At 42.3% G+C, this 72,089-nt stretch overlaps 1 pseudogene; it reads left to right on the top strand.

The window, feature by feature from the left end:
• The first annotated feature begins 18,199 nt into the window (after nucleotides 1-18,199).
• Nucleotides 18,200-70,480, top strand: LOC138416847 (patched domain-containing protein 3-like; annotated as a pseudogene).
• Nucleotides 70,481-72,089: the final 1,609 nt, after the last annotated feature.

Here is a 72,089-nt window from a genome sequence, read left to right as displayed (position 1 = left end):
GAAATCAAGCCAGTCAGTCCTAAAGGAAATCAATCCTGAGTATTCACTGGAAGGACTAATGCTGAAGTTGAAGCTTCAATACTTTGGCCACCTGATGTGAAGAGCTGACTCATTGGGAAAGTCCCTGATGCTGGAAAGGGTTGAAGGCAAAAGGAGAAGGAGGCAGCTGAGAATGAGATGGTTAAATAACATCACCAACTCAATGGAAATGAATTTCCACAAACTCCGGGAAATAGTGGAGGATAGAGGATCCTGATGTGTTACAGGCCATGGGGTTGCAAAGAGTTGGACATGACTGAGTGACTGAACCTACTGCTGTGTGTTTAACATTTTTCTCTAAAGCAACTTTTCCACTTAATTTTTAGTCTTCATAGCACTGTGCAAATAGAAAATAATTTCACTTGACACAAATGGAAACTAACCAAAAACAAATACAACAAAATCACTAAAGAATGTTACTACATTTTGGCTAGGTATGTTGTCGGGGAAGTTTTTTGCCTTTTGGTTTTATTTTAGAAAAGAGAGATGAGTGCTAGAGGAGTGATTAAGACACATCACCTTCAAAGTAAGACTTTCTCCTTGATGAGGGCAGAGAGACCAAAAAAGAAAGATGTAATTCCATGTCATTGAATTCCTGTCCCTTTCTTCTTTATAATCAGAACTCTTAGCCCATACTTGGGGAAGTACTGGTCAGGACAGGATAATCTGATTGGACTTACAGAACAATGAAATCTTTGTAGAAGTGAGTGCTTTCAGTTCAGTTCAGTTCAGTCGCCCAGTTGTGTCCAACTCTTTGTGACCCCATGAATCGCAGCACGTCAGACCTCCCTGTCCATCACTATCTCCCAGAGTTCACTCAAACTCACGTCCATCAAGTCAGTGATGCCATCCAGCCATCTCATCCTCTGTCATCCCCTTTTCCTCCTGCCCCCAATCCCTCCAAGCATCAGGGTCTTTTCCAATGAGTCAACTCTTCGCATCAGGTGGCCAAAGTATTGGAGTTTCAGCCTCAGCATCAGTCCTTCCAATGAACACCCAGGACTGGTCTCCTTTAGGATGGACTGGTTGGATCTCCTTGCAGTCCAAGGGACTCTCAAGAGTCTTCTCCAGCACCACAGTTCAAAAGCATCAATTCTTTGGCGCTCAGCTTTCTTCACAGTCCAACTCTCACATCCATACATGACCAGTGGAAAAACCATAGCTTAGTGAGTGCTTTATCTCCTAATATTAGAATGAAATAGCCACACCACAGACATTCCACCCAGACAATGGCTATGAAGAATCTGAGATGTCATGGGTCATCCAGTTCCTCACATGCATGAGAAAAGCATGGCCTCGTAACACTAGACACTTTGACCAGTGTTGCAGTGAGTCAGGGGCACAGAACCTGGTATATGAGAATGATTTTGAATAATTTCACTCCTGCTCCCAGGGGACAGAGAGCACAGTTCTCATGATATATCGATGTTCAGATCTCATCTGTTAAATTAAGGAGCTAGTAGAAAAGGCATAGTTCTGGCTTCCTGTGAACCTATGAGTTCAAACGTTGTTAACAAGGAAGGACCCCAAAGGATTCATTAAGGAGCAGTAAGGAAAGAGGCAAGGAATTATGTAACACTGACTCACACATTGAGGAAAAACATCTCCTTTTCACTCTTCTTCATTCTTCTGGATTGGTCAAGGCTTTGCATCTAGCCTGGCACATATATCAATAAATAATAATTATAATTAATAATGATTATGCTAATATTAATGGGACTTCTCAGATGGCTTACTGGGTAAAGAATATGCCTGCAATGCAGGAGACATAGAAGACATGGGTTCAATCCCTGGGTGGGGCAGATCCCCTGGAGGAAGGCATGGCAACCCACTTCAGTATTCTTGCCTGGAGAATCCCATGGAGAGAGGAGCTTGGCAGGCTACAGTTCATGAGGTTGCAAAGAGCCTGACATGACTGAAGTGACTGAGCAGGTACTCGTACTAATATTATTAACGTTAATAAATAACTGAGGACTTAACATGGGCTCTGGATTTGAATTCTGTCTCCTCGCACATTCCAGATTTCCTCCCCTGGCAGCTAAACTGGCCTCTCTGAGCTTCAATGTCATCTTTCGCAGAACACACATTCAAAAGTATTTACAGCATACTTTGTTTTGAGTTTTAAAGGAGAGAATACAAGAAAACTATTAAGAATTCTACCTGGTTCATAGTAAGTATATAACACAGTAACATTATCGCATATTAAGTATATTAGTTCAGTTCAGTTCAGTCACTCCACTCGTGTCCGACTCTTTGCAACCCCATGGACTGCAGCATGCCAGGCTTCCTTGTCCATCACCAACTCCCAGAGCTTGCTCGAATTCATGTCCATTGAGTCGGTGATGCCATCCAACCATCTCATCTTCTGGAATCCCTTTCTCCTCCTGCCTTCAATCTTTCCCAGCATCAGGGTCTTTTCCAGTGAGTCAGTTCTTCACATCAGGTGGCCAAAGTATTGGAGTTTCAGCTTCAGCATCAGTCCTTCCAATGAATATTCAGGACTGATTTCCTTTAAGGATGTGCTCTACAAGTTAACTGATGATGGCAAGGATGACACCGATGAGGAGGTAAACCAGTTAGTTTGTCAGCACCAAATCACTGTAAAGAAGAGAAATAGCCTTCCTTCTCTAAAATAAAGTTTCCCCATTCCTCCATGGGACAAAGGTAGAACCCTGACATTATCTTTTGGTTCATAATATTGCTTCCAGGGCACACGCTTAGATAAAATATGACTTCTGCTGTTGGTGTTTATCATATACGTTGAGATGTCATCTGAACCCAGGCTGATGGATGAAATTCACATGCAAATTTACTTCTGCATGGAGTCTCTGCTCACCCTCCCCCACCCCACTCTGTTACTCAGCTTCTCTCTCCTCATTTCCATGAGCTGGAAACCTCTACAAATCCATGCAATACAACTACACTCTGGTTCCAAGAGCGACTCTGGCATTTGAACAAGATTCATCCATGGCATGCTATTTTGGTAAGAAATCATTTTTCCCAAACAGCACTATAAGAAAGTGAGGCTAGAAAGAACTTGCTGTTCTCGCTTACGCTGGCACAGTGAGATGTCTGCTCACCCTGCCCGTGGACTCAGGTATTCAAAACCTATGGTATGATTTTTTTCTCTCTCTCTTTTGCTTTAAATGGCACTGCAACTTTGCCTGCTGCCAAGTTTGATCTAAAATAAACCTCAACACGCAAAAGGATGGCACAATTTCCTTAGGTCCTTGTGTGAGACGAGGTAGGTTAATGAGTTGCTATGGTGATCCCTTTTTAGAGTGAAATTGAATAATGGTAAAGAGGATCAGGCTTGGAGTCAGACTTAAGTTCAAATTCACATTCTGCCTTTTGGTATATGCTTGACTAACTTTGTATAAATTAATTGACCTTTCCTGGTACATGTTCTCATGGATGAAAAAGAGCCTAACAATACTACCTTGGAGAGGTATTATTTTGGCTAATAATACAGCCCCTTGGTGTAGATATTATTAGCACCTTATAATAGGTAAGTTATATAATCTGCCCAAAGTCACACAGCTTGTCAATGGCAGAGCTTGGAGGCCCAGCTCAAGATTTCTGGGGATCAACTGGGCTTAACTAAATGGTTTTCACATAGGGTTCCCTCATATAGTTGCGTCAGACAGTGGCTGCACTGGGGGCATCTCAAAGGCTTCCTTACTCTCCTGTTGGCTACTGCTTACTGATGGCTGGGACCTTGGATTGGCACCATTGGCTGGACTACTGAGTATATGGCCTCATCATGTGTCCTGGCTTCCTCACAGTATGGTGGCAGGGTTCTAAGAGCAAGCATCCCAACAGAGGTCAGATGGAGGCTGTATCACTTTCAATAATGCAAAAAGCAGTTGGGCGGCATCAACTTCTACTCATTACAAGCAAGTCAGCAAAGCTGGTCCGTATTCAGATGGACAGACATCCAAATGCAAACTGACAGTAGATGAATATCATCCAAGTGTTGATGGAAAATAGATTTTAGAATTTTATATACAGCTAACATCAAATTACAGTTTTCTTTTCTAAGCAGATACAATCTAAGATGTCTGAAATTGGTCATGAAATTTATCTAGTAGAACATTCAGATCCCTCAGTTTATTGACTTGTCTCTTAGTAGGTTTTGCAACTTGGTCTGGAAATATTTCTTCATCAATACTAGGAGGTAGAATAAAAGTACAACAATGAAGAGTAGAGGCAGAAAATAATAAAGATAAAGGCAGAAAGTAGTAAGATGCTGTAATGGCTAATTTTATGTGTCAACCTGACTGAGGTAAAGGGCCCAGAAAGCTGGTAAGACATTGTTTCAAGGTGTGTCTGTGAGGGAGTTTCCAGGAGAGGTGAGCTCACCCAGCATGGGTGGGCATCATCCAGTCCTTTGAAGGCCTGAATAGAAAGAACAAAAAGACTGAGGAAGAGCACATTTGCTCTCTGTTGAGCTGGGACCTCCACTTTCTCCTGCCCTCCATCCTTGGTGCTCCCAGTTCTCAGGTCTTTAGACTCAAACTGAATTACACAGGCAAGTGTCCTGCTTCTCTAGTTTGCAGATAGCAGATTCATGGTACTTCTTAGCCTCCATCATCTAAGCCAATTTCTGTAATAGATCTGTTTATATCTCTCTGTTCATGTTTTATATATTTTCTCTGAAGAATCTTGACTAATACACGTGCTAAACAAAACAAAAATGCAATATAGTTAAGATAATTAAAACTCTAAATTTTGAAAACTAATAGAATAGATGAATCTTTGGCTAGTATGATTCAAAAAGATAGAGAAAGAGAATAAAAGGAGAAATACACACCCATGAGAAAAAATTGTAACTAACAAATATAGAAAACATAAACATAAGAAAATACTACATACAAATTTATATCGATGATTGATACAATATAAAGTAAAAAAAAAAATATGAACCATCAAACTTGGCAGGAAAACTAGAAAATCTGAACAGATCAATGATTACAGAAGACAATGTTACTGTAGCGGAAGATTTATTCCCTGGAAAGGGAGTAGATCCAGGAGTATTCCTCTAAGCTTTTAAGATCAGATAATCCTCATTTTAAATACATTATTTCTGAGTCGGGTCTACCCATTTCATTTGGTAAGACAAGTACAATTCTCAATGCATAAACCATAAAATGGTTGCAAAGGATGGGCAAAACCATAGGCCAATCTCACTTATGAATATGGATGGGAGAAATTTTACATAAGCTTACTGAATACATATTAAGACAAAATGATCATAAGTGAGAATTACCCAAGAAAAGTAAGAATCATTCAATATTAAAAAGCATTCATGTAGATTACTATATTTACAGTTTAAAGAAGAAAAATCCTGTAACAAATGCCACAGATACCAGGAAAATATTAGGAAAAAGAATGAATTCTTCACAAACCATAATGAGAAAGATATTTATTTAGGTTGGTATGAACGTAATTGCAGCTTACCATGAAACTTATATCTTTATACCTAGGCTCAAACATATTTTCATTAATCAAAATAGGAAACATAACAATCACACATTTTTGCCAATGAGAAATAAGTTTGTTTATTTCTGTAGCATAGAAACCCGTGTTTAGGGATTTGACAAACTGTTGGAAAACATTTTCTGCCTCCTGCTGTTTGGGAAAGCATTTTTGCTGCAAAAAGTTGTCAAGATGCTCGAAGAAGTGGTGGTCAGTTTGTGAGAGGTCGGGTGAATATGGCGGATGAGGCAAAACTTTGTAGCCTAATTCATTCAACTTTTGAAGGTTGGCTGCGCAATATGCTGTCAGGCATCGTCAAGGACAAGAATTGGGCCCTTTCTGTTGACCAATACTGGCTACAGGAGTTGCAATTTTGGGTGCATCTCATTGATTTGCTAAGTATACTTCTTAGATGTAATGGTTTTGCCAGGATTCAGAGAGCTGTAGTGAATCAGACCAGCTGCAGACCACCCAATGATGACCATGACTTTCTTTGGGTGCAAGTTTGACTTTGGGAAATGCTTTGGAATTTCTCCTCAGTCCAACCAGTAAGCTAGTCATATCTGGCTGTCTTATAAAATTCGCTTTTCATTGCACGTCACAATCCAATTGAGAAATGGTTTGTTATTGTTGCATAGGGTGTGAGATGACACTTCAAAATGATGATTTTTTTTTTACAATTTTTGGTCAGCTCATGAGGCACCCACTTATTGAGCTTTTTTACCTGTCTGATTTGCTTCAAATGCCCAACAACCATAGAATGGTGGATGTTGAGCTCCTGGGCAACTTCTTGTTTAGTTGTAAGAGGATCAGCTTCAATGATGGATCTCATTTTGTCATTATCAACTTCCAATGGCTGGCCACTGTGCTCCTCATCTTCAACGCTCCTGTCTCCTCTGCAAAACTCCTTGAACCACCACTGCACTGTACATTCATTAGCAGTTTCTGGGGCAAATGTGTTGTGGATGTTGCGAGCTGTCTCTGCTGCTTCACAAGCAATTTTGTACTCAAATAAGAAAATCTCTTGAATTTGCATTTTGTCTAACATCATTTCCAGAGTCTAAAATACATATAAAATATATAGCTAGTAATGTCATTAGCAAAAATAACAAATAAATAAAGCAATAAATGAGCATTAAAATGATGTCTAACATAACCACCTTTATTCAAGAATGTGTTCCAATACCAAATGGCAAATTTCAACAATGCAAAAAACCTCAATTACTTTTACTAGACCATTTCAACAGACACCACACTAAATGTGGAAACATCATAAGCAATTCCACTGAAGCAGGAACAAAGAAAAGATGCCAGCTGTCACTACTACTATGCAAAACTGTTCTGGGGTTTCAAGCTAATCAATTTTTAAAAGGGGGAGGAGAGACAAGTAATTAATACTTCCAATTATATATTCATCCACCTAGAAAACTCAATAGAGTCCACTTCAAACCATATAAATTTTATGAAAATTGGGTAAGATGTTTAGAAATATGAATGGCACACTAAAATTGAATGACTTCCTATACAGCAATACAGAGTGAGCTCATTACATAATCTACATGAAATGCCCATCCCCAGCTTCCCTGGTGGCTCAGTGATAAATAATCTGCCTGCAGTGCAGGAGACCCAGGTTCAACCCTTGGGTTGGGAAGGTGCCCTCGAGAAGGGAATGCAACCCACTCCAGCATTCTTGCCTGGAGAATTCCATGGCCAGAGGAGCCTGGTGGGCTACAGTCCACGGAGTCACAAAGAGTTGGACACAACTGCTCGACTAACACTGGGTTGGCTGCTTTGTATTGAGGCTGCAACCTATGTTCACCCGACTATAAAGCCCCTACTCTTCCTGGACACTTTGATGTAGTCACCTCCCTTTACTTCCTTCACTTTCTCTACCACACCTTAAATCATCATCTTTCATTTCTTACTGGCATTTTTATCACTCTCTGCTGCTGCTGCTGCTAAGTCGCTTCAGTCATGCAGACTCTGTGCGACCGCATAGACGGCAGCCCACCAGGCTCCACCGTCCCTGGGATTCTCCAGGCAAGAACACTGGAGTCGGCTGCCATTTCCTTCTCCAATGCATGAAAGTGAAAAGTGAAAGTGAAGTTGCTCAGTTGTGTCCGATTCTTCGTGACCCCATGGACTGCAGCCTACCAGGCTTCTCCATCCGTGGGATCTTCCAGGCAAGACTACTGGAGTGGGGTGCCATTGCCTTCTGCGGTTACCACCCTCTACTAGAAAGTAAATACTACAAGCCCAATGCATAGGACATGTTCCACAAATATTCGTTGAATGAAAGAATGGATGAGTCTGGGTATGCTTGTGTGCAAGCAAACTCAGTTGTGCTCAATTCTTTGCGACCCCCTGGACCATAGTAGCCCATCAAGCTCCTCTGGAATTCTCCAGGCAAGAACACTGGAGGGGATCTTCCTGACTGAGGGATCGAACCAGCATCTCCTGCATTGGGACGTGGATTCTTTACCACTGTGCCACCTGGGAAGCAAGCCAGAGTATGTCTGACCTCAAATCCACTCTTCTCACCAGACTGAATTGCCTCCTAATGGAGTCCACACATTTTTCCTTTGTCATCCAATGTGGCTAAAGGCATCAGTGACAAAAATGCTTTTTGAAATGGTGATGGCTGAGTCAAAATGGCACCACATAGCTTGGCGATTTTTGTAAACATTCACATCCATGGAGGACAAGAGTCACAAAATGGAGATTTGAATCATTAGCAGAACTGGCGACATGATGAGATTTGATTTTCCCGGCTATGTAGAACACATCATCCCCTTACTGAAGACTCATTTATGGCTATCTGCTGTTCTTGCTACCTTAGTTCCTTGGTGGATAGATTGACTACAGATTCGTACAAGAAGAACAGCTTCATGCTGTCCAGCTTGAAGTCACAAGCTGGTTTAGAAGGCTCAGAGCACTCCTGGATCCGGTCCCACTGGAGGTCACATTCTCCTCTCCCTACTCCGTGGTCCAGACATATCATCCCTGACCTTGGGTGGCAGCACTCAGCCTTCACCTGTTCTGCTTGAGCCTTGGCCCTTCTGCAGCTCCTCCCTCCGTCCCCTGCAACCCTCCCTCCCTCGAAACCCTCCTTCTGTTGGCTTTGCTCTGCCTCTCACCCTTTCCCAGAGCCACCTGTGGCCACTGCCTTGGGTTTGTCTTCCCTCCCGCTCCCGTTCCACCCCCCTTCACTGGATCCTTGAAGCACTCACACATCACAAGGTAGGGGAAGACAGGCGGAGTTTCATAAACACCCAGAAAAATCTTACTTGGATGTTTCTTTTATGGTGTCTCAAATGCACCCATTGATTTGGGGTGGGTGGTGGTGGAGGGGAGATTCTGCTGGTTGTTCTGACCCCTGCAGAAAACATCTTTCAGCCTGGCAAAAGATGGATATTTTTTCCCATCTCCAAAGTCTGTCACATGGAAGCTTTAAAAATAAATTGGATGTCAGAATGCTGAGTATTTGATATGCTTACCAAGTGCCATGTTCTGTGTTTATTTACTTCTCACAGCAAGCTCGTAAAACACGATTTATTATTCCTATTTTATGGTGAAGGGAATGTTCTGAGAGAGATTAAGCAAGCGGTCTGTGGTGTTTCGCTGTAAATCTTTCTTTCCCCAGATCATGGAAGGCAGTACGTTGTAAATTCATAAAACCAGTCTCCTGGCCTTCCGCCCATCCTGCCCCCACATTCCAGCCATAGAATCCTGGTCTGGAAGGATCCCAGGACCAAAAGCCTCATTAATAATTTACATATCAGATGGGCATCACACTGCAGCTTCTCTTGCATATCAAAAGGAAAGTTTGAATGGCCCAGGAGAATACAAATGAGCAAGACAGCCTTCTCATTATCAGATGGAAGTTTTTTTTAATGCATCCTGCAAAGTTTTTAATTATGAAACATTCCAAGCATGCAGACCACCTCTGTTCTGCCTACGTGCATGTACACACACACACGCGCACACACACACGCCCCTACACACCACCATGGTCACCACCAGAGGTAACCGCTATCTGGAAGATGCCATGTACATTACCCGAACTTGAACATGAACATGAACATGCTGTTGTGCTTTCCAACACGCACACGCACGTTTTGGGGATTTATCCTCACTGAACATATAAATCCACATATTTATTCATTTTATCCTTGAATAGTAATAGCGATGATTATGATTTTTAGTGCTTTCTGCCAATCAAGCTGCGCTTCAGTATTTTGTATATATTGTCTCATTTAATCCTGACAATGGTGCCACGAGGGAAACACCAATACTACATTCTCCAGGGGAAGAAGCTGGAGGTAGATGGTTAAGTGGGTCCTTGGAGGTCACAGCCTTGACCATTGATTCATCAAGATCTGACCAGAGCCCAAGACGCTAGCCTGCAGGCCATTCTGCCTGCTCTACCGACAGCCTCAAGCTCCCCGGTATAGACACAAGTGGATTTAGGGAGACTTTTAAAGGAAGGAGAGAACCCAGATTGGCAGCCTGGGTTCCCCTTCTCAGCTGTTCCATCCAGCACACACCTAGCAGACAGCTTTACTCCTTTTTTTAAATTGAAGTATTGTTGCTGTACAATCTTATGTAAGTTACAGGTATACAACGTTGTGATTCGCAACTTTTAAAGGTTGTGCTCCATTTATAGTTGTTCCTGCGCTGTACACTGTACCCTTATAGCTCATATTACACCTGAGCATTTGCACCTCTTCCTTCCCACCTCTGTGTTGCCCCACTTCCCTCTCCCCACTGTGATCACTAAGTTTGCCCTCTATGTCTAGTGTTCCATTCACTAGCTAGCTGCATGTTCTAGATTCCGCACGCAAATGAGATCATACCGTATTTGTCTTTCTCTGCCTGACATTTCACTTAGCCTCGTGTCCTCCAAGTCCACCCAGGTTGCTGCAAATGGCAAAATGTTGTTCTTTTTTATGACCGAGTACTATCTCATTGAGGCAGCATTACTCTTAAATGAAAAAACAAGGGCTACTAAAACTGCAAAACAAAGGTTGAAGGGAGACATGCATGCTTAGCCCTCAGCCATGTTTTGGTGGAATTTTCTTTTCTTTTAATCTGAAATCATGTGCAAAAGGGATACTGAGACCAGAAGATATAGCAAGAGTCAGGACAGAGGAAGCCCTGCTCTGGGGGTCTGTGTGCACCCTGGTAAAGGGCACAACACGACGACCACAGTTACTTTAGAAAGTACCATCCTTTCAGTACATGTGCCAGCCTGGCCTTCCTCCTTGACAAAAATATCTCTTCCACCCCCATAAAGTGCATGAGATTCCACCAATAGAAATCCTTCCAGGTCATGAAATGTTTTAGGTCATTAAGGGTTCCTCTAACAACCTTCAAATATCCCTCTGTATGAAATATGGGACGTGTTTTTCTACCCTTTGGGCTTTTGTGAAGATCACATAAATAACTCATCAAAGGTGCCAAGCGCAAGTGCCTGTCACATTCATGGATGCTCAATACATTTTGATTCCTTTTCTTATTTTTGAATACAGGAACTCCTAGGGGGAAAAAAATAAAACCCGCTCTCAAACGACACCTGGGAAGGGAGCATGATTGAGAGGGGGTGGGGCTGAGTTACTTGGCAGAACAGTGTTGCCTGAGAAGGGAGGAGTCTAGGATGGGAAAGTCCCATTCATCTTCAGGATTGTTGCCCAGGGCAGACCTGACCTGAAAACCCATCCTTAAGCCAGGGTACCCTTGAGGGTCATGTGAATCCCTCAGTGGGGTTTTCAAAACACAGAAGTCTGTGCCTACCCCCAAGCATTTCTGGTTCAAGAGGCTGGGATGGGGCCTGGGGATCTGCATTACTCACAAGTTCCCAAGGGACACTGATGCTGCTGGCTTGGGACCACACTGAATCTCCTTCCCATAACTCAGAGATTCTCTGTAGGCTTTCCCTGGATTTTCCTTAGAAGCAATTCACTCTGACAGAGCAGACAAAAGATAATTTCAGGCAACCAGAGTGAGTCAAAAGCAGATCTCAGTGATAGGAACAAGCCAAGATACACCCAAAGATTTCATGTGATGTATTCTCTTAATATGAAAACTTGGCACACAGATTTTTATTTTTAGATTTTAGGCTGGATGGGCAAATTCCGCTCCCTTATGTGTTTGAGCCTATCACTCTCTTCCTACGTTTATTTTTCGATGGGAACGTTTTCTGAGCAGACAGCTCACTTTCTGAGGGCTCTCAGGTATTAGAGGGCCTGGTCTTCTCATCTGACACAGCTCTTCTGGGGTCTGTCCTGGGCATCAGGCCTTCTTTGTACTGTGCCTGCATCATTTCAGAACTGGACTCTGTTTCAATCTTCTCAGTTTATACAAGCAAACTCACCAGCAAGAACACTGAGAAAGAACCACGTGGCAGTACACAAAGCCCCAGAAGTGACGCCTGGAGAGGACCCGGGTTTGAACTCAGCCTGTGCCACTCTTCATCAACCTTCATTAAGCTTCAGACAACCAGACCCGGGGCATACACCAACCCCCGCCAACCTCAACTTTCCTTTCTATATGGAATGGATATCAAAATACTTGCTGTCCCATAGAAAACAAACTTTGAATTATTGGAAAGTGTAGGGGTCAGCTATTGTCATCAGAGGAGGGGAGGCTGTTGCAGAATGGAAAACACTGTAACCCTAGACGTTCTACAGGCATCTCAAGAATTAGGCAAAAAGGTGTTCCTTTTTATAAAGAGAGGAATGAATAAAGCTAGAAAGAAAGATGTGGGGAAGTGGGGTGAAAGGGACATGTAATGGGGACAGCAGATCAGAGAACTGTTCTCCCTAAGGACAGGGCTAGAGTCTCTGAGCCCTGAAGACCACCTCCTGCCTCTCTTTTCTTACTGTTGTTCCCATTTCTCTTTTTCTTCTCACCTCTTAAAATAAATTCTTCCTGGAAAAGAAAAGTCACGCTAGTTCCAAGTCACTCTGGCAGAAACAGGTTTGAAATATTAACTTGAATCATGCAAATAAATCAAATTTATTTATTACCCAGCTGAGTTGGGAAACATATATATATATATATATATATATATATATATATATATATATATATATATATCTGTTTCTTTCCTTATTTCTACATCTGTCATGTCTGTGGTTTCACGGTACAATGAAAGCCCTGAGAATATGCTTAGAAGGTGCAGTCTCTCCCTTGGTTGCCCTGAGTGAATACAGAGCCGTATTCACTGTGGTGTATCTTCCTGCCAATTGAGGCTAATAAATAAAACTTGTCACTTTCACTCCATAACCCAGAATTACTCAAATATGTCCTTGTCAAAATAAACTATGTTGAACAAGCTCTGGTTTTTAAAAAAAAACTGTATTTTTTTCCCCTTTAATCAAGAAGAATTTCCCTTCTGGAACACTGAACAGCAGCAGTACAATCAGAACCAACACAGAGAGGCACTTACCTTTCATGCAGCTCCTTGGGTCCCTCTCAAGTCCCCTCTCCTGGAGCCTGATCATTTCTCTGTGATCAGGTCAGAATTTTTGTGAGTTTGACTAAAGTCTTATGAGATCCAGAGCTCAAGGAAAAAAGATAAAATGACCTTCTTTAAAAGTCACACGTTAAAACAAGGGTTAGTGTGAATGTCTCATGATTAGACTTGGTAATGTTTGGGAGTAAACATCAAAAAGCGATGTGACCAATACATCATGTTCGTTTTCACTGAGATTCTGGAGTATGTGTTACTCTAATTTTGTTTAGCCAGACATTGAAAGCAGAGTCAGTAGGTTATGTCACAGACAACATGACTTCAGTGCAAAGTGGATGAGGAGAATAGATACATGTACATGTCTGGCTGAGTCCCTTCACTCTGCCTGAAACCATCACAACGTTGTTAATTGGCTATGCATGCATGCTATGTCGCTTCAGTCATGTCTGACACCTTGCGACCCTCCAGGCTCCTCTCTTCATGGGATTCTCCAGGCAAGAATACCAGAGTGGGTTGCCATGCCCTTCTCCAGGGGATCCTCTCGACCAAGGGCTTGAACTTGTGTCTCTATGTCTCCTACATTGCACTCAGTTTCTTTACTATCTGAGTTGCCGGGTCTCCCACATGACTGCTATGTCTGTCCTAAATTGGATATACGAAGGTGTGGATAATAGGACTTCATAAAAGTCAACTCAATTGATTTAATGGGAAAGGGTGAGATATTAGTGGTTATTGGATGTCTCAGGGAGAGTCTTCAAATGTAGGAATGTACTAAGTTCACTCTGGAAAAGTCATGCTATACCAAGGCAAGAGGGCAGTTTGCCTCTTCTTGTTCCACTCTCAAGCATTCCGAACTGTCGGCAAGACAGTGTGATATCCTGCAAGGGAAATGCCCCTTGACAAGTCCAAATTTAGACACCAAATTTATGCTCAGAAAGAGGCCGTTCCTAATATCTATTTTCTCTGAGAATGTTAAGAAAGAGGTGTCTTCTGGCAAAGCAACACCAGTCCTGCACACACGAAGGCTAGACATCTTTGAGGACGCAACGCTGATGAGAGAGAGAGACCTAGAACTGAACTTAATATGGGATATCACATTTGTAGGGTAAAACCAGGTCATCCACCCAGTGTAGGCTAAAGAAGGAACTACAGTGAGAAGGTTCCTGGACAGGGAGTCCAAATGGAGTAAAGAATCTGAGGCAATGAATGTATGTAACCCACAAGAAGCGCTTACTCAGATTCATGGCACCTCTGAACTTTAGAAGTAAAAGTACCTTGAAGGTTACAGAATTGTGATGCTAGTCCATGGTATCCCATTTTGGGTCAAACACCAGTCTAGATATTGCTTGTAAAGACACTTTAAGCCATGATAAGATTTAAATCGGTGGGCTCTGAGTAAAGCAGGCTCCCCTCCGCAGTATGGAGGGACCTCATCCAATCGGTTCAGTCACTCAGTCATGTCTGACTCTTTGCAACCCCATGGACTGCAGCATGTCAGGCTTCCCTGTCCATCACCAGCTCCTGGAACTTGCTCAAACTTGTGTCCGTCGATTCATTGATGCCATCCAACCATCTCATCCTCTGTCGTCCCCTTCCTCTCTTGCCTTCAATCTTTCCCAGCATCAGGGTTTTATCCAATGAGTCAGTTCTTCGCATCAGGTGGCCAAAGTATCCATCCAATCAGGGAAAAGCCTTAATAGAAGAGAATGAGGTCCCCTGAGGAAGAAGGCATTGCACCTCTGGAATGCCTTCAGATTCATACCACAGCATCAAAATTTCCCTGCTCCACAACCATATGAATCAATTTTTGCAATAAGTCTTTCAGCCTCTCTCTCTCTCTTTGTCTGCCTCTATCTCTCTCTCTCTCTGCCCCTGTTTCTCTGTCACTCAGTCTGTTTCTTTCTGTTTGTCTCTGTGTGTGTGTATGTTTACACATTCTATTGCTTGTTTCTCTGGAGGAATTAAGTCCAAGAACCGGAGGGTTAATATGATTATATCTATCGGTTCAGTCGCTCAGTTGTGTCCAACTCTTTGTGACCCTATGGACTATAGCCCACAAGGTTCCTCTGTCCATGGAATTCTCCAGGCAAGAATACTGGAGTGGGTTGCCATTCCCTTCTCTGGGGGATCTTCTCAACCCAGGGATGGAACCCAGGTACCCTGAATTGCAAACCGATGGTTTACCATCTGAGCTCTAGTTTGCTCAGATTCACGTCTATTGAGCCAGTGATGCTATCTAACCAATTTATCCTCTGCTGCCCCCTTTTCCTCCTGTCTTCAAACTTTCCCAGCATCAGGGTCTTTTCCAATGAGTCAGCTCTTCACATCAGGTGGCCAAAGTATTGGAGCTTCAGTTTCAGCATCAGTCCTTCCAGTGAATATTCAGGACTGACTGTCTATTTAACAAATGAGAAAACTGGGGGTGGGGGAGGTCCAGCGGCTCCTCAAGGGCCACCTAGTTAGCTTGGCAGCATGCCTGGGGTGTGGGTCTCTGAGCTGTATGTTCTCTTTCCACTGTGTAACTCTCCAGAGCCTCACACTGGAATAAAAGAGTTGTATGGTTTAAAATGGCAATGACAACCCTGTATGCAAGACAGGAAAAAAGACACAGATGTGTATAACGGACTTTTGGACTCAGAGGGAGAGGGAGAGGGTGGGATGATTTGGGCGAATGGCATTCTAACATGTATACTATCATGTAAGAATTGAATTGCCAGTCTATGTCTGACGCAGGATACAGCATGCTTGGGGCTGGTGCATGGGGATGACCCAGAGAGATCTTATGGGGAGGGAGGTGGGAGGGGGGTTCATGTTTGGGAATGCATGTAAGAATTAAAGATTTTTAAATTAAAAAAATTAAAAAAATTAAAAAAAAATCATATGATAAAAACCCTACTTGGTATTGTAGCTTTTCAGTAATTAAGAAGTTGGGGTATCAACACGAGACCCGTGGAAGCATAGCTGAAGCCCTGAGAAAGAGCCTAGAATTTTTAAGAACTTAGGATACAGTAACGGAGAAGGCAATGGCAACCCACTCTAGTACTCTTGCCTGGAAAATCCCATGGGTGGAGGAGCCTGGTAGGCTGCAGTCCGTGGGGTTGCACAGAGTCGGACACAACTGAGCGACTTCACTTTCACTTTTCACTTTCATGCATTGGAGAAGGAAATGGCAACCCACTCCAGTGTTCTTGCCTGGAGAATCCCAGGGACGGGGGAGCCTAACGGGCTGCTGTCTATGGGGTCGCACCAAGTCGGACACGACTGAAGCGACTCAGCAGCAGCAGCGGCAGGATACGGTAAAGGAAGCACCAGCAAAACAGAGACAGATAGATGATTCACAGCTGGCATTTAGAAGTTGACGGTTTGAAAGAGAAAATTAAGTTAGTTCTTTGTGTCACATCTTACACAAATTATATCCTGGATGTGATATGAGTTAATACAAAACTAAATAAATCATAAATGACTCTGAAGGAAAATATTTCTTTCATCCAGGCAAAAGAGCTGCTTTTTTCAGTCTATAAGTAAGGCAAGATATCAAAAAGAAAAAAATCCTCTAGATCTGATAAATTAAGAAATTCAATTTCTATCCATTTCAAAGCTAAAATGAAAAGGTAAAAATCCTTAAATGGTTATCGATCTTTTCAAATTTTCTATATGAGTTAACTGAAAATTCATGTTCTCATATAAAATTGCCATTTCACTTACAGTTTCAAGTTATTAGCGTAGAGTTATACACAGTTTTCTCTAAACATTTTCAATGTTTGTATTTCTCATCTTGTGATTATTAACAGACTCAAGTGTATGTATTTATTTTATAATAAAGATAGCATCAGATCAGTTGAGAAAAGAAAGATGATTAGAAAATAAAACTTTGATCAAGATAAAACTGATTTATGTTGAAAGCAAATATCTTAAATATATGGTGAATATGCACTTACACATTCTAGTTGAAAAACGTAAAATATATTTAACTCGACAGATTTTATATGATAAACTTAAAATCTCATGCATTGTTATAAACAAAATTTTAAAATAAGCAACAATGGTGAAAATATATATTTATATATATATTTGCAAAGGGCTAAACTCCTTATTATATAAAGAATTTGTTCAAAGAAATATGAAAAATATTCTGGCACACTCACTAAAAAAAAGAACGAAAGATATGAATGAGAAATCCATAGAAGAAAAAATTATGATGGCCAATAAGTACATCTTTAAATATTCTGTTCTAGGTTAAAATGTTCACATCAGAAATAAGCAACTGAGATCTCATTTTCTATCTAGGAAAAATGGAAAAGAATAATAATATGCCACTTAGGAAGCAATATACATTCCCATACACTACCCAAAAGCATGTAAATTAGTATAAATTTCTGTAGGAATATGTGATAACCTGCATCAAAATCTTTGACTTAGCCATTTCAGTTTTACAATTTATCCTAGGGAAATCAGCTATGGTTGCAAAGGTAATGCACAGGGACATTTCAAAATGCTGTTTTTAACAGAAAAAAGAATGGGATCAACATAAATACTAAACAATGGGAAAATGGATAAGCAAATTTATGACTTATCACAAAGATGGAAACCTGCAGTTGAGTTGTAAAAAAAAAAAATCACACTTTAATAGCATCTGTGCATGTACCTGGACTCTCCTCACCCCTGACCTTAGACTCACTCTTCCAGACAGATTCCCTGCATAAGCCCTAGCACAGGTTCTCTTTCGAGGATATAATCCCAGCTGAGAAAATTGTATGTCATTTCCCCTCAAGAATGCGGGCTTCATGGCTCTCCAGAAATTCACTTGTCATCTTCAAAAAAGACCCGCATTAAAGCACCTCCATTAGATGGCTTTGTACCTAAAACCCTAGTTTAGGCAGACTCTGCCTTATTTCTGACTGAGTTTTTAGGTGGCATCAGTTCATCTTACTTTTTTTTTTTGCCATAAAATTCCTCCTCTTTATTCTACATGACATCTAATACTTTCTTAATTACATAGCTATTGAGTGACTGCTCTGGGCTAGCCGGGCCCATTAGCTGGAGCCAGCAACTGAAATATCAGAGGAAGCCTTTTAAGCCCCGAGTAAATGGGAAATTGCCGTTCAGGAAAATAATCCATTGTGACCTATGCAATAAGGCAGCAAGAACTTGCCAGGTCAAATCATCCACAGTTTACCCTCCTATTTGTGGAGGAGGTGCAGTGCAGCCATGAAGGCTTTGGAAGTCTCCAGCCATGCATCCACTTTGCAGAGCGAGAGTAGAGTAAAGGCCACGGCCAGCCGTGATGAGGCTTCCATCTTGAAGTTTCCTCGGGAGAACTCAGAGTGGCTGATCAAATGTCAGCAAGACATAAGATCTGGATTTATTTTTACTGTCACAGTGATGGATTTTTGCTTCTCTTTCCAGTGGCCTTTATTATCAAGAGCACAAACCCAATTTGAGAGAGGCAGCAAGGCCTTGAACTTGGAATGATTGACATCAACCCAACGTGCTTTCTCCCATTAGTGAGTTTCCTAGAACACTGACCTTACCATGAATCACACCATTGTCTGCCCTTCCCTCCTATTTGAACTCTGGATGTTCCAGTATTGACTGGTAAATTCTCTGGCCACAGAGAAACCACTCAGCCTAGCACACATTTACCTAACGAACACAAAGCACAGGGATTCAACAGGCCAGGAGCTGTTCTCAGCCCTTCGCCATTGTCAACTCACTCAGTCCTAACAACTCCTTGTTAGGTAGACTTTATAGGTTCCACCATCTGGGGTTAGTGGGTAGTTTATTTCCTTATATCTTGTTCAAATATCACACCCAGCTGCAGATTTGCTTCCCTGCTGCTAGTCTCTCCATTTTCTCCACCATTCATTCTGTTTCCAGAATGTTCTTCTGGCCCCCAAACCGTCAGTAGCCCCTCTCCCCTAACTGCCTATACAATAAAAGTTATATTTTATGAGCCTGGTTTAGAAAACCTCCTGTCTCCCTCCCCATCACATTCACTGCCATAAATCAGCTTCCCTACACTCAGCTGCAATAAATTATTCAGCATCCCTCTGAAAAAGCCAGCCCTGTAATATCAACATGCCTTTTCTTTCTCTCTTGGGATGGATTTCCCGGGAAACAGACTCTGAGGCAGAGATCTGCAGGCAAGACATCCCCTGGAGAGTTCTCTCAAGGACATTTGTAAGGCAGTGTATTCACTATCTATTACATAGGAAATTACCCCAAACTCTGCAGCTTAAAGCAATGAACATTTATTGTCTCATACAGTTTCTGTGGGTTAGGGATTCAGGAAACCTTAGAAGTGTGGTTTTGGCTTTTACAAGGATTCATCAAGCTGTCCATTGGTGGATCCACTCTGAAGCTCATTGCCTTCCCAGTGCTTGGAAGATGGCAGCTGGCCTCCTTGTAAGAGTGTAAGAGTGAGGGAGGGATGGGGTGTACCTGAGGCTGAACCAATCTTCCCATAAGCTAAGCCACGGTACAATGCTCCATGCATGGCTTCTGTGAATCTGTGAGTCCTGAGTCTTGTCCACACACAAAAGAAGGGGAATTCAGAACCACCTTTTGAGGGAAGAAATGCCAAACAGTTTCTGAACAAACCTTGAAAGCCGCTGCAGAGAATGAGGGAAACAGGCATGGGCAAAAGGAGAGGTTAAATGGATTCAGTCTGAACAGAGACTCAGCTGACCCTAGAAGATGTTCTGAAGCTTAGATGGTCCTTCAGAAATATCACGAGTGGAGGGTAAGAAGGCAGCTTTTTTATGCTTGCCTCTCCCAGTCATGGCTGCAGATTGGTCCCTGGAGGGGTTTGCCAAAGTCTACCTAGTGACTTTGTCACACTATGTAGACTACATACTATCTTTTGCCCGAAAGACTCCTCTGATGCCTTAGGATTTGATGGGCCAAGCAGCAGGACTGTTTATGTCAGAGTCTAGACCTACTGCAGAGTCCTTTCCTCTTCTGCCATTGACTCCACACTGGCAGTCTCCCATGTCATCTAGAAAATGGATCAGAAACACATGATGTGTTGGACATGCTACTCTAGAATCTGAAAAGTCCTACCAGGAATCGTGCTTCCTTCTTAGTGGTCAAAGTTTTGCGAAGACCCAATAATTTGCATAGAATATCCTCCATGTTCCCAGCCCACTGTACCCCTAACAATGTCGCTGATGTAGGAGGACCTGAATCCTTTGTAGGGTTTACCCGTTCATCTGGAACACATGACTCTTACCAAGACCTCTGTACTCTTGCCCATCCTTGTTGATTTAGTCCAACCAACATACAGGATGTCCAGATGGTAATAACTAGATCACTTTCTCTGGAATTCTGCCATGTTTTAAATTATATTCTAGGCCTGGTCCTTGGATTTGTATTGCCTTCCAGCTGCAGGATATGACATTTCCTTCACACAATGGCAAGGAAGTCCTCTGACTTTCACATTTTGCCTTAAATCTATGATTAATCACTCCTGACCTTTTATTAAATTTTTCCAACAAATCACTTGTACTTAGCAAGAGGCACTCAGTTCCATAGTCATTGTAATTACTACTTCCCCTGTGTCTCTCAAATGCCTGACATGTCTCACCTGCCACAGCTCTCTGATCTACAGAATCACACTGCAGGTGGCCAAGGAGAACACAGACTCTTATTTTTCAATTTATTTACTTTTAATTGAAAGATAATTTATTCACAGTATTGTGTTGGTTTTTACCAAATATCAACATGAATCAGCCATAGGTTTACCCATGTCTCTTCCTTCTTCCTCTCTTCCACCTCCCTCTCCATCCCACCGGTCTAGGCTGTTACCGAGCCCTCATTTGAGTTCCTTGAGTCATACAACAAATCCCCATTGGCTATATATTTTACATATGGTAATGTATGTTTCCATGTTACTCTCTCCATGTATCCCGCCCTCTCCTTCATTCCCCATACCACCTCTGCAGCCATATCCATGAGTTTGTTCTCTATGTCTGAAGAACACAGACTCCTATGGGGAAAGATTTGGGGGCCTCTTCTCCACTGCAGCCTAGCTCTTAGAACACGGCTTGGCATTCCGTCCTCCCTCAAGGTGTGCGTGTGTGCTTAGTCATTCAGTCAAGTCATACTTTTTGTGGCCCCATGGACTGTAACCTGTCAGGTTCCTCTGTCCATGAAATTTTTCAGGCAACAATGCTGGAGTGGGTTGCCATTTCCTTCTCCAGGGGATCTTCCCAACCCAGGGGTCAAACCACGTCTCCTGTGTCACCTGCATTGCAGGCAGATTCTTTACCCACTGAGCCATGCAAATCTGTGGATAGCTTCACTGACTGTGACATCACACACTCCTGGTATCCCGTCTAGATTATGCTATTGTATCTTTCTGAAATATTCCTATTCAGCCACTAAATATGGTCTCTCTCTCCTCTTTCTAATACTTCCAGTCATTCTAAGCATCGAAGTACTTCTCATTTCTTTCTCCTTCCAGAAAGTGTTGACCTCTATCCTTCTGTGACAGTAAAATACCACACATATCACTCTTTTATGGTTTCTCATAAGATACCTTGTGTCTTACCTTGATTCTCCCAGGACAGACACCAAGACAGGACTGGCTGCAGTTAGCTTCTATTCCAGAAGGATAGTGACAAAAAGGGGAGAAAGAAATAGAGAAAAAAGAAAAGCCAAGTGAGTGCATTAATAAATTAGTTATTTCCATGGGAAATCTGAACTCCATTCAGCTGGGAACTTTCTGAGATACTGTGTCCAGGACACCTCAGAATCAACTCCACAGAGACTGGGGCGCTGGAGGGGCTGAGGCATTGTCTGCCACCTTCTACACTTTAGAGTCTGAAAGTCACCCCAAGGGCACTAATTCCCTTGCTTCTCAGACTACAACATAACTAGTATTTAATTTTTTAAGTGAATAAAGCTCATATACCTAGAAGTTAAAAATAATTCTGCTTACAATTTTTTTTGCATCAAAAAGAAAATTAAAGTTATTGAATATCTGGAAAAGTAACAGTAAAATCATTTGTCTACTAAATAAATAAATGTGACTATGGATATAAGTATATATATGATTTATATATATCAGAAAATATAGGATTCGGCCAAACCAAAGCTTAGAGGAAACTTTATAGTCATACACCTAAATGAAGAAAAACAAGAAAACCAATTAGACAGAGAGTTAGAAAAAATGCAACACTAAGGAAATCAGAAAAAGAAATTAATAAAATTGAAATTCATTAATAAGTTAGAAAATATAAGAATAAGTAGAAAAACTTTAAAGTAGATTTTCTTGGAGGGGAACACAGTAAAGTAGTTCCCTCCATCCAGGAAAAAAAAAAAAACACACACACACAAGAATGCATAAATAGTCAAAATAAGAAACAAGGTCAGGTAAATAATACAAATGAAAAAAAATTTAAAAACTAATAAAAGATAGCTTTTTTCAATCCTAAAATTTTTTAATGTAGGGGAAATGGCACCTTTCTAGAAAATAGAAATTATCAATAGTGACCCAACAGTGACCCCAAAAGAACTATAAAAATCTAAAGAGACTAAAAATCCTGGAAACAATTGAGAAAAATCTCAAAAAATGATGTCCTTTCTAACTCAAAAAATTGAAGTTCTGAGCTTTTTCACAGAGGCATTCTATCAAATCATTAAAAAATAGATACCTCAGCGTGTACTTATATTGTTTCAAATCTACTTGCAAATAACAATGATGCCAAAACCCTATACAGAAATCCTAATAAAATCTTGCACTGTAGAAGCTGGAAGCACATTTTAAGAGTAACAGGATATGGAGAAGTGGTGCATGTTTTAGGTATTCACGGATGTTTCAATATTAGGAGATCTATTATTATATTTCAACATATTAATAGATCCAAAGAAAATATGACTCTCTCTGAGTCTGACAAGCATTTATTAAAATTCTGTATTTATTCTTAGTAAACAAACAGTCCCTTAGTTAAATAAGACTAGAAACTACATTCTTAATACTATGTGTCTCCTGCAAACATTGAGACTTCCTGTTTAGTGGGGAAATAATAAAGTGTGGTGCTGGAGAAGACTCTACTTTAGAGTCCCTTGGACTGCAAGGAGGTCAAACCAGTCAATCCTAAAGGAAATCAATTCTGAATATTCATTGGAAGGGCTGATGCTGAAACGCCAATTCTTTGGCTACCTGGTGTGAAGAACTGAATCACTGGAAAAGACCCTGATGCTGGGAAAGACTGAGGACAGAGCAGAATGAAAAGTGGTTGACAGAAGATGTTATGGTTGGATGGCATCACCAACACAATGGATACGAGCTTGAACAAACTCTGGGAGATACCGAAGGACAGGAAAGACTGGCGTGCTGCAGTCCACATGATCACAGAGTCAGACACAACTTAGCGACTGAACAACAACATCAATAAAGTGTGACTAGACGAGGATGTCCACAATTACTGCTGTTAGTTAATATTGTTCTGGAGGTCCTAGTCATTACATTTAGTGGGAGAAAGAAATAATAGGTGTTTTAAAAGTTGGAGAGGAGATGGTGAAATTATTATGAATTATGTATTATATACTGTATATCTTGGGAAACTCAAGACAATAAACTGAAAAGTTGTTAGAACCAGAATTCAGCAAGCTGCCTGGGTACATAAATATACAGAAATCAATACTCAGTCTTATATAAACAATTACCAAATGGAAAATAAGAGGAATAAAAGAGAATTTAGGAGAAAAAATAAATTGAAATACTAATAAATATAGATTATAGAAAAAGCATGCAGTATAAGAAAGTAAACAACAAAAAATGTATAGGATTTACATGGAAAAAACAGTAAAATGCCACATGAGAACATGAAAAAAATGCATGCCCTGTTTTGTGATAGAAAGGATCAGTAATAATTTTAATTAATTAAAAATATACAGAAAGATTTTTTTAAAAGAACGAAGTCTAAATTATTTAAAACTGCTTCTAAAGTTTGAATGAAAAAAAAAAAGTAAAAATAGCCAGAATGTGAATGAAGGGGAACTATCCCAAGGAGATATAAGAACATACTATTTATAGGTGCAAGACAGCCCTCAAATGCAAGACCACAGTGAAACAGAAAAATGTTACAAAGTAAACCTAAATTTTACTGATAAAGACAATACTGCGTGTCAGAGATGGGAGAAATGAATTATCTATGAATGGTACAAAACATCCAAGCAGCTTCCGGGTAAGATATGTGTTTGTGTCTCTGCCTGTGCTAAATCAATTTTGGACAGATTAAAAAACAAAACCAAACATAAAAGCAGAAACAAAGTCCCCAAAGCACTAAGCTAAAACATGGGACATTTTTCCTAACCTGGAAGTGCAGAAAGTCCCTTTAAGCATAAAGAAAGAAAAGAAGGAAACAGGAAGGGAGTGTTAGGAGGAGGGAAGGATGGAGGAAGTTCAGCATCACAAAAACATTCTTTAAAAAGCCAAAGTGCAAATGACAATCTCTGAAAAATAAAAGCTGCCACCCATATCACAAGAACTATCTTCCTAAATATGTAAAGAAATCTCCAAAATCAAGTAGGTAAGTGAGCAAGACCTCATAGAAAAGATGAAAAAGGGACATGAACCAAAAAAACCTCATAGAAAAGGTAGAGAAGGGACATGAAACCAAGAACTTAAGGAACAGTGAAGTCCCTAAATCACATGAAATTATGTTCAACATCATTTCCAATAGGAGAGGCACAAATTCACATGCCATGAAATTTCATTTTCTCAAATATCAGATTGGACAATTCATCACGTTTTGATAACAGGCTTAGGGAGGATTTGGAGGAGCTGGCCTGCTGGAGGTCATGCAAATGAAAACATCTAATGAGGTCCTGCTGCCTCTACTAGAAGTCAATGGCACACACCCATTGACTCAGAAAATCACAGCTAAAAATTTATCTTTAGATATTTTACAGATATGAGAAATGATGTGTGCAAGGATATTAATTGTAGGACTGCTTGTAATAGTGAAACAACCTGAGTGATTATCAGCAGAGGCAGGTTCAACAAATGACAGTTGAGCTGCATGGCGGAAAGTTACACCCCTTCATTAGAAAGAATAAGCCAGGTCTGTATATTACTGTGTAATAGTACCTCTAAGACCTAGCGTCAGTCGACACAATCAAGATGCATGGCAGCATGTGCCATTCGGAAAATATTCATATAGGCAAAGTATGTCTAGAACTAGAACAGAACTGCATGCATACTCAGCTGGGTCCCACTCTATGTGACCACATGTTCTGTAGCCCCCCAGGATCCCTCTTGCCATGGAATTTTCCAGGCAAGAACACTGGAGTGGGTTGTCGTTTCCTACTCCAGGAGATCTTCCTGACCCAGGGATCGAAACTGCGTCTCTTGTATCTCTTGCATTGGCAGCGGATTCTTTACCACCGGTGTTAAGAATATATAAAATTTAGCTGTGAGAATACATAAGAAACCTCCAACAGTGTTTACATCTGGGAAAGGGAACAGGACTGGGAAATAGTAATACTCTCCCCTGTATAACATTTTACACTTTTTATATTTTGTCGTGTTTTAGCTATCCAGAATGTTTTTTAATTAAACAAACAAAAAACTAAATTAACCTCAAACTGTTTGATGATGTGGCTTTCTTCTAAGTAGGAATGTGGCTGCTGGTGTCAAGCAGAGAGTGGAGGGTGTAAGTAAGTCAGTGTCACTGTTCTTCTCCAAACTAGATGGATGTTTCATAAAGGCAACACATCTCAAGCTGAGAAGACCCTTTTGTTTACTTGCTTCTGAATTGAAAACGATGCCTTCAAGTATCGCTCTAACTGTAAACACCATCAGCGGCTCTAAAAATATTTTCTGAGTAAATGCCACTTGTACCTTCTGGCATTTACTCAAGGCATCTTTTAAAGCAGCTGGGAATCTTGTTAGCAAGGCTCTGGATTAGGGAGCAATAGAATAAAAGAGCAAAGTAAATGGAGGCTCAAATTCTGGAAACAGCACAAAGGAGAAAAATCAGCTTCCAAGAGAGGCCATGATAGAGTTCTTATTGAGCATTAGAGATGGACAAGGGGCTTCGTAGGTGGCGCCAGTGGTAAAGAACCTGCCTGCCAATGCAGGAAACATTAGAGATGCAGGTTCAATCCCTGGGTTAGGAAGATCCCCTGGAGGAGGGCATAGCAACTCACTCAAGTATTCTTGCCTGGAGAATTCCATGGATTCTCCACTATCCCCTTTTCATAAGATAAAAACAAAAGTGACTAGAATATTACACAGGGCAAGAGAAAAAAATTTTACCACAATTTTAAGTATTTCACACACACACATACATAAAATCTTTTGGAGCAAGGAAGAAGAGTTGAGACAAATAATCCTGAAGGCATACAACCCAGCAGTTATTGAATCCAAGGTGCCCTGACCATTGGGGCCCAGTGCACCAGGAAAGTGGTAGTGTTGTTTAGAAGAAGAATTCAGTGCAGAATTAACCAGACTGTATTCAGAAGAGAAACAGGTGAGCTGCTGACAGTCTCAGCCTCTCCTTCCAAATACACACACCTCTACATCATAAGCATCTTCCTCTTTAAAAATCAGCAGCCCTGCATGGATGAACCTAGAGCCTGTTATACAGAGTGAAGTAAGTCAGAAAGAGGAAAAACAAATATCACATATTAACGCATATGTATGAATCTAGAAAAATGGTATCGATGACCCTGTGTTCAGGGAAGGAATGGAGACGCAGATGTAGAGACTGGACTTGCGGAGACGGTGGTGGAGGGAGAGAGCGGAATGAGTGGAGAAAGCAGCATCAGCGAATATAAAAACACGACCACGTGTGAAACAGACAGCTCGTGGGAAGCTGCCGTATAACACAGCGAACCCAGTCTGGCCCTCTGTGATGACCTTCAGGAGTGGGATGGGGGGAGGGAAGGGAGGCTCAAAAAGAAGAAGGTGTATGTTTAAGTATGGCTGCTTCAAGTTGCTGTATGGCAGACACCGACACAGCACTCTAAAACAAAAAAATAATAATTTTTAAAAGTTTGAAAAAAATTTTTTCATTTTTAAAAATGAAAAAATAATTTAAATTTTTTAAAATTAAAAATCAACAGCCCAAATTCCCACATGATTGGATCCAGGAGCCATTTTAAGAATGAGCTTGTCACCAAAGCCTTTTATCCACTGCCCCACCCAAGCTGATTTCTCCTGTTGGTTTCTAATACTTTTATGGTCATGCATGAGTGCTCAATCAGATGCTACTTTCTGTGTGAATTGTCATCTTTAGGGGATTAGAAGATGTTCGATAAAAGAGATAGCCTTATGCTTCATCTAAATTGAATGGTTACTCCATAGACATATCCATTCACCTTGCAGAAGACTCAAAAATGTTACATTATACTTTTTCTTTGAAAATTATAAAACAAAAACCAAATACCACAGTTTCCTGAAGACTTTATGAGAAGTGAAACACTAAAGGTAGCTGAGGTGGGTAAGAGGTATGAGTGCCGTCATATTCTCTAAAGTTCTCTTGATGAATTCATTAAACTATAGCTCCTATACATAAATGGGCTGTATTGGTCCCAGAGACAAAATGCTGGGACTTTTCTGGTGGTCTAGTGGTTAAGACTCTGCCCTTTCAATGCAGGGGTGAAGTGAATGTCAATCAGTCGTGTCTGACTCTTTGTGACCCCAAGGACCGTACAGTCCATGGAATTCTCCCAGGCCAGACTACTGGAGTGGGTAGCCATTCACTTCTCCAGGGGATCTTCCCAACCCAGGGATTGAGCCCAGGTCTCCTGCATTGCAGTTGGATTCTTTACCAGCTGAGCCACCAGGGAAGCCCTCAAAGCAGGAGACATGAGTTCAATACCTGGTTGGGGAACTAAGGTCCCACAGGTCTCAGCCAAAAAAAAAGAAAAAGAAAAAGTACTCATTTAAATGACCTGGAGTCCCTTGAATACATGCAACTTTGCTAACTATTTTCTAGGCATCAGATCTTCTCATACTCAAGATGCCTTGAAAGGTAGATGTTATTAAAAGTCCCATGTAATCTATGAATAAACGAAGGCAGGGAGAGTTTACATCATGGTGTGAACCTTTTTTAGAACTTTGGTTATCCAGTGTCTCTGCAATCTCCCTAAGTTTAGGAAAATCTGTTGTATGAATTCAGATGGGAGACTACCTCACCACCCATCAGTAAAGACTGATCATTTCTATGCAAGGACCCTGGCATGCTTACTTAGCTTTCCTTAATAGAAAAAAAAAAAATATATATATATATATATATATATTGAATTCGTAAATAACCATGATAGCTTTCTAATGGGATTACTTTCAGGTGCCTAGTTAAGCATGCAACAACTTTCAGATCCTTGGAATTGGATTAGGAAAGAACTATCTCATTTCTTGTTTTATGTTAATTTTCATTCAGTGCTTCCTTGTTAACTTCCAAGATTATTATTTTTTTTCCCCCCACAACTGGGATGTCAAAGAAAGCAATGTGACACAACCTAATGCTGAAACTGCTAAGAACCTGAAGTTAGTAGTTTGTGGTATGTCCAGCAGATGTCACTGTATTTCCCTTGACTGTTAAAAATAAAATAATACATGTAAATCTGACTGTTCTGCTGTTCACCTTAAGCTTATACAGTGATGGATGCCAATTACATCTCAATAAAGCTGTGGAAAATAACCCTCAGCACCTCTGTGAGTTGGATTTGATGCCACAGGCACCTGAGTACTCATCCAAAGATCCATGGACCCAGAGGAAAATCATTCATATAGAGGCAGCGGTCCACACCAGTGCCCTGGGGATGGCAAAATGGCAGTGAGAAGCAAGCGTGAGACCAGCAAGGACTGACATTTAACGTGACCACTCTGGCTTCTGTGCTAAGAGCAGGGTGCGGTGGGGCAGCGGTTCGAGGGCAGAGGCAGGAGGACTGAACAGGGGCTCGTGCAATAATCCAGATGAGAGATGATGGTGCCTCACATCAGAGTGGGAGCAGGAACAAAGAGCAGAGGTGAGATTCTGCACATATTTTAAATATGGAATGAGGAGAATTTCCCAAAGGATTGAAAGTAGAATGTGAGAAAAAGGAAGAATGAGTTTTCATTGAAATGAGAGAGCACAAAAGTCTAGTTTTGGACATGTTGTGTTGAGCTCTCTCTCTAGGACATCCCAGTGCTGGGCAGGCAACAGGGTAAGGGTCTAGGGTTCAGGAAAGAGGAGAAGGAAAGATGTAAGCTGGGGGGTTAGCATCATAGGGATACTGTTTAGAGCCGGGAGCCAGGTAAGATGAAGGGACTGTGTGTAGATGGTGATGAGAAGACCAAGGACTGACCTGGGCCTCTTCAGCACTGTCACTGCTATGACACCCAAGTCCAGGGTGACCATGGGGGTGTCCGGGGTGGTGGGGGCACTAGGGTCCAGGCACAGTGACTGCAGCCCCTCAGTAGATGCTTATGGGGCAGGAGGTAGGCTGTGGTTCCAGCTAGTTTCCCTGTTCTTTTGTGCTGTCTGCTCCCTGGTTTCCCAGCCTTCCTGTCTGTTATCCTTTTAGTTAACTCCCTCCCTGTCTAAGTAAGCCACAGTCTTAGTTGCTGCTTATAACCAAGAACCCTCATCAAAGCCTCGTAATTCGCCCAAGTTTATTTTGCTAGTAAGCGGTGGGGCCAGATTGGAGAAAGACGGCATCTGTCATCAAAGGAAAGACTTGCTTTTTAGCACTAGATGTGTCACGCTATATCCCCTTAACTATAAATGGCTAAATTTTAGGGTGAAATTCCCCCAAAGAGATGTTTATTATTGTAACATTCTTGTAACAAGTTACTGTCACTTTGCAGACTTCAGCAGGCATGGGTGCATGCTAAGTCCCTTCAGTCATGTCCAACTCTTTGCAACCGTACAGACTATAGCCCACCAAGCTCCTCTGTCCATAAGATTCTCCAGGCGAGAATACTGGAGTAGGTTGCCATTTCCTCCTCTAGGGGACCTTCCTGACCCAGGGCTTGAACCCTTGTCTCTTGCGTCTCCTGCATTGGCAGGGGGAGTCTTTACCACTAATGCCAGCTGGGAAGGCTTTAGAGATATGATGAAATGATTTGAGATATGCCTAAAGTTCTATACATACCTGTATGCCTCCAATCATTTTAGAGCTAGGGCTATGATATCTAAACTAGCATGGGACTTAAAAGAAATTCATATATCAATGAAATATCCGCTTTGCTACTTTTTACATTTGCAATAAAATAGGAATTTGTTACTTCCTAAGATGTTACCTCAGACTTCTTTTTGTTATTCTGATGACCTGATTATCTGTCCTATTTACTTGATGGCAGAATAATGAAGGGGAAAAAGAAAGAAACCCTCAGTTCAGTTCAGTCGCTCAGTCGTGTCCGACTCTTTGCGACCCCATGAACCACAGAACGCCAGGCCTCCCTGTCCATCACCAACTCCCAGAGTCTACCCAAACCCATGTCCATTAAGTCAGTGATGCCATCCAACCGTCTCATCCTCTAGTTGATTGTTAAAATAATTGAAATATGGCTTGAAACATTAGTTCTATTTCTTTCTTTACATATGAAGCGTCTTTAATTCTCATGAGATGTCCTACCAGAAAATCTCAAAAGAGAAAAGATGTCCCTGTATCTCTATTACTCCCTTTGGTTATTAAAAAGTAAATGCTGTCAGATGAGTGAAAGAATAAATATATAAATAAACAAATGTTTGTGGGTTCCACGCAAGGTGGTATTTCCTTTGCGTATGTATCCTCCACATTCACATAACAGAACCAGGGACATCACAGGCACCTTCTACAGCAACTGTTATTTTGTGCTACAAACATTTGTCTAAAACTTTGAGAACTGGAAAATGAAAGCGAGTATTTTAGCTTGAACAAACACCCCCAAAGAACAGGATTGGTGTGACTCATGCATGTGTGTGAAGTCGCTTCAGTCATGTCTGACTCTGCCACCCTATGGACTGTAGCCCACCAGGCTCCTCTGTCCACAGGATTCTCCAGGCAAGAATCCTGGGGTGGGTTGCCATGCCCTTCTCCAAGGGATCTTCCCGACCCAGGGACCGAACCCATGTCTCTTATGTCTCCTGCATTGGCAGGCAGGTTCTCTATCACTAAGGCCACCTGGGACTCAGGACCTGTAAATAAGGTCATATCAACAGAATGTGCCAGAGGATGCAGAGGTCAGTGGAAGCTGGCAGAACTGGTCAGAGCATGAGATTGGGAGACGCCCCCACACAGCTCTCTGTTTTGAAGACGGTGAAGATTCACCAGATGTTTTGGGGTTAGAAAAGGGACATCAAGCCATATCAGTTTTAGAAGAGCAACTGTGATGAAATAGTAAACAGACAGACTGGAGAATGGACCTACTTACACCAGAAAGTGCTACAGTAGCTCAAGAGAGACATAAGTAAAGGTGCAAAGGTGAGCAGAGGTCTAGTGTATGACAGGAAAGGAAAATGCACTTCCAAAGAAGACTTGGGAGACTCCACTTCTCAGTTCGTGCCCAACAAAGAAATGCTCTGTTTCCTTCAGAAGACACATTCATAAGAACCCCAGCCAGAAATCCACCCAAATGCTAGTCAATGTCTGAAAAACAGAACTGGAAACTAAACTGTGGTATATTAAACAAAAGGACACTCTACAGCTGCTACAGGTACCAGTGATTTAAGCAGCCAATTAAACATAATGTTGAGGGAAAAAAAGCCAGACTCCGTAAAGCATATGCTATACAATTCCACCCGGAAAGAGTTCAAAAGCAGGCAAAACCAATGACCCAGTTTCATTCCATTTTACTCCACTTAATGTTCTGTGGTGACCTGAATGAGAAGGAAGTCCAAAAGGGAGGGGACATTTGTATAGGGGCTTCCCAGGTGCCACTAGTGATAAAGAATCCCCCTGCCAATGCGGGAGCTGCTGGAGACATGGGTTCAGTCCTGGGTTGGGAGGATTCCCTGGAGAAGGAAATGGCAGCCCACTCCAGTATTCTTGCCTGGAGAATCCCATGAACAGAGGAGCCTGGAGGGCTGCCCTCCACAGGGTCACAGTGAGTTTGACACAACTGAGCACAGATGAGAGATATGTGTATGCATGGCTGATCCACTTTGCTGTAGAGCAGAAACCAACACAACATTGAAAAGCAACTATACTCCAATAAAAGTTAATTTTTTTAAAAAAGCAGGCAAAACCAATCTATGGGGTTAGAAGTCAGGGGAGTGGTAGCCCTCGGGAGAGGGGTAGCAGTTAGGATGAGGGAACATGGTGTTTTCTGGGGTGACTGTTAATGTTTTGTTTCTTCGTCTCAGAGCTAGACAGGCATGTTCATTAACAGTGCTTGTATTCAACACCATGTGTCAGAGTTTCTAAACAGCCTCAGTGATAAATGAGTCCAACACGATGATTTTCTATAACACAATAATAGTGACTTTCCATCTCCATCCTTCACTGGCAAGCATTAAGTGCCAGGTCTTCCAGCTTGATCCTCAGCTGGGCTGAGAAAAACCCTGTGGCCAGAGAAAACTCTTGGGCAGAGAGTAATGAATGATTGCAGGAAGAGGCCATCAGAATACACAGAAAGATGCGTATCCAGAGCTAAATATAATAGTATATAATGAGGAACTTGAGTCTGAATTATCCCTAGCATTTATAACCCAGGAGTTAGTCTCTATAATCAAATAAATATGGCCACAAACTCTCAGATACTCCTTTCATGCAGAGGTCAGTTCTCACTCTTTTCCCTTTCAGACTGGGCTGCCCTTGGTGTGTTGCTTGACCAATGATAGAATGTGGTAGAACTGATGTTCTGGGACTGAGGGCTGAGCTTTCATGTGTGAATGCTTTCAGCTATGACTCATGATATTTGATCCTCACTCCAGAAGCTCTAAATCACCATGGAAGAAACCTGACTGTCCTGAGACTGCCTTTGGGGCTATGCCATGTGTCGGCGTTCCATTCCAGAGTCCCAGCGGAGCTCAGCCCTCCAGTGGCCCCAGCCAAGATGCATGAGTGAGGCCACCTTGGACCCTCCAGACTAGCCCTTCTGCTAGATGGGTACAAGTGACTACAGACAATGCCACATGGCACAGAACTACCCAGATGCACCTATCCTGAAGTATCTAAGGAAGTATAAGATATGATAGACAGTTAATTGCTTTCAGCCAATGAAGACTGGGATTATTTCTCTCATGTGTGTGTGCTAAGTCATTTCAGTTGTGTCCGACTCTTTGTGATGCCATGGACTGTAGCCCACCAGGCTCCTCTGTCCATGGGATTCTCTGGCAAGAATCCTGGAGTGGGTTGCCATGCCCCCTCCAGCAGATCTTCCTGAACCAGTGATTAAACCCACGTCTCCTCCATCTCCTGCATTGGCAGGCAGGTTCTTTACCACTAGCGCTACCTGGGAAGCCTGGGATTGTTTCTTACATAGAATTAAATCATTGGAACCATCGAGACCGTGAATGCTGGTCTATGGCATGTGGGACCACACAGCACTATTGGATTCATTTAGAATAAACCAGCTTCAAAAATTTTCCTTTCCAACTTCAATTCCATTCTTTATTATCTGAGAAGAAGGAAAGGTTGTAGCTCAATTTTCCTTGCTTTTGAAAGCAGTGAACACTAGCCCCACACTGTCATCAAGCTCCCATTTGGGAGAATAATTTATGGTCATTTTTTTCTGCTGTTACGCTTTGGGTTGGTTTTTTTACTTAACAGATTGGCTTCTATGGAGTCAGTTTCATATTTCCTTTCTGTGACTCATTTAATAAAAATCTAGGAAGGAGTACACAGAAATATTTTGCCTGGTTCACAGTCACTCATTCACTGTGGCTTCCTGAGTCATCACTCATTTAACTTCACATACAAATATCATAAAACTTTCTATTAGTCAGCACCCAGTGTGCCTGAGTGCAAGGAAGAAGGCTCCTTACTCCTCCATCCATTCAAAAGAGTTACAAGTTCTCTTCCTTTTCACATTCGCAGAGTGTAGGTAATTTTCCATTTGCAGACAGAAGCACTCCCTTGAGAGTGAAGAGGGTTTCTAACTTATTTTCCACTCCTCTTGCTACATTTGACATAAAGGGAGGAGGAGCAACAGCAATGACAATAAAACTAAGATGCTTTTACAAAGGTTCAGTCCCACCTTGGAACTGCAGGGAGTGGTTCTGTCTATGCCACATGGCAGCCCTGAGTTTCAAGGTTTGACACTTACCCTAGCTAACATCTGTGACACGACCAGACCTCCCCGACTCTAATGTTCAGGCTGCTATCGTGTCTCCCAAAACCTGAAGACTGAACACCAGGATTCAAGGGACCTTTTTTTCTCACTAGCCTCTTGGAAAACCATGTCTTCACACTGGTTTGGGTTGTAAATCCCCTACTGCTTGTGCCCTCTCTCTTGCAGGTGCAGCTGAGAGACAACCATGCTGTCCTCGCCCCATTGGTGGCATGTCACTGCACAGGATTCCGAATTTTGGCCTCTTCCCGTGTGCGTCACACTCTTGTAACATCTCATCAGTTTATTGTTGCACTAGCCATTCTTGCAGCACTTGTGTGCTACTGAAGCAGTCTTTGAATGTTTGTGAATGAATACATGACTCTATCAATAACCCACTGTTCCTTAGGGCAGTTTGTGTGTGTGTGTGTGTGTGTGTGCGTGTGTGCATGCTAAATCATTACAGTCATGTCCAACTCTTTGCGACCCCATGGACTGTAGCCCCCCAGGCTCCTCTGTCCATGGGATTCTCCTGGCAAGACTACTGGAGAGGTTTGCCATGTCCTCCTCCAGGGGATCTTCCAGACCCAGGGACCAAACCTGCATTTTTTATGTCTCCTACACTGGCAGGTCAGTTCTTTACCACTAGCACCACCTGTGAAGCTCTCCTAAGGTCAGTACTTGGCTAATAAATGGCAGCACTGGGATTCAAGCCCCAGTATGTTTGGCTCCCACACCAAATTGCCTCACAAACTGTCTTCGTCTTGTACTCTGAGCACCTAGCTCGTATCCTAACACAGTGTAGATACACGATAAAAAATTTAATAGAAGAAAGATGGTAAATCAAGTATCTTTGCTTTATGACTTAATGCAGTCCTGTTAAGCAAGTTGACAGCAAAATCAAGGATAAGATCAGTGAATGCTTTAAGTGATGCTCTGTCAATTGCTTCTGTTTTAATAAAAAAGATCCAAGAGTATACGCAATAAAGCTTTAAATATTAGCTGAAGGTGACGAAAGAGCACTGGGTCATGAAGCTTCAGAGCTTCAAGTCAAGTCCTAATCTCTGAAGGAAACTCATGACTCCTCCAGGCTTTACATTCCTCACCTGGATGGTCACTGCCATCTCTCAAGTCCTGGAGTTCTGTAGACCTTAAACAATGGCGTCCTTGATGATCTGGAATTTCTTGTGGCAACTGACTGTAATGGGAAAGAGCAGGTAAAATGTACAGACCCAAATACTCATATCTGGAATCTTGTTGACATGGTTATGCATGCAAAAGGGAGCCGTGGGTTCTGGAGCAAATCCTCAAATTTTGTCATATTGTGGCCCCTCTACTGCAATGGTGGGGATGATATTCCAGCTGCACAGTGTCCAGAATGACAGCAGGCAGGTCTACATGGCCCCCTCTCAAAGGGGGCAGATTACGTTCACCACATGAGGGACTATTTGTGGCACTGCCCTGACACGGAGAGACACATGGATTTACACACAGTGTTGGGGACCAAGTTAAAGAAGGAACAAGTGTTTTCTTTCTACAAATCCAAGATACATGATTTAAAATAGGATATCATGAAAACAGAAGACAAAGAGGGCGACAGAGGATGAGACGTTTGGATGGCATCACTGATTCAATGGACATGCACTTGGGCAAACTCTGGGAGATGGTGAGGGACAAGGAAGACTGGTGTGCTGCAGTCCATGGGGTCGCGAAGAGTCGTGCATGACTTGATGACAAAACAACAGCAACATCATCATGAAAATAGTTTTTTAACCTCTACATATATGCTAATAATAACAGCACTAGCAACTATCAGGAAATTCGATTAACTTGAACACTTTCCCCTCAACTGTTCTTGTTTAAACAAGGTCTTTTTGGATTTTCTCAAATTCCTTTTTATAAATAAACTTCATTTTTAGACTTGAGTGGCCCTCATGGTGCCATGTTTCAATTCTAGTTTCCTAGAAAGCCAATCAGTAGGAAGTGTATGCCTTAAACACAACAGGCTAATGTCATTATATTCGTGTATAAAAGACACTAATAAACAATTACACAGCTAGTGACATCTTTAGTAACCCATTAGGGAGTTAAATGATAGCTTGTGTCTTTACTGAAATGCAAACAAAGCCTGTCTTTATATCATATCTACAATAGTGTGAATATAATAATAAAATGACCAGAAGTTCAATAAGAGAAGGCCTGGAAAATTACAGTACATCATACCCTGTGATATTATGTCACAGAGTTGTTACAAACAACCATGAGAAATGGGAAAAGGTGTTTACAACACAAAGTTAACTGAAAACCACAGACTATGAAGCCAACAACAGTTGGATTATTCTATAAATACCTCTGTAAAATACATATGTACCATATATAATGCACATAAGGATCAGAAGAAAGCACAACAGTACAAAATAATTGATACCTTAGTGTGAGATCATATTTCTTCAGTTAAAAGGGGCACCTTCTTGAGACATCCGAGGCAGTTCAGTGGCTAAGACTCTGCACTTCCACTGCTGAGGATGCCCTCAGTCCTTGGTGAGGAAACTAAGATTCCACGTGCTGTGTAGTCAGTTTAGTTCAGTTGCACAGTTCTGTCTGACTTTGCAACCCCATGGACTGCCAAACGCCAGGCTTCCCTGTCCATCACCAACCCCTGGAGCTCACTCAAACTCATGTCCATCGAGTCCGTGATGCCATCCATCCATTTCATCTTCCCTTGTCCCCTTCTCCTCCTGTATCAGGGTCTTATCTAATGAGTCAGTTGCTTGCTTCTGGTGGCCAAAGTATTGGAGTTTTAGCTTCAGCATCAGTCCTTTCAATGGACATTTAGGATGGACTGGTTGGATCTCTTTGCAGCCCAAGGGACTCTCAAGAGTCTTCTCCATCAACACAATGCAAAAGCATCAATTCTTCGGCATTCGGCTTTCTTGATAGTCCAAATCTCACATCCATACATGACTATTGGAAAAACCATAGCTCTGACTAGATGGACCTTTGTCGGAAAAGTGATGTCTCTGCTTTTTGATATGCTGTCTAGGTTGGTCATAGCTCTTCTTCCAAGGAGCAAGAGTCTTTTAATTTCATGGTTGCAGTCACCATCTGCAGTGGTTTTGGAGCCTCCAAAAATAAAAAATAAAGTCTGTCACTGATTCTATTGTTGTCTCATCTATTTGCCATGAAGTGATAGGACTGGATGCCATATCTTAGTTTTCTGGATGTTGAGTTTTAAGTCGACTTTTTCACTCTCTTCTTTCACTTTCATCAAGAGGCTCCTTAGTTCTTCACTTTCTGCCATAAGGGTGGTGTCATCTGGATATCTCAGGTTACTGATATTTCTCCCAGCAATCTTGATTCCAGCTTGTGCTTCATCCAGCCCAGCATTTCGCATGATGTACCCTGCATATAAGTTAAATAAGCAGGGTGGCAATAAAATGCCTTGACATACTCCTTTCCCGATTTGGAACCATTGTGTTGTTCCATGTCCAGTTCTAACTGTTGCTTCTTATCCTATATACAGATTTCTTAGGAGGCTGGTCAGGTGGTCTGGTATTCCCATCTCTTTCAGAATTTTCCACAGTTTGTTGTGATCCACACAGTCAACGGCTTTGGACTAGTCAATAAAGCAGAAGTAGATGTTTTTCTAGAACTCTCTTGCTTTTTCCATGATCCTGCAATTATTGGCAATTTGATCTCTGGTTCCTCTGCCTTTTCTAAATCCAGCTTGAACATCTGGAAGTTCAGGGTTCACATACTGTTGAAGCCTGGCTTGAATAATTTTGAGCATTACTTTGCTAGTGTGTGAGATGAGTGCAATTGTGCAGCAGTTTGAACATTCTTTGGCATTGCCTTTCTTTGGAATTGGAATGAAAACTGAACTTTTCCAGTCCTGTGGCCACTGCTAAGTTTTCCAGACTTGCTGGCATATTGAGTACAGCACTTTGACAGCATCATCTTTCAGGATTTGAAATAGCTCCACTGGAATTCCATCACCTCCACTAGCTTTGTTTGTAGTGATGCTTCCTAAGGCCCACCTGACTTTGCATTCAGGATGTCTGGCTCTAGGTAAGTGATCACACCATCATGGTTATCTGGGTCATGAAGATCTTTTTTGTACAGTTCTTCTGTGTATTCTTGCCACCTCTTCTTACTATCTTCTGCTTCTGTTAGGTCCTTCTGTCCTTTATTGTGCCCATTTTTGCATGACATGTTTCCTTGGTATATCTAATTTTCTTGAAGAGATCTCTGGTCTTTCCCATTCTATTGTTTTTCCTTATTTCTTTGCATTGATCAGTGAGAAAGGCTGTGTAGTAGGTCAAAAAAGCAAATAAATAAAAGGTGCCTTCCTTCCCATCGCAATATTGCCTGTGTAATAATTTTATATGGAAGGGGAAAATGAAAAACGAATCCCTCACAAAGATTTAGATATGAAAAGACTGCTATTTGAGTTCAAAAAGCTGGTTTAAGACAATCAGTGAACAGAGTTAAAATTGAGGCCTTTGAAGCCCTGTACAGTCGAAAAGCCCATCATCAAAGCTAGACACAAGACACAGAACAAATATCCTGCAATTAGCAAAACCCCTGTCATACTGCCTTTCTCACCTAATGATAACAAAAATGGCAAAGAAAACCATGATGAAAAAATCTCTCTTAGTGGTTGAACTTCATCTTTTTTCTTAAGAAATGATCGCTGAAGAAGCGTGGGGTTACTTAGGAGGAGACGCCCTCTCTGCTGGCTAAATTCTGCACAGCAGCAATCGCTAACCTCCTCATTATTTCTGAAAAGTCACTTGGGACAAGCAGAAGACCAGTGAACATCTAGAATGGTAGGTATGGGGCCAGGCGGCCTCCAGGTCCCACCAGCCTAACAAACTGTCCTAAGAGAGAGAAAAAAAAGGAGGAAGATGAAGAAAATGTACTCGGTGTTTTGTGTCTTTTCTTTCATGAGTTGGGGTTTCTATTCACAGAGTTCCTTTCATTTCACAAGGTGAGACGCAGGAGACCCATGAAATGGATAGTCTTCTGACGAGATCCCTCCGCTCCTGTCTGCCCCATGAGGAAGCGTTGCTTTGATCCTCCACAAATAGCTTTTCTCATTTCTATAGAAAAGTGTTTGCTCCAGCCACAGAAACTGAACAAGGGCCCCCATGGACAGGCCCTATTGTGGGGTCTTCCCTTTCTTTTAAAAGCCTGTCTGGATAGGAGGATGACTGCCTGTTAAAATGTTTTCTAGCTTTTTTTTTTTAAAGATAGACTGCATTGTGCCAGGAAAATCTGGGTTATCTTTTATTTGTCAATTATTTTATTTACTTCATCAAGAAGTTAGCGATCTGCCATTAAGGGACCGCTAACTTGGCTTCCTTCAGGGATAATGAAATGGGGTTGCCAGAAGGAGGCAGGTCGGCATGAGGGGTGCTGACAGTTACTATACAACCAGCCCAGTCTCTATACAAAATGGTGCCCTTTTCACTTCGCTGAAAAAAATACATACCGAGGATATTTGAGATTTAACACTGGCTAAAAATATCTTAGCAGTCTCTTCACTTCATGCGACCAGGAGCCATGACTGTCAGAGTATTTGTAATTGGCTTGGAAAAATAGAGCCCACATGAGAGGAATTCTAAGTTACAGACCTTGGGGCTGAGCTGGGGATTAGAGGCTATCTTTGCCCAATGGCAACTCAGTGGCAGGCTCTCTTTCTACGGAATTTCTATCAATTAACTTTCTCACTTTTGCTCATTTCCTCTGCTAATGAATGCTTTATTGCCTTATACCCTGCCCCATCTCTGAACAGCTCTGACTATCGATAAGTCCTTTTGTTCTATATGACTATTTTTATGACACAATAAATGCAGGCTTGTGGATACATATTAGAAAATGTAGGTTAAAAGAAAGAAAAATATTACTATCATTTTAAACTCAGTCTTATCAAACTTTTTTACTGTGCATATATGCATGTTTTCCTTTTGATAAAAATAGTATTGTACTATAAAGACTGCTCTAGGACTTCCTTGGTGGTCCAGTGGTTAAACATGCACCTGCCGATGAAGGAGATAGGGGTCTGATCCCTGGTCCGGGAAGATTCCACATGCCGCAGGGAAACTAGCCTGGTGCACGGCAGCTACTGAACCCGTGTGCCCTGGAGCCTGTGTTCGGCAACGAGAGAAGCGACTGCAGTGAGAAGCGCGCACACTGCAATTAGAGAAGGGCCACGGGCAGCAACCAGGACGCAGCACAGCCGAAAATTAATCAACTAATTAAAGAAAAGACTGCTCTAAAAACTGAGATTCTAAAAACTGATCACAGAGTGTATTATGAATATGTAGTCATGTCCTCTTTGTAAGAAAGCTCCTTTTTCATATATCGGGTTGAAGCCAGCCCCCTAAAATGACTTCCACTCACTAGTCTCAGGGTTCCTCTAGACCAGTACAGGGTTATCTTCTCCTTCTTCTACAAAATAGATTCTAGGCCTTGGTGCCGAATCTCAAGAGCTTTATTCAGAAAACGTGATAGAAGGTCCTAAGCAAGTAATGTGACCATTTAGATGACTTGACATTTGTTTGTTTGCATGTGTGTTTATGGGTGTGTGTGTGTATATTTTTAAAAGAATTAGCCCAGCATTCCATAGGATAAGGCTGCATCTTACTACATCTTAGTTAATTAAAGGGAAAAGGGGAGGTCACATTTTTTTTTTCGGTAAAAAAAGAAGAGAAAAAATATTTCCTATTCATCTATTTCTGATCTGAGAGTAACTTTCCTCTTCAGCAGAGATGATCATCCTACCCATCCAAGATAAGCAGGGGGCAGACAGAGGATGAGATGGTTAGACAGCATCACTGACTCAGTGGACATGAATTTCAGCAAACTCCAGGAAACAGCAGAGGACAGAGGAGCTTGGTGTGTTCCTCTGCAGTCCATGGGGTCACAAAGAAACTGACACAACTTAGAGAATGAACAATAACAACATCAGGGATGCCCAATGTCAATCTCCAGAATGGTATAACAGACTTGGAATTGTTATGACAAGGCTCAGAAAGAACTTATCTTAGAGACACATACACAATTAACAAGGGTCAAAAAAATTATCTACAACATAGCTTCTATTTCCCAGGCCCCTGATGACACTGACTATAGATTTCCACTCTAGCATCAGGCTAGCCCAGGAAGCTGAGAGTTTCGCAGTTAGAGTTGGACTATAAAGAAAGCTGAGCACCAAAGAATTAATGCTTCTGCACTGTGGTATTGGAGAAGACTCTTGAGAGTCCCTTGGATTGCAAGGAGATCCAACCAGTCAATCTTAAAGGAAATCAGTCCTGAATATTCATTGGAAGGACTGATGCTGAAGCTGAAAATCCAATACTTTGGCCACCTGATGCAAGCAACTGACTCATTGGAAAAGACCCTGATGCTGGGAAAGATTGAAGGCTGGAGGAGAAGGGGACAACAGAGGATGAGATGGTTGGATATCATCACTGACTTCATGGACATGAATTTGAGCTAGCTCCAGAAGTTGGTGAAGGACAGGAAAGCCTGGCTTGCTGCAGTCCATGGGATCACAAAGAAACGGACACAACTGAGCAACTGAACTGAACTGAACTGAAACCCAATTAAATCAGTGATAGAAAAACCTCTAAAAAGCATGTCCAATAAAACTGCAGAGCCATGCACTTTAATCACTGCAGCAGGTATTTGTGGCCCACAGTATTTAAGTAGATGAATTACCCTATGTCTTTATTCTCTAAAACAAGGTAAACATTATTTGGAGAAACTAAGGGAGACTCACGTTCATGTATGGGAAGAACAATTTAACATGACAAATATGTAAAACTGATTTATAGATTCAATGTAATTCCAGTCCAAACCCCAGAAGTTTTTCCTAGAGAAAACTGACAAACTAGTTATAATATTTACATGGAAATTCTGAATAATCTAGAAGAAAACAACCAAAGCTGAAGAACTTACCAGATATTAAGGTTTACTATGGAGCTATAGTAGGTACCAGGTGGTGCTAGTGGTTAAAAAAAAAATAGAACCCAGCTGCCGAATGCAGGAGACCTGAGACTTGGGTTCAATCCCTGGATCAGGAAGATCCCCTGGAGAAGGAAACGGCAACCCGCTCCAGTAATCTTGCCTAGAGAATCCCATGGACAGAGAAGCCTGGCGGGCCGTGGTCCACTGGGTCGCAAGAGCTGGACACGACTGAAGCGACTTAGCACACACCTGGAGCTGTGATAATTAAGCAGGTATGAAACTGGCACAAAGACAAACAAATGGATCAAGGGAACGGAATGAAGTTGAGAACAGATCTGTGAAAGAAAAATCAAGATAAGCCTGGCTTTCAGATTCCATTTGCTAGGACCAGTAAGATGTCCATGAAATGTCAGTCCTTATTGTGGCTCCCTCATTCCATCTCTCTGGCCATAGACAAACCAGAGGTTTTCTAATATGACTTCAAGAAAGAAGTCTGGCTCAGGAAAACCACAAATGTGTCCCTCTTAATGTCCACCCCACTGACCACTGGCTGGATCCTTGAGGTTCCTCTCCTCTCATCCCCAGGTCCAATGCTTACTTCCCAGACTTCAGAAACATCCAGGCTGGCACTCTTCAGGTCCTGCCATCCCTTGGGGGGCTAGAGTCCTTGTTGTCTGCATGCCCCAAGTTACCATCTTCCCATCCAAAAGCTGAGGAGGCCATCTTCTCTCCTTCTCAGATAGTTTATCTGATTTTATAAAGACAAACCAAATTCCATCTCAAAAAAGAGTATGTTGCTGCTGCATACTCAGTCATGTCCAGCTCTTTGCAACCCCATGGACTGTAGCAGGAATGCTGGAGTGGGTGGCCATTTCCTCCTCCAGGGGATCTTCCTAACCCAGAGATGGAATCTTTGTCTCCTGCATCTCTTGCATTGGAAGGTGGATTCTTTACCACAGAGCCACCTGGGAAGCCCTAAAAAGAATATATCCAATGTTAAAAGGCTGCCCCCTTACTTTTATATAAAACCAGAGCCTTCTCGCTGATTACCTGGAAGGAAGGAGTGCTGTCACCTGTGGAATAGCACGGAAAGCCTTAGGGTGGCAGAGGCTGGCGGACACCCCGCATTTCTCGGGAGGACTTTCCAGCCCCATAAATAACTGGGTGTGGGACTCTTTTAATGAGGTCCTGACTCAGAGATGGGCAGACAGGATGTGGCGTTTCTGAACTCTCTGTGGCTCCTTCCTTTCACCCCCTCACACGAGGAGCTGCTGTCTCACTGACCCCGGCTCCTTCAATGTCTCCCCAGCATGTTAATTCATCTCTATTCCCGGTACTGGGTGAAAGTGAAAGTATTAGTCACTCAGTCGTGTCTGACTCAACGTGACCTCATGGACTGTAGCCCACCAGGCTCCTCTGTCCATGGAATTCTCCAGGCGAGAACACTGGAGTGGGTTGCCATTGCTTTCGCCAGGGGATCTTCCCACTCCAGGGGTCAAACCCAGGTCTCCTGCATTGCAGGCAGATTCTTTACCATCTGAACCCCCAGGAATCCCCTGGTACTGGGTAAGCTTGACTTATTTCTCACCCAGACAATCTTCAAGAGCTTCCAGATTATCCTTTCTACTTCTAATCACCAACCCCATCACTACCAGTTCTTAGATAATTAATCCATCTATCACCACTATAAATTTCTTGAAAGCAAGTGTTGGTTTTATCAATACTTCACACACAAACTTTTAGTGACCGACTCCTGTAGTCAGCTGAATTCAGTGCAAATTTCTGGGCTCTGTGGTTAAAGTTCCTCTCTCTGTCTCTGTCTCTATTTGTTTATCTCTATCCTTTCTCTCTTTTCATTCCAAGTGTGTGAATGCACATGTATACACTTGATATCTGACATCTTGCTTATACACACACTATATATAGCAAAGATGTTGTGCAATAAAATCTGAAAGCTAAAACTATTTGCACAAGATCTTTTCAAGGGCCGGGGGTGTTGTGCAAAGACTCAGGATGTATCAGGTATGAATCCTGGACCCAAGCAGCTTTGTGTCTACTGTGGTTGAAGAAACAGGCTGCCATGATCTATCAAAAGAATAAGTGATTCACTTCAGCTTCTTAGCTTTTAATCATCTGCATCTCTAATTCCATTTGTCTCTTTAAAATCTGCCCTGATCTTCCTGACCCACTGTCACATTCCATTGCTCAGCCAGGAGCCAGAAAGATGGACTCACTGGCTCATACAGGCTCTTTTGAGCTAAGACCAAGTTGAAGGATGAAATGACAGATAAAGCACACTTTGCTATCCACAGCTCCATACTTCAAATTACATGTAAAATTTCCTCAGAAGAAAGATGCCATCCTTTTAGTCTGAACTCATAAAAACTGTCATTTAAAATTCTTTTAAATTACAAAATGTGATTTGCCACTCTAAACGTGTTTGTTTGAGATTCTCTTGCATTTCATGCTTTCTTCATCTCCTCTGTCTTCCTCCTTTTCTGTCCTTTGGACGCATCTGCCTGCAGCAAATGTTCTTAAAAATACATCTCCCCTGACAGAGCTTGCTTGAAAATTCACACAGAGTAGAGGAGAAGGAAGAGGCAGTTCCATTGATCGCCTCTCCCCATCCGCACCACTTGTCTGATTGTTTCAATATCTTGTTTTCAGTTGGAAGGGGAGACTTGCTGAGCAAAAAATTCTGAAATTAATTTAAAGATTTTTTTATTTCTTTCTCTACTGTATAGAATTTTATCTTAACCATAAATAAATTAAAAGGTCCATCGTCAAACAAACCAGTGAATGCCAGGCATGTCATTAATACTTCTGAGATAACTGATCAGATTAATAAAAATGCAAGCCCACTTCCTGGGTGAGACGAGGAGGGAGGAGAAGGCAAGATCAGGTTGTTAGATAATCAATGAGGCCATCTTCTCCACTCAGAACTCAGCTGCTGAAACCGAATATGTTATACGGTTATAGAAGGCGCTGTGGGAGGAGGATTTTTAAATCCCAGGAGATAAGCAGGATGGCTCAAAGCATCCGAGGCCACCACCCACGGTTTTACTGTCAGTTGGATTCTCTAAGAGGGAAAGCTGCATCTGTGGGGAGTAGAGACGCTGTCCGCCCACTCACCCATGGGATCACCAGGTGGATGCGAACCCCTCGCCTGTGAGTTTCATGGATCTGACACTTTCATTCTCTCCTCTGCCTTCTTCCTTCCTCCTCCCAGGTTGCCACCAGCCTCAAGGGAGTACCAGGGACAACACTCTGCTGAGCTCTGGCACCCACTGCAGGCTCTGGCCCTGGAGTGCCTCTGGAATAGGAGTCCATCTCGGTGATAACTGGGAAATAGGTAGGTGGGTCCCCTAGTTCTGGTGCAAAAATGGAGCTGAAGAGACTGATCCACTCCTGGGGCGCCCCGAGGGTGAGGGGCAGGCTGGGATTTGAAAGCATGCCTTAGGGTGAGTTCAGTTTCCTCCACAAAATAGCCCCTGCTGCAAGCGCTGGGGAAGGAGTCATTTTCTTTGGAAGGTGAGAGGAGAGACAAGAGGGTGAGACAGGAAAGGCAGAGACGGCAGGTAAAGTGGGATGCAGCCTGAATGTCCGTGCCCTGGGCGACAGGCTCTCAGCCACATAGGAGCAGGTGGTGCAAGAACAGTGAGGCTGGGAATGTGTTCTGAGACCTCGATGGGAAGACACTGCCAACCAGGGCACCCCTCTCCTGGTGTGCAGGGGCACAGACCCCGGTGATGCGGGGGACAGGCCTGGCTCCAAGCAACGTCAGCAAGCTGCAGGGTGACCACAGAGCGAGGTGGGATGTCCAAGTCATCTGCCACCCGGCTCCATCTCCAGCGTCTACGCACAGCCCCTCCCCGAGGCTGTCCACCCTCAAAGCCCCCTCATGTCACAAGCACACACAGCGGCTCTTCCTGCCTCCCCTGGGCTACCTCCTTCCCAGGTGGTCACTCATCCAATTCAAACTCTCAGCATGTCAGAAGGCCAACTTCTTATGAGGGAGTGGCACTCTGATGGGCACCCCACACCAGCAGCATCGCCTGGATGCTTGCTGGAAATGAAGATGTTCAGTGCTCAAGGGAGTACTGATGAGCCTGCCTCAGATGAGCCTCAGATGAGCCATTCCTGGCCTCTGGCTGAACACTCCCTCTGATTCCTATGCTTAGGTCTAAGCACCACTGATATTGGTCTCAGGTTATCCGTGGGACCTTATACTCAAAGGTGCTGCCACTGCTGCTGCTAAGTCACTTCAGTAGTGTCTGACTCTGTGCAACCCCATAGACGACAGCCCACCAGGCTCTTTCGTCCATGGGGTTCTCCAGGCAACAATACTGGAGTGGGTTGCCATTTCCTTCTCCAATACTCAAAGGTAGCAGCTTAGAAAGTTTTCTGAAGATTAGAATTTTTTTAATAAAAAGAAAATGAAAGAGAATTCGTTTGATCATTAAAGAAAAACACACACTTCACTTATCATGTTACAAGAGAGGTTTTTAACTTGGAGACACCACAGACCCCTCCTGGCACCAAAGGTTTCTAGACAGAAAGGATCTGTGAGCATATCTGGGGAGAAATTACATCTTCATGCTCACTAAATTCTGCCACAATTTGACACGTTTTTTCAACCCTGAACATCGCTTGATAAACCAGAGTGGCATTGGTGGCTCTTACGACTATGTCATCAGTAACATCACGGCTCTGTGCAGAATGCTTGAGAGTTGTTGTAAATACCTTGGCTATTGTGCCTGTCTCTGCTTCAGTCTTGTTATTGAATGTGTTAATAAAGCTCAAGGAGAACCATTTCTCCCCTCATAAAACTTCTGACACTAATGTATAGGGTTTTTCTTCTCGCTGATAACCATTCTCTCGACCTCAGTGGTAAGGGGTGACCTACAACTTAATTCAGTGCTGACACTAACTATGCAGAGTCAGCACAGAACCCACATGTTAGGGAATTGGCCTGCAAGGCTGATCCCACTTCCTGAGCTGTCACATCGCCTGTACTTCTGACTAACTGGGTCTAGACTGGAGTTTGTTCCCACGACTCCCTTCCAGGTTCCATTATTTGTGAAAATGGCTCATAGAACTCAGGAAAGCACTTACATCTACATTGGTTTATTATTGTCTTTCAGTCGCTCAGTTGTATCCAACTCTTTGCAACCCCATGGACTGCAGCACACCAGGCTTCCCTGTCCCTCCACCGTCTCCCAGAGTTTGCTCAATTCATGTCCATCAAGGCAGTAATGCCATCTAAGCATCTCATCCTCTGTCGTCCCCTTCTCCTCTTGCCCTCAATCTTTCCCAGCATCAGGGTCTTTTCTAATGAGTCAGCTCTTCGTATCAGGTGGCCAGAGTACTGGAGCTTCAGCATCAGTCCTTCCAATGAATACCCGGGATCGATTTCCTTGAGGACTGACTGGTTCATGACAAAGGATGTGAATGAATAGCCAGATGAAGAGGTGCATAGGGTGATGTCTGGAAGAGTCCCATGTTGAGGAGCTTCTGTCCCTACGGAGTTGGTGTGCATCACCCCACACCTGTGGATGTGTTCACAGACCCAGAAACTCCCCAAACCCCATAGTTTAGGGATTTTTTAAGTGGAGGCTTCACCATGTAGGCATGACCTCTCACTAACGCAGTCTCTGGCCTCTCTCCCTTCCTGGAGGATGGAGGATGGAGCTGAAGTCCTAAGCTTCTAATCACATCTTTGTCTTTCTGGTGACCACCCTCCATTCTGAAGCCATCCGAGAGCCCATCCAGAGTGACTTCATTAGAGCAAAAGATGTTGCTATCACCCCTGAAATTCCAATGAATTCAGGAGCTCTGTGTCAGGAACTGGGAATCAAAAACAAATATTAAACCAAGAGATGTTCCTGGCACCATCACTCAGAATGTTACAAAGGTTTTGCAAGCTCTGTGCCAGAAACTGGGGGCAGAGACCAAACCTGGCTTTCTTAGCCTATCACAGATGCACATGTAACAGAGAGAGGAGAGGGGAAGAGAGGGGAGGTAGGAGGAGGGAAGGAAAAGCAGCAGCCCAGGGCCAGATTGCACCAAGCTGTCTCTTGGAAAAAAAGAGAAGGAGAAAAAAGAGGAGGAGGGAAAAGATTTAGCTTAAAGCAAGGAAATATTGAACGTGGACACATTTATCTCAAGGCAATGATCATATATCAAGCACCTGCACTGTTCCAGGCAGGATGCTAAGTACAAGGGTTAAGGATCGTAAAATGTAGCTCTTTTCTTGGGAAGTTCACTTTAAGTTCATCTAATCATAACAAAATTTTTCATCAAGTAAATATGATCAATCACCCACATGCAACACTACCAAAGATTATTAAATTAAAAGGGAGTGGGGCTCCAGGACTCAAAGATCCTTCCAATATGGTCAGTCGGACAAGGAATGAAGCAATTCAGGATTACAGGGGGTGTCCTGTAATGAGTGGGTCTTCTCAGGTGGTTCAGCGGTAAAGAATCCTCTTGCCAATGTAGGAGGTGCAGGAGATGTGGGTTCGATCCCTGGGTGGGGAAGATACCCTGGAGTAGGGAATGGCAATCCACCCCAGTATTCTTGCCTGGAAAATTCCATGCCAGAGGAGCCTGGAGGGCTAGAGTTCACGGGGTTGCAAAGAGCTAGATATGACTGAGCATGCACACAAGCTTGTAATAAACTCTCAGCAAGGAAGAAGAGGTCTTAGTGGACTCTGAGGAGGAGTGGTCCCTGATGGCTAGCGGGAAACAGAGGACATCCTGGAGAGGAGGACTGGGGCCTCAAAGGTCAGAGTGGGGTGGTCCTCAAGTTGGGAAAGAGGTGATTAGACTAGACCAATGTGGCTGAAACAGAGGGTTTATGTAGGAGTCTGGGAAAGCTTCGAAGAGCATGGAAGTTTAAACTAGAGCCAAGTTTGATAAGGTTTCAAGCGCCAGGCTAAGTCTAAAATTCTATCAGCCACCAACATGTGTAGGTAGTAGGTGCTACTTTTTACATCAGGATGCCATCGATCAACACCGAATCAAAAACTAATCAAGGCAGGCTCAGTCTCCATGCCCAGTGAATATTTAGTGCATTTTTTAAAGTACTACCAGAGGTAGTAAGCATCTGTCTTATTTTCTTTATTCTTTCCTCTTCCCCCTCTTCCCCACATTATCTGATTATCTGGAAAAATTATGCAGTGTCAGTTCGACCCTGTTGTGATGCAAATACAATACCCCAGCAGCCCTAGGCTTAGGCTGCCCCCTAATGGTCTCGTGAAATATGTTCACTTAAGAATCTTACAGTAAATTTTCAGGGAAGTCTGAACAGAGGAATTCAGTTCAGTTCAGTTCAGTTCAGTCGCTCAGTCGTGTCTGACTCTGCGACCCCATGAATCGCAGCACGCCAGGCCTCCCTGTCCATCACCAACTCCCGGAGTTCATTCAGACTCACGTCCATCTAGTTAGCACACAGGAATTAGGGAGACTTAAACTTCCTGGAGAAGGCAATGGCACCCCACTCCAATACTCTTGCCTGGAAAACCCCATGGGCTGAGGAGCCTGGTGGGCTGCAGTCCATGGGGTCGCGAAGAGTCAGACACCACAGCGACTTCACTTTCACTTTTCACTTTCATGCATTGGAGAAGGAAATGGCAACGCGCTCCAGTGTTCTTGCCTGGAGAATCCCAGGGACGGGGGAGCCTGGTGGGCTGCTGTCTATGAGGTCGCACAGAGTTGGACACGACTGAAGTGACTTAGCAGTAGCAGCAAGCTTCCTGCTGCTCAGCCCCACCCCAGCTGACCATGGGCCAGGCCTCAGAACTTTTAAACATTGCCCAGATTTATGAAAATTCTTGAAATCAGGTGAAATTATCACTTCAACTCTGCTGTTCTTTTCTCAAAGTTATTTTGTCTGTCCCAAGGCTTTTGCATTGCCGTCTTAAGTGGTAAAGAATCCACCTGCAATGCAGGAGATGCAGGACATGTGGGTTTGATCCATGGGTGGGGAGGATCCCTTGGAGGAGGGCATGGCAAACCATTCCAGAATTCTTGCCTGGAGAATCTCATGGACAGAGAAGCCTGGCAGGCTGTAGTCCGTGGTGTCGCAAAGAATTAGACACAACTGAAGCACTTCAGTTCAATGAGTTGACTCATTGGAAAAGACCTTGATGCTGGGAGGGATTGGGGGCAGGAGGAGAAGGGGATGACAGAGGATAAGATGGCTGGATGGAATCCCCGATGGACATGAGTTTGAGTAGGCTCCAGGAGTTGGTGATGAACAGGGAGGCCTGGCGTGCTGCGATTCATGGGGTTGCAAAGAGTCGGACACAACTGAGCGACTTTTAAAATGAACTGAACTGAACTGAACTGAAGCACTTGGCCCATACGCGCACACAATGCTTATCATTTTTGGCATACAGATCTTGGAAAACTCCATGAGTGGAGGAGCCTGGTGGGCTGCAGTCCACCAGTCCAATGTAAAAGGTCACAGCCACTTTGGAAAAGTTTGACAATTTCCTAAAAAATTAAACCTACATCTGGCATATGACCCACCCATGTGCTGCCAGGCATTTCCCAGGAGGAATGGAAGCCCATGTCCCAGAAAGACCCACACAGGAGCATTCCAGCACCGTCACGGCAAGTGTTGCACTGCTCTGATTGCTTTTCCTCCCCTTCACGGTCACCTCCCAAGTAAGGCACTCTTGGGAAAACTCTTGACTTGGGGTCTGCTGCGGGATCCCAATTTAATAGAAACTGAAAGCTAAAATAACAATGAGCTAGAAAAAATTGTCATCCATTATTTAACGAAAAGAGCTTCTCTTGTTTTGTTTTGGTTTGGTTTTCTAAATATAACTTGATACATCCTGGGATGAACAGTGAGAATTTAAAGGACAGGGTCCTTCCTGGGACCCGGCCACAGAAGAGAAGGTAAAAGCAGCCTTTCTTCCTAAACAAAGAGAAGTATTGATACTTATGATTCAGGAAGACAAAGGAGAGATGAAAGCAAAGGAAGGATGGGGGAAAAGGAACAAGCAAGTTGGATGCAACTGGGACCAGGGGAGGGGGACCCAGCAGAGGAGCCTGGTAAAACCTGCAGCCCCACCACAGCGTGATTTCTATCGATGTCCTCCTGTGAACTCCCCTAAGGTTCCACAAGTGCACAGGGCTCACCAGTGCTGTGAGTAGGTGCATGTGCTGTGCTAAGTTGCTTCAGTTGTGTCCAACTCTTTGTGACCCTATGGACTGTAGCTCACCAGGCTTCTCTGTGAGTGAGATTTTTCCAGGCAAGGATACTGGAATGAGTTGCCATTTCCTTCTGCAGGGGATCTTTCCAACTCAGGGATCAAACCTGCGTCTCTTATGTTTCTTGCATTGGCAGGCGGGTTCTTTATCACTATCAGCACCTGTGAATGGGTGGACTTCTGCACAAAGAAGGTATTGAGGTTCCTATGTCATAAGACAGAACAGATACCAGGAGGAATGGAAGTAGAGCCAGAGGCTGAGACGATGCCTTACAGATTTGGTTTTGGATATCCACCAGCTGGGCTTCCCTCGTGGCTCAGTTGGTTAAGAATCCACCTGCAATGTGGGAGACCTGGGTTCGATCCCTGGGTTGGGAAGATCCCCAGAGGAGGGCATGGCAACCCACTCCAGGATTCTTGCCTGGAGAATCCCCATGGACAGAGAAGCCTGGGAGGCTACAGTCCATGCGGTCGCAAATCAGAGGGGTGGCTCTGATGGTCAAGCCCACCTGGCTCTCTGGAAAGCAGGGGAGTAGTAAGTGAGAGACCCTAAGAAATCATGCCTCATCTCCTACCCATGCTGGATCTAGATGGGGTTCTCCTTCCACAGGTGAAGACACAGCTACTGCCTTTTCTTGTCTGATGGAGGGCAGTGAGAGCAAGGCCAGGGGGTGTGACATCAGCTCAAGGCACGGGGATTTCCTTGAGGGAGAGAGAAATGAAAATCAGGAGGAACGAAGTGAGCCTGCGCCAGCCCAGCAAGGAGGATGCAGACACAGAACGGGAAACAGAGAAGGAAGGTCGGTGAAGGAAGTGACGCTGCTCCAGAACTGAAGCTCGGGACAGTAATAGCCTCACATTTCATAGTTAAGAGCAGCTGTAAGTTAGAAGGGGTGGACGACCTCTGAGCACAGTGACCTCAGTCCACGGAGGGGACATCGACCTTTCAGAGCGTTTCTCGTGGGGCTGGGTGATTAGCAATGAAGAATTGGCAGAGTCTAACCTTACAATAACCACAATTACATTCCAGGGGGTGGATACCACATTTTTGAAATAATGTGGCTTTTCTAAAACAAATTTCCCAAGGAACAAATCACATGAATATATGTTATATCAAATAATTTTTCATGATGCTAGGAAATTGGCATTTCTAGGTATACACTAGCTACAGGGTTGTGACTTGCCACGCAGAGAACTGCTTCTGTTAATTTGGTGAGGGAAATTGAATTTGTGGACAGTAAAGAATGAAGTCAGGGCCAAGTCTCACAGTAACTTGATGTTCACAGTAAGAAATCGTTCTCTGGGTGTAAAGAGCAACCAGAGGAGTGGAAGCGTTTCCTTCGGGGAAAAGTCTGGTCTCATTAACAGCTGGGCATGCAAAGACGCTTTCCAGGTTCAAGGTGCAGGTGAGCCAGCATCGCTAACGTAGGCGCTGCCACTAAAACGCGCTAACTTCACCCCTGCAGATTTCCGACCCTCTGGTTTTCTTCATTCCCTCCCTAAGGACGATCATAGGTTCTTTTAGGGCTTTAATAAGACTTAGAGTCAATTTTCCTCTCTTTTTCGTCTCCTTCCTCACCATCAACTCATGTAGAGTCTTAGACTCCTTAGGTTTTTGGTGCAAGGTTGTATGTGCTAGGAAAATTGAAGCCTACAATTTAGGCCACGGCCAGGGAGCGTGCAACGTGTGCTCATGACGCCACCTCCTGGTGACGTATTGAACCGCACACTAAAGCAGTTCTCAAGGTTTTTGTTCACAGAAACCCTGTACACCCCAAATTATTGAGGATCAACAGCAATACGTGATCCGTGAACTTCCAGACGTTCAAGCTGGTTTTAGAAAAGGCAGAGGAACCAGAGATCAAATTGCCAACATCCGCTGGATCATCGAAAAAGCAAGAGAGTTCCAGAAAAACATCTATTTATGCTTTATTGACTATGCCAAAACCTTTGACTGTGTGGATCACAATAAACTGTGGAAAATTCTGAAAGAGATGGGAATACCAGACCACCTGACCTTCCTCTTGAGAAACCTATATGCAGATCAGGAAGCAACAGTTAGAACTGGACTTGAAACAACAGACTGTTTCCAAATAGGAAAAGGAGTATGTCAAGGCTGTACATTGTCACCCTGCTTATTTAACTTCTATGCAGAGTACATCATGAGAAGCGCTGGGCTGGAAGAAGCACAAGCTGGAATCAAGATTGCTGGGAGAAATATCAATAACCTCAGATATGCAGATGACACCACCCTTATGGCAGAAAGTGAAGAGGAACTAAAAAGCCTCTTGATGAAAGTGAAACAGGAGAGTGAAAAAGTTGGCTTAAAGCTCAACATTCAGAAAACGAAGATCATGGCATCTTCTCCCATCACTTCATGGGAAATAGATGGGGAAACAGTGGAAACAGTGTCAGACTTTGTTTTTTGGGGCTCCAAAATTACTGCAGATGGGGACCGCAGCCATGAAATTAAAAGACGCTTACTCTTTGGAAGGAAAGTTATGACCAACCTAGATAGCATATTGAAAAGCAGAGACATCATTTTGCCAACAAACGTCCGTCTAGTCAAGGCTATGGTTTTTCCTGTGGTCATGTATGGATGTGAGAGTTGGACTGTGAAGAAAGCTGAGCACCGAAGAATTGATGCTTTTGAACTGTGGTATTGGAGAAGACTCTTGAGAGTCCCATGGCCTGCAAGGAGATCCAACCAGTCCATTCTAAAGGAGATCAGTCCTGGGTGTTCTTTGGAAGGAATGATGCTAAAGCTGAAACTCCAGTACTTTGGCCACTTCATGCAAAGGGTTGACTCATTGGAAAAGACTCTGATGCTGGGAAGGATTGGGGGCAGGGGGAAAAGGGCACGACAGAGGATGAGATGGCTGGATGGCATCACTGACTCGATGGACGTGAGCTTGAGTGAACCCCGGGAGTTGGTGATAGACAGGGAGGCCTGGTGTGCTGCAGCAATTCATGGGGTCGCAAAGAGTCGGACACGACTGAGCGACTGAACTGAACTGAATTGATTGAGAATATTTATAGTCTTATAAATTGCAAACAAAAATGTTAACATTCCTTAAAGCATTAAAATAGCAATAATAAAGTCATTACATGTTAATGTAAATAACATCTTTATGAAAAAGATCATTGTTTCCCAAAACAAAAAATCGATGAGAATAATTGCCTTGTTTTAAATTGCTGCATATCTAATATAGAACTTAATAAAAGACACCTAGATTCTCATGTCTGCTTCTACATTCAGTCAATTTCAAGGTGGTGCTTTGGTTGAAGTACATGAAGAAAATCCACCCTCGCAGGTATATGGCCTTTTCAAATAATTGGGTATATTCTTCTCTGATACTACATTGAAATCTGACAACTAGTAGTTCCTTAAAGTTTAGCTGCTCTGTGAAATCGTAAAGCCCATCAGTGAACTTCTTTTCTGTTACATTAAAATATGTTGTCTCTATGGCACTTTGAATCTATCTTTATCAACACCTGATTTTGTAACACTGACCTGTGATCATCTGGAAAGCCACTGGCTGCTGAGTTATGTGTTTTAACATATTCCACTACATTCTACAACGGGAAAAAATGTACTTAGTATATTTACCACCAATGTCATCAGAAAAGTGTTTAAGTTGAGAAAATGTCAAGTCCACTGTGGTGAACGCAAATTTCCCAAAATTTTACTTTTTGCTTTGAAAGTTTAAATTGTGTAATTCACAACAACTGCCAAGTGACTTTCCTTGCAATGACAAGCTTATTTTGTGCATTTTTGAGAAAATATCTGCCAATACCCAAATCTCAATAAACTTGCTTTGCCTGTCATTTGTTATTTAGAGTAAAAACGATGTTTTGTGAAAAAGAAAATAATTCATTTCACAACTCAACAAACTTCCAAGTGTTTTCCCTTTAGACAAGCACAATCTGGCATGAAGCAATAGTGCTTTATGCTTACCTCCCATTTCATCATGCAAAAAATTTTAAAGACGTGTATTTTAAGGGTAAATAGTAAAATTAATAATTGATACTGCTTCTTCAATATCATTCTTCAGTGAAACTGGCATTTTAAAACCTGATCAAGACATTTAACAGTGACTCCCTGACACTGTTTATTGTTATTTTGTTCATGAGGGCTTGATGTAAGAACAGAATCCACTCTGTACATTTTAAGCAAGAAAGGGTTGAATATAGTCTTAGGTGATTACACAGTTACTGTGGAGTCTAACACAAGTTCTAGGCTGGGATTCCAGGATCTTTGTTGTCAGAACACTGTAGAACTGACCACCAGCAGAACTACCTCCTTGGAGACCACCCCTGGAGTTGTCCCCACATCAACAAACCTCTGGTGTCTATACACCAAGAAACTGGGGACGTATAACAGGAAGATGTTTCAGAGTCCCCTGGCTTAGCAGCAGAGAGCATGGAAAGACAGTCTTCACTGAGCTCCTGTGATCCATGTATCATGTGAGTCGATCCAATTCGCAGAATCGAATTTTCATCCGTTACCTCCAACAGCAAAGAAGCCTGGGAAATAGAGCATTCGGCTTTATAACCTCTCAAACTTAGAAGGAAAGTGAAATGAAGATTGAATGAGCCAGTTCTGGTTTGGACCTAGTCAACAGGAATTAGTCCAGTGATGACAACTGGCAGGTAGCTTACTTTCTCTGCAAGCGACAGAAAATCCGCCTAGACACAGTACAGATTTCTCTCTTGCACTTTTACCCATTGATTGTGAGCAAATGGGCCAACTGCTGCCGTGAAGCCAGACAGAATGGCAGGGGTGTGAAGGGTAGGGAGTGGGATCGGGTAGGGAGTGGGATCAGGCAGGGATCACTCAGAGAACCTGCACTGTCCTTAACCAGAAACCCACGTCTTTCTGTGGGTGACCCTGGGATGTCACAATAGGGACCATGGAATGTTCTGACATCTCTGTTCAAAAGCCCTCCTTCTAGTCCACTTAGCAATGTTTCTTTTTAACCCAGCAATTCTCAAAACTTGATACTGTGTTTGAAATGTGGGTTAAAATAGTCTTGAGCTGTACTGCCAGAGACTTGAATTCAGTTTAAGATAGAATCTAAATTTCTTTTACATCTTTTTTTAAATTATATCTTCTTTCCTCCTTTTTCTTCCCTCTCTTCCTCCCTCCTGTTCTTCCTTCTCTCCTTCCTCCTCCTTCCTTCCTTGATTCCTTCATTCACAGTTTATCTCGGGAGTTTGGATGCAGTTGGTCTACTGACCTCAGTGAAAGAAATACAGTCTTGACCCATCAGGTCCTGATCCTGAGAACCCAGATCCGCCCGTTTCAGGAGACCATTGCCACAGATGAAAGGAAGTCAGCTCTCACTCTGCGATCAGTTAGCCCTCCCCTGGGTGGAGGGACACAACAAGGCTGAGCAACTGTGACTTCTTCCCCTGCTTTTACATTAAGGAAGTTATTTCCCAACCAAATTTAGCTAAAGTCCAACTACTAGTTTACCTGAAAAGTATTATTTCTTTCCTCTGTTTCATTTCCATTAGATTCCTCTTCCTGGATTTTATTTGGGCATATATTGTAAATCAAAGATCTATCTTTCCCCCATCTTATTTCATCACTGCTTTGTGATATTTCCTGTATCTTATTTTCAGTTTTTTTTTTTAGAGTCTCTTTCTCATTATTTTGCTTTATTGCTTTGTTTATTAGGTGTTTGACCAGTGCACAGCCCCTTTAATTCTTGTAGCTATCTAGTTTATTTTTATATTAAATATATAATATTTACATTATATTTTACATTAGGAGAAACCCATTATTCTCCTTGTACTTTCTCTTTAAAAAACTTTCTATTTCCACCGATTATTGATATTTTTATTTTTCTTCCAGATGAACTTGAGGAATAAATCTGTATTTATTTTTCCTTCCCTTTATTTTTTCTTTTAAATTGGCCAAACATGCTTCTCACACTCTCATTTATTTCTTCTTATCTTTCAGCAATCTTTCTTTCCTTCCCTTATACTTAGAATTCACCACTCACAGCATACATAATAAACTGGTTTCTTCTTTTGTCTTTAAGACTGTCTTCAATAGTCATATTTCCTCAAAACACACTGATTTTCTCTCACACCTAGAAACCTTTCCATCTTCTTGACCTTGAAATAAGGACAATGAAAACAAACCTCAATCCTCAGAGTTTAAAAAAATCAATTTTGGAAAACGACTTCTCTCTTCCTTATCCTCTAAAAGCAACAAAAGTTATTCTTTTTTTATGTCAGCACAACAACAGAGGCTAAAATTATCTGCGCAGCACCATTTAAATCATGTCTTTCTCTGCCTCATACTGACACAGCTTAAATATTTAAATACAGTTTCTTTGTTGTGAACACAAATCACCAGCCTTTCTCCATCACTCTATAATCCACACGTCACCAATACGCTAAGCAAATTGTAAGCAAGTACACTGAAATTTGTCCGGATTGACTTGGGTCATCAGTATTGTCTATGTACACAACTAAGAAATATATAGGCTGCCCAGGTGGCTCTAGTGGTAAAGAATCTGCCTGCAGATGCAGGACATGCAAGAGACTAGGGTTCAATCCCTGGGTCAGAAAGATCCCTTGGAGTAGGAAATGGCAACCCACTCCAGTATTCTTGCCTGGAAAATTCAATGGTCAGAGAGCCTGGTGGGCTACAGTCCACAGGGTCACAAAGAGTTGGACACACTGAGCCACTGAGCAGACACACACGTGTAATATACAAAGATGCTGTGGTGCCCTTCGGTGTGTTTTCAGTTCTCAGTGTGTGCTCTGTCCATAGCCTGCAAAGCCATAGCCACCGCCACCGCCTGCATAGCCACTGATGTTTGGGTCCAGGTTTACCAATAAAGCCCAACAGAACCAATGAGACAGTTTCTCTTGTAAGAATTTGGACCTGAGAAACAAAGATGTCATGAATCCCTGCTGGAGATTAAATCATAGGATGTGTAAATTCTGAAGCTCTGACATTTTCACCATTAGCCATAAACCTGAGAGAACAGATGTCCGCAGAGAAACAGTGATGAAGCAGGCAGGCTGACAAGAGGGACGAGGGTGAGGGAGGAGAATTAGAGAAGGTGGCCCACACTTCTTGTATCTTCTACAGATATTTTCTTTGTGAAATTCTCCTTTAGACTATTCCTCCTCTCAGTTTTTGGAAGCACTTGAGAAGGGCTTGCTTCCCTTGTGGCTCATCTGGTAAAGAACCCACCTGCAATGCAGGAGACCTGGGTTAGATCCCTGGATCAGGAAGATCTGCTAGAGAAGGGATGGACTACCCATTCCAGTATTCTTGGGCTTCCCTTTTGGCCCAGCTGGTAAAGAATCCCCCTGCAATGTGGGAGACATTGTTTGATGTTGGGAAGATCCCCTAGAGAAGGGAAAGGTTACCCACCCCAGTATTCTGGCCTGGAGAATTTCATCGACTGTATAGTCCATGGGGTTGCAAAGAGTCAGACACGACAGAGTATAAGAATTTGGACCTGAAATGCATGAGAAGGATTAGCATTCATTCTTCTTTACGTGTTTGGTAGAATTAAAACGTGGTTCAGTGAAATCATCTGATCCTGACCTTTTTTTGTTGGGAAGTTTTTTGTTTTTTTTTTTTTAATGACCGTTTCATTAAACCGTTTCATTAAACCTGCTCGTTACTGGTGTGTTCCAATTTCCTACTTCTTCATGATTCAGTCTTCAGAGGCTGTTTCTAGGAATCTCTCCATTTCTTCCAGGCTGTCTGTTTTTTTAATATCTATTTATTTGGATATTTTGGGATGCATGGTGTCTTAGTCACAGCACATGGAATCTTAGGCTCATTCCTTGCAGCGTGAAGGCTTCTCTCTCATTATGGCACACTGGCTTCTCTGCACCAGGCATGGAGCTCTTGTGGGCAGGCATCCAGCAGCCTACTGGGTTTACATGGCCAGGCCCCTTCTCTGGCAAGAGGCCCATCTGGACGGGCACCAAGGCAAGGCTCAGTGAACAGGAACCATGCACATAACCCTTGTTGCAGAGCATCCCCAATGCATTTCTTGGTCAGAGCGGACCCTGAGCCCCTCAGAGCAGGACCTGAGCTAACAAACAGCAGCTCCTGGACAGGCCTGTGACCCTGGGCTTCCCTCTGTGCGTCCTCCTTCCAACAGATCTTCAAGATGCTTCCATGGACCCTGGGGCACTAGGCACCTGTCTGTACCCACCACCCCTCCTCTCCTGGACTCCTGGGTTCCTCCCATGCAGAGAAGGGTTTTGGGAAGTTGCTTCCTACTTATGGACCAGTTAAAATGGTTAGAAAACAAAACCAGAGCTGCAGTCACATGTCCATACTGACCCTGAGGACCCAAACCTGTTCCTTGGAACTGGCCAGTGCGGCAAGACCCATTTTCTGCAACTATGAGCCCCTGATGGGCGAGGATTGCCTGACCCAGGCCCGTCAGCGAGCCCTTCTTACATGTGTCTGGATTGAGTCTTTATAACGCTCCCCTCCAGGCAACAAGAGTGCCTCAGCTCTACCTGATGCCATGCTTTATGCCCTGGGACTGGGCTGGAGAAGGAGTAAGGACCTTGCGGGCAGCCCGTGCTGAGTGGGGCTCTGCAGGACAGTCCACAGGAGTTGTCAGGCTGCTACCTGTTAAGGAACAGGACGTGTCACCTGTGCCTGCTGTTGGAAGCTCTCCCCCAGACAGGGGTGAGGAAGCAAGTGAGAGGATAACAGGCAGGAAGGCCAGGGGTCTCCAAATGGAGGAAATAGGCTGCAAGTGTCAGACATTTTTTTCCCTCTCCCTTAAGTGGCAGGAGGAAACAAACTTTCTATGGAAATGTTTTTCTTAAGCAATGTTAATGAAACTATGTATTTGCTTTGGAATTTGCCTTTCTTCAAAATGGTTCCACCTAAGACTAACTTTTGCCTGATAATAGCTCAATAAACCAGTATTCATATCAATCATTTTGTGGCCGGGGGATGACACACCTCGTGCCATCCTGTCTCAAAAATGCATATTGTGGGAGAGGGGCCTGGTGAAACTCCATCAGCCTTGAGGTGTCTCTCTTATCTGATTACTAACTTTCTAACAAACATAAAACAGCTTGCTAAAACTAGCAGAGGGGCACTCTCCATTCTCCTTCTGATGTCTATGTCAGAAGCCTTCTCTGTCCCTTTTCGTACTTTAATAAACTCTGCTATACAAAAGCTCTTGAGTGACCAAGCCTGGTCCCTGGTCCCAAAGCTAAATGTTCTTCTTTGGAGATCACGAATCCGACACTGTTCACCGTAAGCTCTCACAATAAAAAAGGCAGTGGGGGGAAGGACGGGAGGAGTAACTCAAGTAAGGGAATGGAAGCTTCCCGAAGCTCACCAAGGGCTAGGAGCAATCTGCTTGGTCTGCAGGAGCCAACCGGGCAAGCATGCTGTGGCTCAAGAGGCTCCAAGCCCTTTCCTTCAGCCTATGAGGTATTGAGAATCCCTTGGACTGCAAGGAGATCAAACCAATCGATTCTAAAGGAAATCAACCCCAAATATTTATTGGAAGGACTGATGCTGAAACTGAAGCTCCAATACTTTGGATACTTGATGCAAAGAGCCAACTCATTGGAAAAAACCCTGATGCTGGGAAAGACTGAAGGCAGGAGGAGAAGAGGATGACAGAAGATGAAGACGGTTGGATGACATCACCGACTTAATGGACGAGTTGGAGCAAACTCCAGGAGATGGTCAAGGACAGGGAAGCCTGGGATCCTGCAGTCCATGGGGCTGCAAGCAGTTGGACACAATCGAGCAACTGAACAACAGGACATTTTACCTGGGAAGGGTGGAGCAGCTGGCCTGGGGGGTCAGCTCATAGTTCCTCAGAGATGCTTCCGTGTGGTCTACCAGCTTCCCACCGAGTTCGCTCATTTTGAGGGACTGCTGGCTGCATGTAAGAGAAGTTCCCAACACTGACCATATTTAGAATTATTCATTCAGTAGAGAAAGAGTGTTGATATAGGATTAGCTTGTTTTTGCTTTTTCTTCTTCTAATCACACTGAAATTAACATACTTATTCTATTTTGTAAGCACCTGTCCAATAATTAGGACAAATCCCAGAAGTGAAGTTGGCTGGTCAAAGGTATTCTGTTCTAAATTTTTAAGTCTTTTGATTTGTCCCAAAGTTATATTTTAAAAGTGTATCAATTTATAAATTTCACTCAGCAGAATATGTGTTTATTTGCATACAACCTTCCTCAAGCCTTCAGTCTTGCTACAATATTAATTAATCTAATAAGACAAGATATCTCACTTTTGGTTGAACTAGCATCCCTTGATTAATCAAAAAGACAAATATTTCTTTCTTATATTTTCAACGATTAGCATTTTGGATTCTGTGCGTGTGTGTGTGTGTGTGTGTGTGTGTGTGTGTGTGTGAACTGCCTATTCATGTCCCTGGTGTGTGTTTTTCCATTTGGGGTACTAGATTTTTCCAACTCTTAAAGGCACATAATTCCATTTGATTTTCTTTTTCTCCTGATTCCTCATTTTGGATCTGTGGAGTCACCTATATATAATTATTTTGCTTAATCTAACACAATACCCTTCCTTTACACACCCTGCACTACCTCCCCCCCTATACACACACAGTGTGGATCCTCACACTTTGTTTTACTCACCTAGAATAAGAAATGGTGAACTTGCAACTATGATCATAAATGGCAGCCCAGTGTACAATATCAGGCCAAAGCCACTCACCACTGCCAAGGCAGCAGAAATGACTCCAAAGACTGCGACCCACATTTTGTTTCGTATACAGTCACACCTGTAAATTTGGAGGGAAATGTCATGGAACTTGTGGTGGTAGCTTCCATACTGAAATTCCAGATATTCATAACATTCTTGACTCAGACACCTCTTCAGAGTCCTCAGGGGTAATAATTTCCATACTTGTCTGCAGGAGAACGTTAATTTCCAGTCACTAGTCCATTCCAACTGAACAAAAACAAAGATGGGGAGGGAACAGAAAAGCTGGGAATCTGTTCAGTTCAGTCACTCAATCATTTCTGACTCTCTGCGACCCCATGGACTTCAGCACCCAAGGCTTCCCTGTCCATCACCAACTCCCAGAGCCCACTCAAACTCAAGTCCATCGTGTCAGTGATGCCATCTAACCATCTCATCCTCTGTTGTCCCTTTCTCCTCCTGCCTTCAATCTTTTCCAGCATCAGGGTCTTTTCAAATGAGTCAGTTCTTCACATCGGGTGGCCAAAGTATTGGAGTTTCAGCTTCAGCATCAGTCCTTTCAATGAATGTTCAGGACTGATTTCCTTTAGGATTGACTGATTGGATCACCTTGTAGTCCAAGGGACTCTCAAAAGCCTTCTCCAACACTACAGTCTAAAAGCGTCAATTCTTTGGCACTCAGCTTTCTTTATAGTCAAACTCTCACATCCATACATGACTATTGGAAAAACCATAGCTTTGATTAGATGGACTGATGTTGGCAAAGTAATGTCTCTGCTTTTTTAATATGCTGTCTAGGTTGGTGATAGCTTTTCTCCCAAGGAGCAAACATCTTTTAATTTCATGGCTGCAGTCATCATATTCAGTGATTTTGGCGCTCCCCCAAAATAAAGTCACCCACTGTTTCCATTGTTTTTGCATCTATTTGCCATGAAGTGATGGGATCGAATGTCATGATCTTAGTTTTCTGAGAGCTGAGTTTTAAGCCAATTTTTTCACTCTCCTCTTTCACTTTCATCAAGAGGCTCTTTAGTTTTTCACTTTCTGCTATAAATGTGGTATCGTCTGTGTATCTAAGGTTACTGATATTTCTCCCAGCAATCTTGATTCCAGCTTGTGCTTCATCCAGCCTGGTATTTTGCATGACGTACTCTACATATAACTTAAATAAACAGGGTGACATTATACAGCCTTGATGTACTCCTTTCCTGATTTGGAACCAGTCTGTTGTTTCATATCCAGTTCTAACTGTTACTTCTTGACCTGCATACAGATTTCTCAGGAGGCAGGTCAGGTGGTCTGGAAGAATTTTCCACAGTTTGCTGTGATCCACACAAAGGCTTTGGAGTCATCAATAAAGCAGAAGTAGGTGTTTTTCTGGAACTCTCTTGCTGTTTTGATGATCCAGCAGATGTTGGCAATCTGATCTCTGGTTCCTCTGCCCTTTCTAAATTTAGCTTGAACATCTGGAAGTTCATGGTTCACATACTGTTGAAGCCTGGCTTGGAGAATTTTGAGCATTATTTTGCTAGTGTGTGAGATGAGTGCGAGTTTGCAGTAGTTTGAACATTCTTTGGCATTGCCTTTTGTTAGGATTGGAATGAAAACTGACCTTTTCCAGTCCTGTGGCCACTGCTCTGTTTTCCAAATTTGCTGGCATATTGAGTGCAGCACTTTCACAGCATCATCTTTTAGGATTTGAAATAGCTCAACTGCAATTCCATCACCTCCACTAGCTTTGTTTTACTGATGCTTCCTAAGGCCCACTTGACTTAGCATTCCAGAATGTCTGGCTCTAGGTGAGTGATCAGATCATCGTGCTTATCTGGGTCATGAAGATCTTTTTTGTATAGTTCTTCTGTGTATTCTTGCCACCTCTTCTTAATATCTTCTGCTTCCATTAGGTCCATACCATTTCTGTCTTTTATTGTGCTCATCTTTTCATGAAATGCAACTATTCTGGTTGATTGTTATGTAACGAGCCAAGCATGAATCCACTAACTGGCCTTTCAGAACCACAAAGATATACTAAAGCATTGCAAATAGCTAATTCCCCTTTGATCTTCAAAGGAGTGTGAATGGAAGCGAGCAGTATGAAAGTGCCCACGTCTAGGGATCTTCTCACCCACTTATGACTCCACTTAGCCATAAATACAATCCTAAATATCTCCTGTATGTCAAAACTTGTTTAATATATATTGTGGCTAACAAAAAGAATAAAAGCCTCCTTCTAGAGATATCCGTGGTTCTCCTCTGCTAGAGAAGTGTGCTCTAGAAAAGAGGCTGCGTGTGTGTGCTCAGTCGATTCAGTCATGTCTGTGATGCTATGGACTGTAGCCCACTATGCTCCTCTCAATGGGATTCTCCAGGCAAGAATAGTGGAGTAGGTGGCCGTGCCCTCCCTCTAGGGGATCTTCCTAACCTAGGGATCAAACCTGCATTGCAGGAGGATTCTTTACCGCTGAGTCACCAAGGAAGCCCAAGAAAAGTGGCTGCTAATTGCAAAAAAAAGTAATACGTGCTCCATTTTGAATAATACAACTTATGCCTGTTTCTAGGTTGGACCAATAAAAATGGGAATATATACACAGCATTTAAAAAAATTTTTTAAATAAAGATTTAATACTTTAACTCCCTAACAACCACAACTTTACATCTTAAAATATTGATGACAATCTCTAGGTTTCTGTTTTACTTCATCGCTAACTGCTTCAAACCAAATGACTGCCTCTAGAAATTTTTAGTAGGAGAGAGAAACTAAGTTTGGTTTGAAGACTAAGAAATTCAGCTATGGAAATGGAGTTACTGATTCCCAAAGAGCAAGAATATAACTAAACACCTTATTCATGCAAGACTACATTAAAATAATTAAACTTTCTTCTTATTAAAACAACTATGTGTGTCTGTATTTCACCTTTTCTCAAACTGCTGGTGCTATTAGTTAAACTCAGGGCCCCAAATCAACACACACACACACATGCACAAAAATAAAAGCAATTTTCTTTATCACAACAAAATTTGATTACAACGAATACCTTCTTAAAGTGACAATATTGATTTACAAGCATTTAAGATAAAAGACACTTACTCCTTGGCAGGAATGTTGTGACCAACCTAGACAGAATATGAAAAAGCAGAGACATTACTTTGCCAACAAAGGTCCATCTAGTCAAGGCTATGGTTTTTCCAGTAGTCATGTATGAATGTGAGAGTTGGACTGTAAAGAAAGCTGAGCACCGAAGAATCGATGCTTTTGAACTGTGGTGTTTGAGAAGACTCTTGAGAGTCCCTTGGACTGCAAGGAGATCCAACCAGAGCATCCTAAAGGAGATCAGTCCTGGGTGTTCATTGGAAGGACTGACGTTGAAGCTGAAACTCCAATACTTTGGCCACCTGATTTGAAGAGCTGACTCATTTGAAAAGACCCTGATGCTGGAAAAGATTGAAGGTGGGAGAAGAAGGGGATGACAGGGATGAGATGGCTGGATGGCATCACAGACTCAATGGACATGAGTTTGAGTAAACTGCAGGAGTTGGTGATGGACAGGGAGGCCTGGCATGCTGCCAGTCCATGGGGTCACAAAGAGTTGAACACGACTGAGTGACTGAACTGAACTGAACTGAAGATGAAAGTAACAAGATGAACCTTGAAATCAGAAAGATTAACAGGATAAAATCTACATATGACATGTTTAGCCCTATTCCCTCTTTCAGGTTTCTGGACTGTTGATATAAATTTTTCAGAGGATGGGGGAAGTGAAGTACATTATTGGCTAGAATGATTTGACTTTGACTAGTCACTGTGTTGACTCTCTCTAAATGACCTTTATTTTAATGTTCAATAGACAATTGAAGGAAAGATGTGAATGTAGAACACTAGTGAACACACTTGCAGATTTTCTAGTCCCCAAGAAGGACTTTGGTTAAGCAGTTTCTCAGAATTACACTTAGGAGAGTCTTAGAACTTTAGATTCCTGCAGTCCTGGAACACAGCTCTGCAGAGTCTGATCTATGGTTTATAGAGGAGTTGCAGAATCCACGTGTCTAAAAATGTCTTCATGTGATTCCGGTGCTCAGGCTGACTTGGGCATCACTGGCAGCAAAATGACCAATCGCAGCAGCTCACTACACATTAAAGAAAGCATAAACCAGGAGCTCCCGGGTGGTCCAATGGTTAGGACTCCTTGGCACTTTCACTGTTGGGGCCTGGGTTTGGCCACAAAAAAAAGGCATAAATGAATGAAATGAAGATAATAGGCTATAATATATACAGAATGTAACTACCAAAACAGTAGAAGTAAGCCCTTCCTTGTCAGCAATTATTTTAAATATAAACAGATTAAACTTTCCAATCAAAATGCAGATATTGTTAGAATGGATAAAATAGCATGATTCAACTATATACCATTTACAAGAGATTCACTTTAAATCCAAAGACATAAATAGATTAAAAGTTAAGAGGACTGAAAAAGATACTCCGTATGAATAGCAAACAAAAGAGACTAGGAGTGCCTGTACTGATAACAGACAACATAGACTTTTTCAAAAACTGTTAAAAGAGAGAGAACGACATTATGTATTTATAAAAGGGCCAATAATCAAGAAGATATAATAACTATAAACATAAAAACTTATACATTGCTAGTGGGATATAAAATGGTGTCGCCTCTGTGAAAAATAGTTTGGTGGTTCTTGCTGTTCAAAAGCAAGCTAATCCTATATCAACATGGGATTGGTCTGCTCAGAGCATATTAAAGTTTTGGAATCCTATTCAGTCTTTTAAAAGAGGTAGATATAAAGTGTTAAATGAAAAATGCTGGTTATGAAACAAGATGTTTAAAATTGAGCAATATACATGTATATTTGTATAGCACATTCTGTATAGCTAACACTTAAAATATAGCAAGGATTATCCCTGACAGGTGGAACTGCAGTTGTTTAAAGTTTTTCTTTGTATTTTCCTGTACTTTCAGGGTTTATTTTACAATAAGAAGGTAAATATGTTTATATTTTGGAAAGTAAACAGCTTGAAAGAATTAATCATTGGTTTCCTAGGGGAGATAGGGGAGGAACTGTGCACTGGATGTATACCTTCCTAGAACACACTCACACTTATTCAATGTTCCCACAGCTATAAACAGCTCAAGTGTAGACAACTGATTTCATATCAACCATCTTCTTATTGTCTGTATATACATAGACATGTGAGTGTAGGGGTGAATGTGGCGGCGGGGGTGGGGGGAGCTTTGATTTAAGTAGCTCAAGAAATGTGTGAGGACAATTTCTGAACCAAGTTCCATAAATAATAAAACCGATTTTTAAATACCTATTCCATATCAATAAGTTTATTTGTGGTCCTTAGTAGTTCAAATTCTTGCCCTTCATCCAGCTGAATGCAAGTGAAATGCACAAAGCTGGCAACAGGGGGCCTGTCAGGATGCAGTTTGTGACAGTCTGCACAAGCGCCTGTAGGCGCTTCTCCCAGATCATACACACAGAACATCGGAATTAGTGGCAAAGTACGATTCCCAGTACCTTCCCATGTAATCCATGGAGAAGATATTACAAGGCTGGTATTAAAATCAGTCAGCATTTCAGTTGCAAGCTTCCCTGGTGCCTCAGAGGGTAAAGTGGCTGCCTGCAATGCTGGAGACCTGGGCCGATCCCTGGGTCAGGAAGATCTATTGGAGAAGGAAATGGCGATCCACTCCGGTACTCTTGCCTGGAAAATCCCCATGGACAGAAAAGCCTGGTGCAGGCTATAGTCCATGGGGTGGCAAAGAGTCAGACATGGCTGAGCGACTTCACTTTCTTTTCACTTTTCAGTTCCAAGTATTGATTTTGTATCATTACACACAGAAACAGAGGTGTACAGGAGTGAAAGCGATAGGAAGCTTGGAAGCTTGAGGGAAGTGAAATTTACCTGCAACATGCTTAGGATCCTTTGTAATCTCCTTTCTTCTCTGTACTCCTTCTCTCCTAACCTTCAGTGACAATTTCAGAGTCCTCAAACGTTCTCCAGTCCTCTTTATTACAAATCAATCAGGAAACATCACTGTGGAAGAGACTGGTTACTTTAGTATTCACTTAATATGTAAAGGATTCTTAAGGTTTACTTTGGTACATATTTCTGATCTCAAGAGTACCTACATTTTACTGACTTAATGGCTTAACTTGGGCAGGTGGTTTGAATGATAGCATTCTCGGTATCAGAAACAGACTAACAGGAAAACTACATGTATGTAGGTATCTCTGTGTGCATAAACTACGAGGTGCCTTTAAAATCATACCACATTGATAGCTAGATGCCAACTGGAGAACAGATAAATCCAGCTTATATTTTAAACAACAGGTTGTTTCCTCGATATTAGTGCCTTAGAATAAAGTGGTTTATAAGAGAAAATGGTCTCTCAAGTGTTCTGATGGAATCAGAGATACATTGCTAATCCTGCTTCACCTAATACCCTATCAGCCAGGTTTCCTGACTCTTCATTGAATACCCTGAATGATGACTAGGAGTAGAGTGTACTGAGCTATGTGTACAAATAGGAGTGTGCACAAAGCACAGAATTGTCACAGAGCAAGGAGTGATGAGTTGTCTTGTGGACTCAGAGACAACCAGAGAAGGTGTCAGAAAAAGCTGTATTCAAACACAGACTCCTCAAGATCAATGAGAACTTGAGAGACAGGCAAAGAAAACAGTTTGAGTTGATCTGGTTAACTTTTAATGGATGTTTAAAAAGTACGAATACTCTGCTTCTTTCTCTAACAGGTGTTGGGATCAATGACATGTTTACCATGATTCTGCCAGGCAGAAGACAGCATGGATAGCATGAGCAAGCGGATGTCTGATGTCTATGCAAAAGCGGCAGTACCCATTACAATCACCACCATCACCAATGTCCTGGCCTTCTATACAGGAACCTCTTTCAGGTCTGTACAATACTTTTGCATCTATACAGGAACAACCCTGCTCTTTTGTTATTTTTATAACATCACCTGTTTTAGAGCATTTATGGCTCTGGATGGTAAAAGAGAAGTAGTCTGTCTATGCTGGTTGAAGAAGCCGGAAACAATTGACCAAAAATTTTCCTCATTAAATAGTCCTGGTGCCTCCCATGCAATTCTCTCCAAGATGAATATAAAGCTGATATCCATCCAGTAAATCTATTCTTTAGAGACTATTTTGGTCCTTTTCTCATAAGCACCGAGTCCAAGATTTTGTACATCATAAGTAGTATATATGGGTGTTTCTGAGTGCAGGAAGGTTTAGATCTCTGAAATTTGGCAAGTGATGACTCCTACATCACACCTTATTTTAATGTAGAAGAACAGTTTTCAAGTTATGGTCCCAGGGTTATGGTTATCCCAGAGACGGACCTTGCCCATCTCTTGAGGTCTCGTTAATCTTGCGGAGTCTGGGTTTGGATACTGCTTTCTCTAACACCTTCTCTGGTTGCCTCTGAGTCCATAAGACAACTCATCACTTCTTGTTCTGTAATAACTCTGCACTTTGTACAGACTCTTGACTACTGGGATAAAGTTACTAGGCAAAAACTGGAAAAATGTCTGGCAGATTTTGAAAACAATGAGTGTGTAGATTAAAATCTTACAGAGTTTTGGTTACGAGAATATATAAAATATATAGAAAAACTCCATCAAGATTTAAATAAGACAGCTTTTTCAAGCAATATTCCCACTTTTTAATGGGATGTCCACTTTTTGTGTATGATATTAATATTACATCATCACAGGAAATCATTTGCTCCCAGGCCTTCATTCAAACCATCGGTATTTCTTCTTCAACCAATAAGAAGCCCATGTTACTCCATTTCCAGACATGACAGAGAAGTGTGAAGCTTCCCTAATGGTGTATAACCAGGCATTCACGTATTTTAATCAGTATTCTGCAATATTAGAAAACACTGTTGAAAATGTGACTGTTGCATCAACAGCTATGTTCATTGTTTCCTTATTGTTAGTTCCTCATCTCCTGTGTTCTTTGTGCATAACTTTTGCTATTGCTTCTGTGATTGTGGGCGTCATGGGTTTTATGGCCTTCTGGAATGTCAATCTTGATTGCATAGCCATGATTAATTTTGTTATTTGTATAGGGTTTTCTTTTGACTTTTCTGGTCACATTTCCTATGCATTTGTTTCCAGTTCAGAGCCCTCTGTAAACTGAAAAGCCACTGAAACATTGCATCTGCTAGGTTACCCTATGTGACAAAGTGCAGTTTCAACAATAGTAAGGATGTGAAGCATACATCTTCAGGATATTTTCTAAGACTATGTTTCTTGTGATGTTATTTAGAGCTGCTCACGGTCTAAGTTTTATCTGGTATTCTTAACCTTTTTTTTGAAAGTGAGTTTGAATAGCCACTAACAAACCAAAGACCAATTATAAAATTCCTTATTGGCCCAATCCAATCTGATGAAAATGCACTATTAAGAATAGTCAATAAACTAAAATCAAAGACTTGCTTCCTTGGCTTATAAATACTGTTTAAAAATGTTATTTAACACCCTGCTTATTTAACTTATATGCAGAGTACATCAAGAGAAATGCTGGGCTGGATGAAGCACAAGCTGGAATCAAGATTGAAGGGAGAAATATGCTGGAATTAGCCATTTGCAATGTTTTAGTATATCTTTGTGGTTCTGAAAGCCCAGTCAGTGGATTCATGCTTGGCTTGTTACATAAGAATCAACCAGAATAGTTGCATTTCATGCAAAGATGAGCACAACAAAGGACAGAGATGGTATGGACCTAATGGAAGCAGAAAATATTAAGAAGAGGTGGCAAGAATACACAGAAGAACTGTACAAAAAACATCTTCACGACCAAGATAATCACGATAGTATGATCACTCACCTAGAGCCAGACATCCTGGAATGTGAAGTCAAGTGGGCCTTCAGAAGCATCACTACAAACAAAGCTAGTGGAGGTGATGGAATTGCAGTTGAGCTTTTTCAAATCCTAAAAGATGATGCTGTGAAAGTGCTGCACTCAATATGCCAGCAAATTTGGAAAATAGAGCAGTGGCCACAGGACTGGAAAAGGTCAGTTTTCATTCCAATTCCAAAGAAAGGCAATGCTAAAGAATGTTCAAACTACTGCACAATTGCACTCTTCACAAGCAAGTAAAGTAATGCTCAAAATTCTCCAAGTCAGGCTTCAGCTATACATGAACCATGAACTTCCAGATGTTCAAGCTGGTTTTAGAAAAGGCAGAGGAACCAGAGATCAAATTGCCATCATCTGCTGGATCATCGAAAAAGCAAGAGAGTTCCAGAAAAACATCTATTTCTGCTTTATTGACTGTGCCAAAGCCTTTGACTGTGTGGATCACACTAAACTGTAGAAAATTTTGAAAGAAATGGGAATCCCAGACCACCTGACTTGCCTCTTGAGAAATCTGTTTGCAGGTTAGGAACCAACAGTTAGAAGTGGATGTGGAACAACAGACTGGTTCCAAATAGGGAAAGGAGTACTTCAAGGCTGTATGTTGTAACCGTGCTTATTTAACTTATATGCTAAGTACATCATGAGAAGCTCTGGACTGGATAAAGTACAAGCTGGAATCAAGATTGCTGGGAGAAAAATCAATAACCTCAGTTATGCAGATGACACAACCCTTATGGCAGAAAGTGAAGAAGAACTAAAGAGCCCCTTGATGAAAGTGAAAGAGGAGAGTGAAAAAGTTGGCTTAAAGCTCAACATTCAGAAAACGAAGATCATGGCATCTGTTCCCATCATTTCATGGCAAATAGATGGGGGAAACAGTAGAAACAGTGAGAGAATTTTTTTTTTTTTGACTCAAAAATCACTGCAGATTGTGACTGCAGCCATGAAATTAAAAGACACTTGCTCCTTGGAAGAAAAAAGAAAAATTAATTTGTCTTACATTAAAATATCTTTACTAAATTAGGAAGTGTTGTCATCTTTATTATGGTCTATACAATCAAGCATAACTTTCCAATTATTTGTCCTT

Source organism: Ovis canadensis, chromosome 13 (genome assembly GCF_042477335.2).
Source record: "Ovis canadensis isolate MfBH-ARS-UI-01 breed Bighorn chromosome 13, ARS-UI_OviCan_v2, whole genome shotgun sequence".
NCBI lineage: Eukaryota > Metazoa > Chordata > Mammalia > Artiodactyla > Bovidae > Ovis > Ovis canadensis.
Note: the sequence above shows the minus strand (reverse complement) of the source record. Positions and strands in the feature narration are given on the sequence as shown.